Source organism: Dama dama, chromosome 6 (genome assembly GCF_033118175.1).
Source record: "Dama dama isolate Ldn47 chromosome 6, ASM3311817v1, whole genome shotgun sequence".
In the NCBI taxonomy this organism is placed as follows: domain Eukaryota; kingdom Metazoa; phylum Chordata; class Mammalia; order Artiodactyla; family Cervidae; genus Dama; species Dama dama.
The window spans coordinates 30,177,296-30,249,384 of NC_083686.1; the positions used below are offsets into that span (position 1 = coordinate 30,177,296).

Below are 72,089 nucleotides of genomic sequence, written 5' to 3' on the forward strand. Positions count from 1 at the left end.
CAGAAAACAGGGTCATACTCAGGGTAATACTTATGAAAATAATAATAACACCCAGCCATTATTGCATTCTTAAAATATGCTAAAGAATTTGCCAATTATTTTCTAAATATATACTTTCATTAAATCTTTTTTACAATTTTACAAGGGGATTGGAAAGCAGCCATGGAGAGGATTGGCATCTGGTTGGATGTAATGGACAGGAAAAGAGGGAAGTGTAAAGTGTTATAATGATTATGAACTTTGGTGATGTGGAATATGGTGGGACTACTGATAAAAAGAGAGGATGCAAGAAGAGGAACATGAAGGAAGATGATTTCATTTTGAGTATGTTGTGTGTACTCTTGACCCTATAGTATGTCCCCTGTTTGGCTTCTTTAAAGCACTTAGAATAATTTGTGACGATTAAGCAAAAATTAAATGTTCATTTTATTCTAGTGGTTCAGAGACCAAGATTTAATCAGATACGAGAATGCAAGCTCATAACTCTCAGCAGACTCATCTAGTAGCCACTTTGCTTGGCATGAGGGAAAGCTTTTCTAAGCAAGTTTCTGGAGATTGTGTTGCTGCAGCTACTTCAATTAGCCTGGTGAGACATTACTTTGAAAAGCAAATCAGACTACAATTACAGTGTGTGGGACAGACGGGGTGTGGAGGAGTTAAATGATTGACAATTAACTGTGAGAAGCTTGCTGACACAAAGTCTGATTTGAACAGTGATTAAACAAATATGTCTACAGTTATTACAGTACATGGATTTTCCCCTCATTGTAACCCCACAACTATATTCCTTGGAGTGGAGGAGGATAAGGAAAGCAATCATACATCAGCTGATCAAGCATACACAGTGCCCACAGGATGTACAAAACAGTCTTTCAGGGCAGAGACAAGTCCTTCAACCCAGACAACTCCACACGTACCAAGGGTTCCGTTATCCTCACTAGTTATTTACAGACAACAGACCCTTCATCTCTCATGGAAGTAACAGCTTATACTTCTATATTATTTTATATTTTGTAGGAAAAAAAAAACAAGCCTTCTCTTGGGACTTAAATCTTTTCCATGGCCTCTAGATTCCTTTAATCTAGGGCCCTACTCTTTCTTGTACCAGATTTCAGAAGCCAGTTCATTCTCCACTGGATGCAGTTCATTGAGGGGGGGATCTCGTCTGATGGGTGGAGCATCTACCAGCAAGTTCATATCTTTGACACTGCCAAGATGCACCACCTCTTAACTGGTCTTACATTTGGTATTATCCCAAGAAAATCTCTCCTCCTTTCCTATACTTACTTTTTCTTCTCTACCAAATGCTTCTCCTACGCTCTTACCCCTGGTAGCCATGTCGCTATAATGGGGAGGGATGAAAGAAAACATAACAAATCATCTCACTGACACTCATTTTCAGGTAGGGAGAAGGAAGAAAAGAATCTCCCCATGATTTGTTGTTGTTCAGTTACTCAGTTGTGTCTGACTCTACAACCCTGTGGCCTGCAGCACGCCAGGCTTCCCTGTCCTTCTCTATCTCCCAAAGTTTGCTCAAACTCATGTCCAGTGAATTGGCGATGCCATCCAACCATCTCATCCTCTGTCACCACCCCCCCCTCTTCTCCTCCTCCTTTCAATCTTTCCCAGCATCAGTGTTTTTTCCAGTGAGTCGGCTCTTCACATCAGGTGGCCAAAATACTGGCACTTCAGCATTAGTCCTTCCAATGAATATTCAGGATTGATTTCCTTTAGGATTGATCGATTTGATCTCCTTGCTGTCCAAGGATTCTCAAGAGTCTTCTCTAGTACCACAGTTTGAAATCATCAGTTTTTTGGCACTCAGCCTTCTTTATGGTCCAACTCTCACATCCATACATGACTACTGGAAAAAACCATAGCTTTGACCATACGGACCTTTGTTGGCAAAGTGATGTCTCTGCTTTTTAATATGCTGTCTAGGTTTGTTGTAGCTTTTCTTACAAGGAGCAAGCATCTGTTAATTTCATGGCTGCAGTCACTGTCCTCAGTGATTTTGGAGCCCAATAAAATAAAGTCTGTCACTGTTTCCATTTTTTCCCCATCTATTTGCCATGAAGTTGCAGCCTCACTTTTCATACAGACAGATCAATAGAGATCATTAAAGATTTATTACCATACAAAATCCCGTTCAAATATTAGGGAATTGGTTGTATAATTATGATTAATTGATAAAATGGAAGACAATTTAGAGACTGAAATTGTTTTAGTGAAATTACAGCAGAAAATACTTATGGTGTATATAATAGTTAAATGGAAAAATATGTTACATAACAGTATATACTACTGCAGAATAAACTGAACTTTGTCAAAAAATACATAAAATATTCACAGAAAAAATTGACTGGAAAGTATTTATCAAAGTGTTAATGTTGTAAAATATGAATGATGGAGTTTGTGTGACTAATTTTCTTTCTTATAAATTTTCTTATAATTACAAAAAATTAAACATTTTTAAAATTTGCTTCTACTTTAAAAAACAGAGTCATGATAATCAGCTGGTGACTGGCTGACAAACTCCACCAGCTCCAAAAAATAGTGGGTATTTTTTTGTAGACATGGTATGATAATGTGCTTTGCTTTTTATTTTTAAAAAAATAATCCTGCTGTGTGGCTTGCAGAATTTTAGTTCCCCAACCAGGGATTAAATTATACATTGCTTTGAAAAAACTAAGACTATAATAAAAGCAAAGCTTGAAAACTTTGACAGGGAACAGGAAACTAAATAATATGATGTAGCAGATTTCAAAAACAGCCAAATAAAAAAAAAAAAATAAAAAAAAAAATAAAAAACAGCCAAATAGAAATCCTGGAACTGACAATGTAAGTAAACAAAATTAAGAGAACCAATGGATCAGTATAGCAGCAGGTTAGATACAGCTGGAGAAAGAACTCATGAGCTCATAGGTCCAAAGTTTAGAATGTAAGGTGACTGTAAACATCCTTAGCAATGTGTATTGGCATCCAGGGAGTTGCATTCAAAACACTGAAGATGCAATTTGCAACATAAGTATGTCCACAAGCCAGTGGAATCTACGTGGGTGGTAGTAGGAGGGCAATGTGTTTATTTGCACAAAAGTGATCATATATGTGCTATTTGCCTTCTAGGACTTCTAGTCTATGACTTCTCAAATTGTTCTATTTTCAGTTACATAGGGACACTGAAATAAAGTGGTAGGATCTTTGGATTCTAAAAATATTTAGTAGATTCTATAAGGGATATAAGTATACTACTTGTTGAGATGTTCTTATGTGTAATGTCTTCTTGCAGTTTAAAGGTAAAGGAAGTTTAAATCAAATTAGTTGTTCTTTTAAATTTTACTCTAAAGTGAAAAACTGTTGCAATTATTTGTTCTATGTGTTGATCTAAAATCTATCGTAACCTATTTCATGTTGGGTATATAGTTACCGTTTTAGTTTCACAAATGTAAAGTTTTAATTATATTAATAACTAAAAATTCAATTTGTTTTTGCTTAGTCTCCTTGAGTTTCCTGAATGTGGCTTCTTACCTCTTAGATCAGATGTCTTCTGGTCTGGTCTGCCAATATTTTACTAGGAGGATAGGCCTGCATTAAAAAAATAATTTTATTTTTTCAATTAGTTCATTTTTTGGCTGTGCTTGGTCTTTGCTGCGAGGACTCTTCTCTCTAGTCGTAGGGAGTGGGGGTTGCTCTGGAGTTCTGTGCATGCTTCTCCAGGCCGCGGCTTCTCCTGTGGAGCGCAGGCTCCAGGGCATGCGTTCTTCAGTAATTGCAGCTCCAGGGCTCTAGAGCACTGGCTCAAAAGTTGTGACACAAAAGCTTAGTTGTTTTGCAGCATGCATTTTTATGGCCCTTTTAGTATGACATTTTTCCCGTCCGCAGAGGTTTTCCTACCCCAGGAATACTTAGCCAGTGGAAGGATTTATAGAATTTGGTTTCCTTCGTTCCGAGTCACTCCCGTGGTATTAATAAGGCATCAGTCCCTTATATATTTACTCACTCTCTGATTTTTCTTAAATATTGTCCTTAGTCACCCTTCTTCCTGACTACTCAAGTTATTACTTGGATTTATAGATGGCCATCACATTTGAGACTTAATCTGTTTTTAGAACTACCTTCTCCCACCAAAGGGGCAGTTGCTGCCTGTTCCTTGGCTCTGCTGCTGCTGCTAAGTCACTTCAGTCGTGTCCGACTCCGTGTGAACCCATAGACGGCAGCCCACCAGGCACCCCTGTCCCTGGGATTCTCCAGGCAAGAACACTGGAGTGGGTTTCCTTGGCTCTAGCTGGTTCATTACACTTGTAGTTTTTCTTTCTCAGAGCCACTAGGGGGCGATATTTTCTATCTCAGTCATTTCCAGCAAACTACCAATTTGCAAATAGTGTGGGCTACTATTTTAAAATACCAGCCAGTAATTTTGGGGATATATTTAAAAATTAATAGAGTTAAAATATCAGTTTTAGGTTTACAGAAAAATTGAGCGTAAAAGTACAGAAAGTTCCCTTTTATTCCCTTTTCTCTCCCCCATAGTTAATTTTATTGTTAACAGCTTGCATTAGTGTGGTTAATTTGTTACAATTGATGATCCAATAATGATACATTTTTATTAACTAAATCGCGTACTTACATTAGGGTTTACCCTTTATGTTGTATCGGTCTTGACAAATGATGATGTGTACCCACCCTCAGTTTCATACACAGTAGTTGCATTGCCCTAAAAACCTCCCGCGCTTCACCTGTTCCTCCCTCCTCCCCAAAATGCGGCAGTCACTGGTCCTGTTATTGTCGCTACAGTTTTGCCTTTTCAGAAATGTCGTCCATCTTGAATCGTACACTGCATATCCTCTGCAGATTTGCTTCTTTTGCTTAGCAGTTTGCATTTAAGACTACTTCCTGACTTTCTGTGACTTGATAGCAGAATCTTAATTATTTTATTGTATGTTGTACCACAGTTTGGTTATCCATTCATGTATTGAAGAACATCTTGTTTGCTTCCAAGTTTGGTAATTACGAGTAAAGCTGCTGTAGACATTTGTATGCAGATTCTTATGTGATTGTTAAGTTTTCAACTCATTTGGGTAAATATTAAGGAGCGCAACTGCCAGATCACATGGCTAAAGTATTTTAAGTTTTGTAAGAAACTGCCAAACTGTCTTCCAAAGTGGCTATGCCATTTTGCATGCACACCGAGGAAACCAGATCTGAAAGAGACACATGTACCCCAATGTTCATCGCAGCACTGTTTATAATAGCCAGGACATGGAAGCAACCTAGATGCCCATCAGCAGATGAATGGATAAGGAAGCTGTGGTACATATACACCACGGAATATTACTCAGCCGTTAAAAAGAATTCATTTGAACCAGTCCTAATGAGATGGATGAAACTGGAGCCCATTATACAGAGTGAAGTAAGCCAGAAAGATAAAGACCAATACAGTATACTAATGCATATATATGGAATTTAAAAAGATGGTAACGATAACCCTATATGCAAAACAGAAAAAGAGACACAAATGTACAGAACAGACTTTAGACTCTGTGGGAGAAGGCGAGGGTGGGATGTTCTGAAAGAATAGCATTGAAACAAGTATACTATCAAGAGTGAAACAGATCACCAGCCCAGGTTGGATGCATGAGACAAGTGCTCAGGGCTGGTGCACTGGGAAGACCCAGAGGGATGGGATGGAGAGGGAGGTGGGACGGGGGATCGGGATGGGGAACACATGTAAATCCATGGCTGATTCATGTCAGTGTATGGCAAAAACCACTACAATATTGTAAAGTAATTAGCCTCCAACTAATAAAAATAAATGGAAAAAAAAAAAAAAAACACCAAAAGACAAAGTGGCTATGCCATTTTGCACTTCTACCAGCAATGGATGAGAATTCCTGTTGCTCTACATTCTTAGCAGCAATTACTCTTACCAATGTGCAGGTTTTAACCTTTCTAATATGTGTTCAACATTTCATTGTTTCTGAGTTTGCAATTTCATGCTGGCATATGAGGATGAGTATTTTTGCCCATATTCCAAATAATTGCCATCTTTATGCTTTTTTTGGGGGGGGGATGTGAGTTTAGATCTTTTGACTTATCAAAAAAAATGGGTTATTTTGTTATTGTTGAATTTTATGAATTCTTTGTACACTTTGGAGACCAGTCCTTTGTCAGACATACGTTTTGCTGAGATTTTCTCCCCGTTTCTGTCTTGTCATTTTACTCTCTTAACACTAGCTTTGATAGAGCAGAAAAATTTAACTTTAATGAAAGTCTATCTTACTGCTTTTTCTTTCAAGGAGAGTACTTTTGATATCATATTTAGTCATCACCAAATCTAAAGTCATGTACATGTATTCTTTTTGTATATTCTAGGAATCTTTACTTTTGCATTTTACATTTAGGCCTATGAGCCATTTTGATTTAACTTTTGTGAAAGGTGTAAAGTCAGTGTCTAGCTTCTTTTCTCTCTCTTCATATGACCATGATTATATATTATCATTTTGTGATCTAGTCTTTTCTCTAACACGTTTGATTAAATTTGATTTTTATTTTTGGTAATTTAGAAAAGTTTCTTTTAACTTTATAACTTGTAATGCAAACCCATGTTCCAATCTTATCTCCACCAAATGGTAACTCCTAGGTGACACTGGAAATGTTACTTATACCAAGTTTTAGATTCTCTGTTGTTCAATAGGGGTGTTACTTTTAACTCTGTGCTTCTTCTTCCATTATATTTAGACCTGCACTGTTCAATATGGTATCCACTAGCCAAATGTGGTTTTTAAGCACTTGAAAAGTGACTAGTTAAAATTGAGATGCAAATGGAAATACATACCTAATTCCAAACATTTAGCAACCAAAAAAAAAGAGCAAGATACATCATTAATTTTTTGATTGTATATATATCAGGCTATAATATATACGTATTGGGTTAAATAAAATATATTATTAAAATTAACTTCACCTTCTTCTTTTAATCTTTTTCATGCGACTACCAGAAAATTTTAAATTGCATATTTGATTCATGTTGTGTTTCTGCTGGAGACACTTCTCTCTGGATTCTGGTATCCATTTACCTTACCATGAGTAAATTAGAGTTCAATTTTCCAGAAATATTTTGCACTCCTTACATAGAATGCTCAGTATCTAATGTTTCCCTTTGCTATGTACTCCAAGCAGAATTTGTCACCTAGAACAAAAGAGGTGATATTATGAACTTTTTGTCTTCTAGTAAGGACATAAATAGGATTATTGCAAAAAAGAATACACAATATAGGGGAAGAAAGGGCAAACACAACTGAGGAAAGTAGTGAGGCAAAGACAGATTAATTATAAAGCTAATAACGTTCAAGTTTAAGCTACAGTGCCTTTCACTTACAGGCTCCTTTCAGGGCCCTAAGAGGATGCTAGCAGTGTGTTCACGGGGTCTTATGTTTGTAGCTCTTGCAAATGTAACATATTTAAGCCATAACCAGTGAAGACATCTGTTTCTCTCAACATTGACTTTTCTTTCACCATACATATGTTGTGTCAGTGGCGTTGGGATAATCACAGGCATTTTTGAGATCTGCTTCAGAAAGGTTTAATTGTGGAGACACTGAATTTGGATTCAGTAGGGCATATGTATGTAGCTTGTGAATAAGTTGCTCTGGTTGTTTCATCTGAGAAATGTCTTCGGGAATACTCCTACCCACTGCTGTCTCAATGTACCAAGTGTAGGGACACCAAAGTGAAAGGTGAAAGTTGGCATTGCCATATGAACTTGTCTTGTGGTGCTTGGCAGCAGAAGTCGGAGTGATGAAAGAGGAAAAAGATCTGTGATGTTTGAAGCCAGAAGCTAGTCTGTGTAAAATTCTACCAACCAGATAGTAAAATCAGAAGCAGAGGTTTCAGTTTTCACCAATGCCTCCTTTAAAAAGGGAAGCTCTTTTCTGCTAGGAATATGTTTGATATTACAGCACATAAAATTATACATGTACTGTAGCTTTTTTTCTTTTTTGGTGGGAATTGAACAAAATTGATTTTTTTTTTTATCAGAGTTATTGTTTTTGTAGGGCACAAACTAGGTAAAATAAGCAATGAGAATGTCTGTGTGTAAAGTAATCCACACATGGCACCATTTTCAATACATAACCAGGGAGAGGATTAAAAATATGAATGCAACATCATCCAAAGTTATTCTCAAAATTTGATGAGGATTCTTGGGACTTCCTGAGATTGTTCTGACCAGGTCAGTGAGGTAAAATTATTTTTATAATAATATAAAGACTTTAGTTTCTTTTTTCATTCTCATCCTGTGAAGAGTATATAGTAGAATTTTCCGGCAGCTACATATATGATATGGTGACAGATGAAGATTGAATGCAGAAGCAGATAAGAGAATCCTAATATCTCTTATTAAGTCAGACATGAAAGAGAGTTCAAAGATAAAACCATTCTTCTCAGAGGGTGTGGAGAAAAGGGAACCCTCTTACAGTGTTGGTGGGAATGCAAACTAGTACAGTCACTATGGAGAACAGTGTGGAGATTCCTTAAAAAACTTGAAATAGAACTGCCATATGACCCAGCAATCCCACTCCTGGGCATACACACCAAGGAAACCAGATCTGAAAGAGACATGTGTACCTCAATGTTCATCACGGCACTGTTTATAATAGCCAGGACATGGAAGCAACCTAGATACCCATAGGCGGATGAATGGATAAGAAAGCTGTGGTACATATACACAATGAAATATTACTCAGCCATTAAAAAGAATACATTTGAATCAGTTTTAATGAGGTGGATGAAACTGGAGCCTATTATACAGAGTGAAATAAGTCAGAAAGAATAACACCAATATAGTATATTAACACATATATATGGAATTTAGAAAGATGGTAACGATAACCCTATATGCGAGACAGCAAAAGAGACAAATGTATAGAACAGTCTTTTGGACTCTGTGGGAGAAGGCGAGGGTGGATGGTCTGAGAGAATAGCATTGAAACATGTATGTTATCATATGTGAAACAGATTACCAGTCCAGGTTCAATGCATGAGACAGGGGGCTCAGGGCTGGTGCACTGGGATGACCCAGAGGGATGGGATGGGGAGGGAGGTGGGAGGGGGCTTCAGGATGGGGAACACATGTACACCCATGGCTGATGTATGGCAAAACCACTACAATATTGTAAAGTAATTAGCCTCCAATTAATATAAATAAAGAAAAAAAAGCAGATAAAAGAATCCTAATATCTCTTATTAAGTCAGACATGAAAGAGAGTTCAAAGATAAAACCATTCTTCTCACTAAATGTTGTTAATTAAATTGAGTATTCTCATCAAATTAAAAAGTTATTTTTAATTTAAAAAGGATGTTATTTGTATTAACATGTAATTTACATGTTAATGATATTTTAAAATGAATTAATAACTAAGTTTTAATTTCTACCATCAAAAACATTTTCATGATCAAAGTCATGTTCCAATAGGTCCTTATTTAATTTTATTGAAAGCTAAGAACAGGAAACTACCTGAATCGTAAAAGTCCACTGTCACTCTCAGCACCAGCTCCAGTATTTGAAATTCTTTGTTTTGTGTCTTGTAGGTTTTCTATAACAGAGCAATTTTCCACAGTGAGATCAGTGATAGATGAGACGTGGGTTTTTTCTTCAATGTGGGAAAAGAGTGACAATGAAAGGAGAGGAAGAAAAGAACATGTTCTCAGGCAGATCTGTTTTAGTCAAGTTCACATGTGGGAGGCCAAAGTGGAAGCTGAATCCTTAAGTCCATCTGTTTACCTATAGCCTTGGGAAGTTTTCAGGTTTCCCCAGGAGTAGCATGCCCAGAAGGACATCTGATCTTGATGGTTTAGCTGGCAATCATATACCTACACTAATAATTAAAGTACAGTGAGGAAGAATAGGGAGAAGATGTGGGGCTGAAAGGACAGGTAATTCTAATTGGTTTGAAGCATACTGAACGTAAACAAAATTAATTTCTACAGTAGTTTGGGATTCACAGAGCACTTGTATGTACTTTAATCATCATATTAACATATTTTAAACATAGGAAAAGTGAGACTCAGAGAGAATTTTTTTTTGACAGAGAATTACCTAGGAAATCTTTGATACACACTTTTAATTAGTAGCACATGACACTAATGATAAAATATTCACTTTTGGAAAGTTGAACCCTAGTTTACTTTCATTTGGCTATGAAAACCATAACAATTCCTAATGGAAATCTGCAAATCTGAAGTGCTAATAAATCTTTAGCCACTAGTAAAATTTTAACCACCTGGAAAACATAACATGGAATATATTTTGTGGTTGTATATTTAGGTTTTTTCCATACTGATGGGGCTGACTCAAATATAAGGAAAAATTTTGTTGAACATATTCATATCATTCTTATGTGGGCGCTCTACTGTGGTTGATATTAATCATTCCCACTCTATCCCACTCTGAATGAACTGCAGTAATCTGGGTTATAAATTTAAACCTGATTAAATATTACCTTTTAGGTGTGTGGAGCAAAAGTTTAAAGAGTGGGTACTTTAAAGCTTTTTATTTTATTAATTAAAAAATTGAGGTATAGTCAATTTACAATGTTGTATTAGTTTCATGTGTACAACAAAGTGATTCAGCTATTTATATATATCGATCTATTTTTATCTATAGATGCATACATTCTTTTTTAGGTTCTTTTCCATTATAAGTTATTACAAGCTTCTGAGCGCAGTTCCTTGTGCTATACAGTAGGTCTTTGTTGTTTATCTATTTATGTATAGTAGTGTGTATATGTTAATCCAAAACTCCTAATTTATTCCCCCTCCATTATCCCCTTCAGTAACCATAAATTTGTTTTTTATGTGAGTCTATTTCTGTCTAGTAAATAAGTTCATTTGTATCTTTAAAAAAAATTTAATTTATTTTTTAATTGAAGGGTAATTGCTTTATGGAATTTTGTTGTTTTCTGTCAAACATCTGTATCATTTTTAAGAAAGATTCCACATGTAAGGGATATCATATATTTGCCTTTCTGTCTGACTTCACTTAATATGATAATTTCTAGGTCTGTCCATGTTGTTGCAAATGGCATTATTTCATTCTTTTTATGGCTGAGTAGTATTCTATTGTTTATATATACCACATCTCCTTTATCTGTTTATGGACACTTGAATTGCTTCCATGTCTTGGCTCTTGTAAATAGTGCTGCAGTGAATATTGGGTACATGCATCTTTTAGGATTATGGTCTTCTCCAGGTATATGCCCAGGAATAGGATTGCCAGATGATATGGTAGTCCTAGTTTTAGTTTTTTAAGCAACCTCCATACTGTTCTCCTTAGTGGCTGTACCAATTTACATTCCCACCAACAATGTAGGAGGGTTCCCTTTTCTCCACATCCTTTCCAGCACTTTATTATTTGTAGACTTTTTGATGATGGCAGTTCTGACTGGTGTGAGGTGATATCTTATTGTAATTTTGATTTTCATTTCTCTAATGATTAGCAATGTTGAGAATGTTTTCATGTGCTTTTTGACCATCTGTATGTCTTTGGAGAAATGTCTCCTTAGATATTCTACCAGTTTTTTGAATAGGTAGCTTGTTTTTTTGATACTGAGCTGTATGAGCTGTTTGTGTATTTTGGAGATTAATCCCTTTTGGTTGCTTTGTTTGCAAATATTTTCTCTCTTTTTGTGCAATGTCTTTTCATTTTTTTAATGGGTTCTTTTGCTTTGTAAAACTTTTAATTTAATTAGGTTCCATTTATTTATTTTTGTTTTTATTTTCATTACTCTAGGAGGTGGATAAAAAAAGATATGCTGCAATTTATGTAAAAGAGTGTTCTGCCTATGTTTTCCTCTAAAAGTTTTATAGTATCTGGTTTTATACTTAGGTCTTTAATTCATTTTGAGTTTATATTTGTATTATGGTGTTAGAGAATGTTCTAATTTCATTCTTCTACATGTAGCTATCCAGTTTTTCCAGTACCACTTGTTGAAGAGATGTTTCTTCATTGTGTATTCCTGCCTCCTTTGTTGTAGATTAATTGGCCATAAGTGTATGGGTTTATTTCTGGCCTTTCTATCCATTCTATTGATCTATGTATCTGTTTTTGTGCCAGTGTTATACTGTTTTTATTACTGTAGCTTTGTAGTATCATCTGAAGTCAGGAAGCATGATTCCTCCAGCTCTTTAGCAGATATATCAGTGTCATTCCTCGATATCAGACACAACAAATTAAACATTAAATGCCATAATCACTAGCTCTGTATTATAAGCAACCTGAGGACAGACAATATGACTTAACAATTCTTGGCTTCCACTGCATATTTTAGATGCACATGTAATTTGCTTTGCTTTGCAATTAATTTGCTTATTGAAAATTAAGTTTGTGGCTCTTATGGGAGAGAGTGGGTCATAAGGTGGTTTTGAGAAGATTAGAACTTGTCCTTACATGGCTTGGTGTCCACTCCCGTGACTGCCGCCTTTCCTTCTTCCAAAGGCAGTCTAGACCAAGAATATCATCTAAGTGTCCTGAGGTAATGCAGTTTCTGAAATGGTCTGACTTTCTTTCACTTCCACAAAGAGGAAAAAGAGTCAGTTTAAAAGTACATTTTTAATATGCATATCTTCTGGGTCCAAGGTGGCATAATATTATATTTGAAAGACAAATTTATGCATTTCATTAGTAGTTTTTTCAGAAGTCAGTATTCTCCAGGAAGTATATATTTTCTGAAATTTCAAGAAAAATTTTTATATAAGCTAAGAATTAATTTCTTCTGGTACTGTCCAGTATGTCTTAATCTATTCAATAATATGATCAATGAAGAAGAGTCTCATGTGTCACCACTTTTGAGGTGGTTCAGTTGAAAAAAATTGAGACAGCTTACTGAATTCCTGTAAGAAATAAAAAAAAAAACCTCTTTTTAAATGTAGGTAAAAGCATGTTACACTTAAATATTTTTACTTGAGATGAAAATTTCTTGGGGTGAGAGTATCAGTAACAAATCATTCTTTTGTCTCTTTGGATGTTTGGAACATTTGGGTCTGGACATCCTCACAGATTAAATGATTATCTGTTTGTTAGTGCTAGGAGAGCTTATTTTTTACAACATTTCTTAAGTTTCATCTGAGGGGAATGGCACGTGAGTTGATTTACCATGCTAAATCTAGTCTATTACTAAGAGCAGCTTGCCACCTTATGTTAGGAAGGTGCTGAGTCTCATCCATGATGAGTGAGTGGGAAAAAGTATCTTGATTGATTAACTGTGTCCTGTATGTGTTTGGGTGGGCGGGGGGGGGGGGGGGCGGTGTACGGGGGATGGGAAAGGGAGCGCACCATTTGGTTTCAAATATTTTCAGCCCTGACCCAACATGGAAAGTGTGTTATGCCAGCACCTAAATGTTTTCTTTTTGGGTAGATTCAGTAGGAAGCCCAAGAATAACGGAGTGGGTAGTCTATCCCTTCCCCAGTGTATCTTCCGACCTAGGAATTGAACCAGTGTCTCCTGCATTGCAATTGGATTCTTTATCAACTGAGCTATCAGGGAAGCCCAAATAGGGATAGTAATCCTGGAAAAATACTCCCTTATTGGTGAAATCAAATGTGAGTGAGTAAAGGGGCTCCCTGATGTTATTAGGATCTGTATTTGTCAAGGCACGACAAAGAACCCTTCTCTTTCACTCCACAGATGACTGTCATGGCCCTGGGGGGTCTTCCTGGCTGGGAGAACCTACCTTTGGGTGATGCCGTGGGGGTTTCCTCTGTGGTTTGCCTGCCCCTCTGGATGCCAGCAGGTGTGGTCACTGCAAAGTCATCGTCTGTGCCACTGGGGGTTGAGAAGGGCTCCTCTGGGGTTCCCTGGGTGGCAGGATTTGCTCCTGCTTGTCCTGCAGGAAGGATTCCATTCTGGGCATCTGGATTAGTCTGACTGGTGGGCAGGATGGCTCCAGCGAACAAGGGATGGAAGATAAGGCCTGTTAGGATTTGAGAGGTCCCTTGCTGGAATGAGAGAAGGAAATAGAAAACAAAGTCAAAAGAACACATTTTAAGGCTGGTCAACTAGCCTTTTCTTCTTTGAGAGCAGCAAGTTTGAGTAGGATTCGCAGATGAAGAGGGTAGAGTCAGCAAAAACAGTGACGATTGGGCATTCCTTAGAGGAAATGGCCCCCTAGCCTGAGCCAAGCCTGATGCTGGTTTCATTACTCGGGATCCTTGCTATGCTCTCTTTTTCTCAGAAAGGGAACGCAAGAATCAAGTCAGTCACAGGAAAAGGAGCGATGCATCATTTGTTCATATCAGTTGTATCTGGAAGTAAAACTAAGACAGAAACTCCATACAATTGCAGCAGGCTTTATTTCTGTTATTGACCTAAACCACAGTCTCTTTTTTGCCCAGACTTTAAAAGAAGTAATTTAAGAGATTAAAAATTAATGGAAAAATGAAGTCAAGTAGATTAATCCATTCTTATCAGATGATTTTTATGCTTTCTTTTGATATATTTTTTTCAAGGGCATTGGAATATTCAGTCAAGAACATTTCTTTTGGCAATTCAGTCACTGGTGTATTCTTTGAGGTTACTCAATGGGTCTCCTTTCTATTGGACTGTCAGTGATTTGCACACTATTACTGTGCCAGCAAAGGTCCATCTGGTCAAGGCTATGGTTTTTCCAGTGGTCATGTATGGATGTGAGAGTTGGACTGTGAAGAAAGCTGAGCGCCGGAAAATTGATGCTTTTGAACTGTGGTGTTGGAGAAGACTCTTGAGAGTCCCTTGGACTGCAAGGAGATCCAACCAGTCCATCCTAAAGGAGATCAGTCCTGGGTGTTCATTGGAAGGACTGATGCTGAAGCTGAAACTCCAATACTTTGGCCACCTCATGCGAAGAGTTGACTCATTGGAAAAGACCCTGATGCTGGGAGGGATTGGGGGCAGGAGGAGAAGGGGACGACAGAGGATGAGATGGCTGGATGGCATCACCAACTTGATGGGCATAGGTTTGAGTAAACTCCGGGAGTTTGTGATGGACTGGGAGGCCTGGCGTGCTGCGATTCGTGGGGTCGCAAAGAGTCAGACACGACTGAGCAACTGAACTGACTGACTGACTGACTGAATGTTGTTGGTACTTAGATTTGTTGTTTTTCCCCTGGGAAAAAATTACCATGAAAAGTTCTTCCTAAGACGAAATACCTGGAAATGAGCTGGTTTTGGAGAGAGTTCAGGCAGAAACCAGTTCTCTTGGACCTCCCAGTTCTGATAGCATTTTCATACAATAAAAAGGGTTGAGAACTTATAGTTAAGATACAGGTCTGTTTCTTTGAGCATGGTTCTCAATTGTTAGTATACATAAATACCACCTGGAAGGCAGAAATACTCATTTTTAACCAACACTCCAAATTGTCGTGGTTTGAGGTCCAAGACTGATGTTTGGAAAACACTGTCTTAGATTTATGAGGTACTGAAACCAGAATTAGGCTTATGCTGGATAAGAGACAGGAGTAGAGTACAGAAGTTTTCAAACTGGGGGTTGTGACATCCATGCATTTGAAATAAAGAAGATGGTACATCATTAAAAAATAAGGCAAAAATAATAGACTATAAATTACCAGTGCACTCTCTATAATAAGGGTAAGTATTGTTTCATAAAATGTGTATATTTTAGCAACATGAAAAATATAACTGTTACTGTGCATTTCACTAAAAAAACTTGAAAACCACTGGTATAGTGGATAGGAAAATGGTTTTTAATCTAGATCTACAGTTTTATTGACTTTGGCACCTATGTTGCTTAAGTTTTTCTAGCCTCTGTGTCTTTTTCTGTTAAATTGTGTTAAAAATCTCTAATTTGTAATCTGGTGAGTATTAAAGTCAATATATGTAAAAAGAAAAATCCACCGAGGTGCTTGTTTTATAGGATCAGGTCCATAACTGGTAGAAATGGGTGTTCATATATCATTGTTGGCAAAACAGCCCCATTATTTGATTTTATTTATGAACAATTAAGCAAATCTCTACCTTCCTTATAATATAAAAATTTAAAAACTATCTTCCCAGATATTTCCTCAACTCTTTATTTAGTGTCAAGTTTAGATACCATTAATTCAAATTATTTTTCTCTGAAAATGACTCTGGAGAAATGCGTAGAAGTGCCTAGGCATGGTACAATGAGTTTTTGGGTTCAGCCCTTTAGTTATTCATATGTATAGAGCAGATTTCATTTATCATCATAAGATGCTAGAATAAAAATATATTTTTCTATAAGCATTAAACGTTTAAGTAAAAAAAGAATCTTTCCTGAGATAAAGATCAATATGTATGTGATTATAAATCTACATGTAGTTCAATAACTTAAAACACTAGATTTTAATCAACTTTAAATAAAATTTAAAAATATGCATTGACTTTCTGGATAGACCTGAATCTGACATCAATATATGGAAAGCAAAAGCTAAGTCAAATTAATGGAGAAGTAGCTGGAGAAGGATGATGGAATCCCTAGCTGGAGAAAAGATAACCTAATGAGAAGACCTATAAAAGTGTTCAGTGTGTGATAGCATGTATCAGGTTTAGGGGCTGAGGTCAAAAGAGACAATATGAGGATAGAAAACAGCATTATGGTAGCAGTGAAAAGAACTTGAAATACTAGGAATTATTATTTTTTTTTTGTTTACCAATTCCTCTGAGCTTAGGATAGTACCCTAAAAGGAAAAGAATAACACATATTATTAGATTTTAATATATTTGGGGCAATATATATATATCATAATTGAAAAGCTTAAAATGGTTTTAAAGAGATACATGTTTTTTAATTTTCAGCAATAATTTAAACTGCCTTTGAGAGTTTTATTACAAAGCTCAAGTCAGGACATGGTATTGGACTGCTAACATTTTTTATCTGAGTAATGGGAGGTTTTATGCATTTCAAAAATTACCTATTTTCTATTATTAGGTAATATATACACATTAGAGGAAACTTGAAAAATACAGACAGCCATAAAGAAAAAAAATATAATCCCATCATGCAGAGTTGATGTATTTTCTTTCAGATGTTTTACAAACATTTGTTTTTTATATACTAGCAGTCACATCATTTACACAATTTGTGTCTTACCTTTTCTTTTAATAGTACACAACAATTCTTTAACCATATTGCCAACAAATTTTAATAAATATACTTTTGAATGGTCACAAGTATTTTCTTTTATGCTGTACAGTTTACATAATAATTTTCCTTCTGTTTAAATTTAAGTTGCACCTAATATACTTCTCTGGAAGCTTCCTAAATGTACAATGGTAAAAAGTCTGCCTGCCAAAGCAGGAGACCCAAGAGATGTGGAGTTTTTCCCTGGGTCAGGGAGGTCACCTGGAGTAAGTAAATGGCAACCCACTCCAGTATTCTTGCCTGGAAAATTCCATGGATAGAGGAGCCTGGCAGGCTACAATCCATGGGGTTGAGAAGAGTTGGAAATGACTGAGTGATGGAGCGCACATACAGTATTCTTCTTTACTGTAAAAATATTTTGATGAATTTATTTGTAAAGAAGCCTGCGCTGTATTTCAGATTATTTCCTTGGAATGTGTTCCCAGATGTGGAATTACGAGTTAGTGTGAATTTTATATATATATATTTTTTCATTTATTTCTCCTTTTAGAAGTAAAAACTCAAGAGGGAGGGGATGTATGTAAACTTAGAGCTGATTCACGCTGTCACACAGCATAAACCAACATAGTGTGTAAAGCAATTATCCTCCAGTTAAAAAAAGGAAGAAGTAAAACCTGCCATCTGACACTCATACTTGATCTTGGCTCTTGGTAATTGTATCAGTGAGCTCAAGAATTACTCTTCACAAAGGAAAAATAGAGAGGAAAGTTTATCATTTTTAGGGAAAAGTCATATAGTTAATAAATAAATTTGAGATTAAAAAATCCCCCACACCATCAATTTCTAGATCAGTTAATTAATTAATTTTTTTTGCTTGACAGTGTGGTTTAAAGGATTGACTGCTTCATTTGTGACATTTACTGTGTGATATAACTGAACAACTAAGTAAGTGTCGCCAGTTACTCGCCGTCAAATTGGAAATAAAAACACTGACTATAGAAGATTATTTTGAAACTTAGATGAGATAGTACATAGTAAATAAAAAGTACTTGGGACAGTGCCTAGCACATAATAAATGCTCAGTAAATGTTCTTGTTATTATCCTATTTGTAGTGGCCATACAGTGCAAAGTAAATAGGAAGCTTGGCAACTATCTGGTGAACTGATACAGAATTAAATATTTCACACTAAGATGATCTAAAATAAAATCATATTATAAAATAATCTTACCTGGGCTCCAAAGTGTGCTACAATAACTGGTAACATCTGAAAAAAGAGTGAAAAATTTAGTAAAAATATACTAAAAGGTAAATTCTGGCAAATGATGTAAATATTGAGACTTTCAAAATAAGTACACAATGTTTATTAAATAGATATTCCATTTAATGTATCATCTAAAATCATAGATATAGACTCACAAGATGGATGGCAATTGGAACTGATTCAGTTTGTGAAAAGAAGATTAGGCCCAGAGAGATTTAGAATCCCGCTTAAGGAAGCACATTTATAAGGCAGAAGTTAGTAAATTGGATGAAAATAATTTTGTTCTCAAGGTTTCTGCAAACTTAAAATTATTCCAAGTAATCATGATGATAAAATGCATGTTTCTTTTACATGGCATCTCAGAAGATACATGAAAACATGTAGTGGATATTTTAAAATAATCAAGATTTCTTGAAGCATATACATTTAGTCTCACAATGGAGGCACAAGTAGGAAATTATGGATGATATTGTTTAACATCCCTGGTCCTAACAGAGTTCTTCGAGCTAAATGAGGGACACTCTACTGGTCACTGATGACTATGTGAATGGAATGAATTTATAGTTGGAAAGATCTGGGTGAGGTGTTGGCATGCTCTAGCACTCTAAGAACTAACTTTAGGGTTTGTTAGAAAGAATTAGGGTTTTAAAGTTTATTTTTATTTCTATAGAAATCCAGTGTCATAAAAGTTATCAAAATGGGACTTTTAATACAACCCAACCTAAAAGAGTTGAAAGTCTTATAAATAGACCTTTATTATTTCTCAAGAAGTTTGTGCAGTAATACCCATAATGCTCAAAGATAAAAAGTACACACATTTAGGAAAAAGCCTTACTCTCAGTCAGACCCTTGGCTACTGACCATAAGCAAATAGTCTTCAGGGTGGCAATGAAAAAATGGATCAAAGGAAAGGGACAAAGGATTTGGGAGAAAACAAAATGGAAAGTTCTTCTTTAAAGGCAAATTAGAAGGAACAAAAGGATACAAAGAGGAAACCACAGATGTCTTAAGTAAAAACAATAATGAAAGATAATTAACTAATGTAATACCAATATAACAGTATGGAGAGAAGTTGTTAGTTTTTCATAGAGAATTTGTTTGAAATAATAGCTAAATGTATTGAATGATTACCACCTGATAGGTACTGTTCTAAGTGCTTTATGTAGATTTACTCAATCCTTCTAACAGCTCTAGTGGTAAGGTTCTAATTAATTCCTATTTTAAATGATGAAGAAAGTGAGTCACAGAGGGTTAAGTAACCTAGCCACATAGGTAGTAAGTGGAGAGCCAGGATTCAGCCAGAAGTTGTGTGGTTCTCGAGTTCTTTCTTAGCCACACTGGGCTTGCTTCGCCAGTGAGAGCTGTGGACATGTGCCCAGGTTTCTGGCGGGGGATGTGAGGTACTCTGCCTAGGGAGAGACAGGTCAGAGCCCCTGCGCCTGCACAGGAGAAGGCACGTATGATGAGGAGGTGGTATAGCCTAGAGACATTGAAGAAGCCCCACAGAGAATGAGGATTGATTTATATTATTGGATGATGGGGCCGTGCATCTCAAACATCTCTGCTGAATCTTTAATACCATCTACAGTGCCCACTACTGCCTTGGACTCCAGTGAATATACTCTTTGGGGAATATGAAGATGTACTAAGTCTGACTTTGAGGTTGGAACAGGGCAGCTATTGAAACTGAAACTGGGGGCAGTTGGCAGGTGGACTATACCAAGGTCACGCAGTAAACAACTCTCTCTAGTCTTTTTCAGAGGATCACTCTTATTATTAAGATATAAATAACAGAAAACACTTTGAGCGAAGGCTCTAATATATCTGTAAGAAATAAGTACTTACTGATCTATGAATATATACATTAGTATTAAAAAAGAAATGTAAAAGTTAGTTACATTATAGAATTTTACAAATATGAGTCAATGAAGCCGTATAGTCTTTTGTGTTGTTGTCTTGGACAAAAGAAAGTACAGGAAAAAGTATTGGTTGAATATGATGTAGAATTTAAATTGAGAAGCTTAAAATAATTTTCTCAATCAAACTCAGCTTTGATTATAATTACTAATTATGCAAGCTTGCTACTATAAGTTGGGTGTCTATAGTGGTAGGAAGATGGGCTATAGTCATGCTTCATTTTTTGGGAATGTGTATTAAAAGTCTTACATTTTTTAATGTCTTTGGACTCACAAAGACATTTTTTCCTGATCTTAAGGAAAGAATCACTAATATGGTCAAAGACTTAGTTAAAGGATGTTCACTGTGGTATTATTTATGGAAGTAAAAATTTTGGAAAAAACACAAACTTTTGCAATATGGTGGAATACTAAGCAATCATTGAAAACAATATTATGCTATTTACTATATTATAAGTGAATATTCAAAATATAGGAAAGTCTTTTCAAAATGTATTATGTGAAAAAGTTAGATTATAAAACATTAGATATAGTAAGAACATATTTTCTTTAAAAACAATACTTATATGCATAGAAAAAAGGCTGAAAGGTCATGCTCTAGAATGCTGACAGTGTTTAATTATGACTGGTAGGCTTATGAGTGAATTTTAGTTTTTCCTTTTGCTTATCTTTTTTCTAAATTCTCTATAATTAACATATAGCATGTATGTAATAATCAAGAAAGCTTCTACAAAAACTCAGACCATTATGTGGGAATGATAGGGACTGAGGTTATGTGTTAGGGAGAATAAGTAAACGATAAACAATTAGTCATAAAGGATCACTGTATTTTTCTCCAGAGTCATTAAACTATTTAGAGAAGTCCCAAGAAGACAAGTTTGGGCTTTGCAGTTAAAATGCAAGCATTTCTAAAAGAGGTGGTGTCCTAAGTATGTCATTTATATCTTTGTGTGAGAAGGTTTTGGGGGATTTTTCCTAAAAGCAAATAATTATGGGAGGAGAAAAGGAACTAGAGGATTCTCGGGAACTTGAAAGGAGGCATGGAAAAAGGGCACATAAAGGAGATTAGATTTGCTGGAAATAAGCTTTGTCCATCCCTTATCTTTTCTTTGGAATGATTCTGGTCACTCAGAAAGTCTTTCATAGAAACAGAGCAAGCTGGAGAAGAATCCTGACGCCTCTCAATTCCCAGCTTTATTCTTTACTTCTGAATCTCCCCTAGCTCTTCACGTTTCCTGTTACCTGTTACAAGTGTACTCTTGAGAGGCGATGGGGCAGCATGCTCAGTTTTCTGGGTGTGTTCTCATGGAGTTTCAGCAAGAACCAAATTGCCAAAGACGGTTATAAGTTTAATAGGAAACAGCAAATAGGAAATCCCTCTGCAAAGTGTCTGGGTAAAACTTTCAAGAACCTTGAAAATATTCTTTCCTCCCCTTTAGGCTTTCACCTGAGGGAAAACGCCAGCGTTAAACTGAGTGGGGCTTTGAACTTACTTGTGGTTGCAGCCGCTGCTCTACGTTCAGTCCCCCCAGGGCCAGTGGGAGGGTCGGTGTACCAGATGCCACCCCTGCAGCAGGATTTAGCTGTAGGGCAATGAGGAAGATTGTGTTGTTTCAGTTTGAACATCCAGGATAAGAAACTGTCTTTACTAGATGTAAAAGGGAGGATTTGCTTTGCAAATCTATAGTAGTGGACATTGCATTTGGAATTAGGAACAGAAATGAAGTCCAGAGACCTGTGTAGTCTGCTAGTACAGCCATGAAGTCCAGGACTAACTTATCTCACACTCAGTTTTCCTTTGGCATTTAACCCATTCTCCTGAAGATTACTTAGATGATTTCACACTTGCCTTCCCCTTTTGGCTATGGCATAAATGGTTCTAGGAATTTTCCTGATAGCTTTCTTATGAAGAAAATGAGTTCCTTCATTGGTATCCCCGTAAAAATTGTGAGGGTCCAACGTAGATTGAACATGATCTAGTACTACATTTAAATCTGACCACTGGAGAAAAAACCCACTTTAAGCAGGGAAGAAATTTATTAATTATTTTACCCCCCAGATTGATGCTGAAGCTGAAACTCCAATACTTTGGCCACCTCATGTGAAGAGTTGAGTCATTGGAAAAAATCCTGATGCTGGGAGGGATTGGGGGCAGGAGGAGAAGGGGATGACAGAGGATGAGATGGCTGGATGGCATCACCGACTTGATGGGCATACCCGGGAATTGGTGATGGACAGGGAGGCCTGGCATGCTGCGATTCATGGGGTCGCAAAGAGTCGGACACGACTGAGCGACTGAACTGAACTTATCCCTCAGATAGATTAAACTATACAGAAATCCTATGAGAAGAATGTAGATTTTCCTGTCCCTTCTCATTTGCTCTTGTTGTTGGGGTGATAATAGCAGTCACAGTGTTTGGATGTCATATAGGCTGTGAGGAAGATGTGAAAAAGTGAAAGTGTCAGTTGCTCAGTTGTGTCCAACTCCTTGTGATCCCATGAACTGTGGCCTGCCAGGCTCCTCTGTCCATGGGATTCTCCAGGCAAGAATACTGCAGTGGGTAGCCATTCCCTTCTCCAGGGGATCTTCCTCAGGAATCAAACCTAGGTCTCCTGCATTGCACACAGATTCTGTCTGAGTCACCAGGAAAGCCTCGTGAGGAAGATATGCTGGAGGAATGAGAAGGGGAGCTCAGAGAGGAGGTGAGACCTAAAGAAGTAAAGACTTGAGAATTAGATTAATTCCTTTAGAGATAATCTTAAAGATAAGACAGTTTTTAATCTTGCATTGAATAGTATTCAGCTCTCTGTGACTTTTCTCTGTCACCTCTCTTTCCGTTTATCTACACTGAAATGTGTGTATGTGTACATCTGTGGATACCCACCCCATATATATGCTAAACATGAAGTATTATTTTTATTTAACAATGGACGTTAAAATGATATGATATAAAAGGTACTTACCAGTTGCAAGTCTGACCCCAGTGTGAGCATATGTGTCAAAGGAATTAGACTTAAAGAAGAGAAGATCTGCAGGGCATTGAAATTAATATGTGAGACAAAAAGACAATGCCATCAGTGGTTTATATCCTCAAGTAACATATACTTCTATCACAGGTGGATTTACCATGAGGCTAAACTTCAGGGCCTCTCACTAGCATTGCCCCTTCCAAGGCCCTTGGAGGTACCTAAGCAATGTGTCAAGTTTAACGTATTTATCAGCTTAAAAGTATGTAATTTACTCATTTCTTATCTCACTGTGAATTCTTCACTTTAGTAACTAATTTTGCATATCTAATTTTGTATTCTTTTTTAAGGAAAGTCCTCTAAGCTTCAAGTTCCTTAAGGCAGAAGGTTGACTAGTGACTTGAGTATTGTGTAATGTCCATAGACCAAAATGAAAACTTTATTCTGGTGTTACGGTACCATTTTCACAAAGTCTAGATGTAGGGAAGGAGAGGTCTTTTTGAATAGAGGGAGGATGGGAAGAAGAGGGAGGGGAGCTAGGAGACATTTCAGTTTTCAAAAGTATTTAAATATGCTTCAATGATAGAGTTTACAGTAACACATCAGTTCATCAACAATAAAAGTTAAAACCACTAGGAGATTTGCAACTATTTTTATGGATTACCTCTTAATCCCTGTAGGTTCTGGCAAGTACCATATTTGTTTAAGTCACAGTTCTTCAAAGGCATAGATGACCAAGCTTTTTCAATAGGTGTAGCTATTGCCTCTCAGAGTTGACTAGATTTGGTTGCTGAACCAAATTATTACTCAGACAAAAGGAATAAGAATGAATATGTGATGAAATAATAAGAATGAAATAAGAAATATGAATGAAAAAAAAGTATGTTTCTTGTTTTTATTTCCCCCCAAATAAGGCTTTTCTCTCTCTTGCTCAGTCATGAAACTTTGGGTGAATCTTGATTTTAAATACACCAGCCTTAGCATGTTTGCTTTGCTGGTCTCCAGACGTTCAGCACTGTAGGACTCTTACCTGACTTGGCTGCGGTTGGTTTAGCGGTGTTTCCTGATCTGGAACAAGCTTGGTAGGAGGAAGCACCAGAGCGGGGTTGAGCTGCATCTGTGATAACAAATATTTGAAGAAGCAGCATCTACCATTTTTCATGTGTGTTCACAAGTCTTTTTGAGTTGGCCTTGAGTCTGAACTTAAAGAAAGCTAGCAGGATACCAAGTGAAGAGGCCTCATATACACACACTGGACCTGTCATGACCAGCTCTCCCTCCCCGACATTGACTGGGAACAAGACAAAGAATTATTAAACTATTTGGTAGGATGAAGTTATCCAGTAGGGAGGATTCCTCCAGCTCAGGCTTGAGACACCAGACCTCAGAGTAAAGAAACTTACGTCAGGTGGTCTGTAAAAACTGAAAGAAGACTAAGGTTTAGAAAGAGAATGAACAAGGAGACCTTAAAAATTCTCTTCTGGATGACCTGCTTTAAGACAGAAACAGTATAACTTCCAGCTTTACCCATTCCTGACTGAAAGTCATGCCAAGGTTGAATCTTAAAGGAAAACTAAATTTAAACCTCTTATAGAATATTTCACCCCTACCTAGGGGTAGGAGCAAGGAAAAAATTTTTTTAATGAATATTGTAGAGGTATAATTTCAAACTTAAAAATGGTTTGAGGTCTTGTATCCATTTATTTCCAGGAGGTAATAAGTTGACCCAAAATGCAAAAATGTCTGCCTTTATCCCCTGTGTGTTTTGGAGCAGTTTTAACTCCCTGGAACATTTTGTGCGTGACAGGAGATGCAGCTGTAGAAAGGGAAAGTGCCAGAACAGGAAGGGTGCTGTGGGGATGGACAGAGGGTGAGTGAGGCACGTGGTTTTCTGATGGTAGTCATTTCTTTTCCTCCTCTGGGACATAAAAGATACAGTCCACACCTCAGCTCTGTACACATTTGCTTTTTCCTAATGCTTGAAGATAAGTTGCCATGATTTCTACTGCCTTGTCATGAAGCTGTCAGCCTTGAGCCTGACAAGTTACTCTTGTAATAGAAATTCAGTCCCCTGCTTGGTCAGAGTATTTTCTTAGTGTATTAAGAATAACTGTATTTTAGGGGTAAAAGATTTTGTGAGTCCAGATGACTTAGTTGTATTATTCTAGTTTATTGATGAAACTAAGAAGCTCTGTGAGCTGCCCACGGTGATTTTATGAGTTGTAGAGCCTGTACTAGGAATTCCTGCAAGGACTTTTAGTCCTTGAAGAAATGAGTCCTTCTATTTGCTTCTGTTAGCCTTCCATCTGCATGCAGGTGGAATGCAGGCTGACTCTGGCTGGCCTCTGCTCCTGGCTGTGCTCCAAGGATAGTGTCCTGTGGCTCCCCCCAGCCCTGCGCTGATGCTTGGGTCACTTGGATATATCCTGGAGCTGACAACGCCTCTTGACTTCACTTTGGTCTTTTCCCTCAGTCATAAGAGAGGAGATTGGCACTATCTGCCCTTAGGGGTCCCTTTAAGCCTTTAGATTATGTAAGTACAAATTCTGCAAAGGTTTTTTCATCTCCTATAATTCATTGTCAGCATGGTAGTCAGAGGGATCCTTTGAAAACTGCAGTCTGGTCTGTTCATGTCTTTGTTCAACCCCTGCCTTAGCCTCTGTTGGCACTTAGAGTAAAAGTCAGGGATACTACAATAGCCCAAAAGGCCCTCAAACCCTGGGCCCCCAGCACCTCTCTGAACTCCCACTCTACCTCATTCCCTCTCATTCACTCCATTACTGCTATTTAGGCTCCTTGCCGTCTCTGGGATACCCGAGGCCCATTCTTAGCTCAGAACCTCACCACTACCTGTTCCCTCTGCCTGGAACGCTCTTTCCCCAGACATTGGCTCACTCCCTCACCTTCTATTTGAGGCTTACCCTGACCACTCTCCCAAACATCCAGGTGTCCCAGTTCCAAAGTACCCCCATATCCCCAAACTTTTGACCGACTGAATTGTTTCAGTAGATCAAAAGGCTAGGCTACATTAAGTGTTCACATTTGCAAATCTATTCATTTCATATACCTTTATGATAATTCAACAAATTCATTTACAAGTAATTAAAAAAAAACCTTGCCCATATGTCCCGAGTTTTTATTTGATAAATCCTAATGATAGCTAATAGACATTTTAATGTTACTTCTCACACTTCCTCCACCACTGATTCTTGCTGCTCTCCTAGTCTGCATGAACCTGTACACTACTCCTGGGTCCACCTTGAATGATAGCTATGCTTCAAGAAAGTTTTGAGTTTTCACAAACTACATGGTAATTTAAATTCACAAGAGATACCCAACTTAGAACAACCTTTTGGCAAATTTATTCAGTGAAGTGCAAAAACCCACATTAAAAAAATTAACTTCCTAATTTACCTTGTTTAAAGATTAAATTTTTGGAGGAGATTTCTTTAAAGAATGGCACATGTGTGTTTGGAATGAAATAAGAAGGAGGTTGGTTTTTCATGTTTGTTCCATCCCCTCCACCAAGATCACCCTGTTCATCTCCTTCACAGAGCTAATCATGGTTACAATTTATAATTTATCATTAAAAATAGTCTTCATAAACAACATGAAGGATTATGTCTTTTTTTTCTCTCTCACCATCTTATCTTCAACAACTAGCAAATTGTTTGGTATATAGAGAGTTTTCAATAAATATTTTGTTGATTGCATGGATGAGTAAGCGAGTGTTAAGTGAGCTTGAAGCCTAGTTGAGAATGTTATTTTTGTTCTGCTAATTCATAATAAGTATCTTTAATTTTTTTTCTCATTGTCCACACTGAAGCATCTCAAACAAAGGGAAATTTATTTAGAGATCCAAACCACTCATATTATGTCTATAAAATATTGGAGGATAGCTGGAGTACACGTTTGAATACTAGGTTGTTTTTTTTTAAACCTGTTATATGTGAACTTATTTTGTGATGTAATGTTCTAAGTGTAAAATATTATCTGCTTTCTAATATCCTCTTGTTATTGTGCAATTTGGTAGACTTTTTAGAGTTTTTATAATTTAGATATTTTGTGTTTCCAATTAGAAAATTCAGGAAATGTAGTTTACATCTTTAATCATGAGAAAATAATTAGTTGGCAAGAAAATATTAACTTCGTTTTGGAAGTAAAATGATTATCCACATTGAGCAGACATAATCCACGGCATCCCTTTTTCTCTTAATTTCTGCCCTATTGCTCTGTCAAAAATAATCAAAATTCTACCATGATAAAGTGGATACAAAAAAAAAGTGGATACAATGTAAGTACATTGGAATATACACTAATACTTCATTAGCTTATCATCTTTCAGCTTGGAAAATAAAAACAGGAAACTAAGGGAATGGGTCACAAACAGAGAAGTTTTGGCAGAGAGGGAGAGAGAGGTCTTCCGTTAGAGTTGCAGTTAAGGCTGGGTGGTACATAAAATAAACATGTTGTACTTACCGGTAATGACAGAGTTGATCCTAGAAGACAAAACAGTAGAATCGCAGCCTTCATGTTCAAATTGCTACCTGAAACAACAAAACAATGTTATTCTTTCACTCTATTTTTTTTTTTTTTTCTTTTTTGAGACAAACTGGTATGTGAAAAAAATGAGTGGTCTGTTTGAAACGTGGTCAGTTCTGTTACCTTTCTCTTCACTAGGCAAAATGTACAGGTGAGGTGATTTCTCTAGTGTGTATGCTGAAAATTTTTACCCTTAGGTGAGCTATGAGTGTGTAGGAGGAATTTAAATTTGACTCCAGGAGGCTGGCGACTGAGGGGCCAATCAGAACTTAGCTGTCTGTGAAGTCATTTATTTGGTTTCTTTCATTTCCCAACACTTCATTAGGTGCATTATTAGCTGCAGACATCATATTACCCAATGTCTACCATTTGAATAGTGGGTATTTCAGGAAGACATACGTTGTATAATTAAAAGTGCAGACAATAAAAAATTACAATCTTTCTTCACCTCCATCTCCTTCCCAAATGACTTCCCAGAGTACCTGTTTTATCATGTGTACATGGGCACATAAATCAAACATCAAAATATAGCTGCCTATGTTAAAAAATGAGAACTATTATGTATATTTCTCTGCAATTTACTTTGTTTTACTTTATAAATAATCAGCAACCTATTTGTCAGTAGGTATAGATTTATTTCATTTATTTAACGGCTGCATTATATTCCATTTCCTTTCGGTGGACAGTTAATCCATTTTCATTTTAGTTTGTAATTATAAAAGTGGCACAGTGAACATCCTTATAAATTTTTTTCACACAAGTGGGAGTATTTTTTGTAAGTATTTTTCTTAGAAATACTGAACTAAAGGATATGTATGTTTAAAATTTCAAAAATGGGGGAAATGGCCAGATTGCCTCCAGAAGCGTTGAGTGGTATACTTTATTTTAAATGGGGAAAAGGCTACAGTAATCTAAGCAAAATACAGATGTTCATTGAGGTTTCTTTCACAAAAAGAACAATGAAGTGCTCACCCTAAGCTTTCAGGGCCATGGGCTTTACTGGGGGTTTCCTTTAGCCTTATGTATAAGAAGGGAGGCATGCAAATTCTGAGTCCAAATCAAAGGTAAATCAGTGCCATGCTAGGATTTCACATGGAAGGCCATCTTAGAGTTGGCTAGTTTTAGGGTATAGAATGGGCTTCCCAGGTGGCACTAGTGGTTAATGGTAAAGCACATTGGTAAAGTGCTTGCCAATGCAGGAGACATAAGAGATGTGGGTTTGATCCCTGGGTTGGGAGGATCCCCTGGAGGAGGGTATGGCGACCCACTCCAATATTCTTGCCTGCAGAATCCCATGGACAGAGGAGCCTGGCAGGCCTCAGTCCATCGGGTCGCAGAGTTGGACATGACTGAAGCGACTTAGCACACATGCTCACAGACTATAGAATGTCTGAGACAATGAGTTGTTCCCCCAAGCTTTTCTGTAACTATTCATTACACAGTTAACTTTCATTACTGTCAGGTAAGAATAGGGGACACAAGAATAGGGGACACACAAAGGTATACCCTTGGTAAGTGTAATAATGTATGTGTGTGTGCTCACTTGTGTCTGAGACTCTTTGTGACCCCATGGACTGCAGCCCACCAGGTTTCTCTGTCCATGGAATTTTTCCAGCAAGAATACTGGAATGGGTTGTCATTTCTTACTCCAAGGGATCTTCCCAACCCAGGGATCGAACTTGCATTTCTTGGGTCTCCGGGCTTTGGCAGGTAGACTCTTTACCACTGCGCCACCTGAGAAGCAGTAAGTGTAATCCTAGGAGTATTCACAGGTATAGAAGGAAGCTTGGTTAATTTTGTTGGGGGCAGGAGGGCAGAGAGGGCTTATTAGAGGTGGTGACCTCTGAGCTGGTTTTGAAGAATAAAAAGAATTCATTCATTATGAACGCAAGGAGAGCATCCAGGCAGAACAAGTTTTTATAGATGGAGGAGAGATGTTATTGCTCCTTATCAAGGGAACAAAATGAGGTGAGGGGAGCAGTGAAAGACAGAGTTGGCGAGATACCTAATTTTAATCACCTGTAGTATTTTTGCTTGTCTGTTTCTCTTTTTTTTTTTTCAATTATTTTTATTAGTTGGAGGCTAATTACTTCACAACATTGCAGTGGGTTTTGTCATACATTGACATGAATCAGCCATGGAGTTACATGTATTCCCCATCCCGATCCCCCCTCCCACCTCCCTCTCCACCCGATTCCTCTGGGTCTTCCCAGTGCACCAGGCCCGAGCACTTGTCTCATGTATCCCACCTGGGCTGGTGATCTGTTTCACTATAGATAATATACATGCTGTTCTCTCAAAACATCCCACCCTCGCCTTCTCCCACAGAGTTCAAAAGTCTGTTCTGTACATCTGTGTCTCTTTTTCTGTTTTGCATATAGGGTTATCATTACCATCTTTCTAAATTCTATATATATGTGTTAGTATGCTGTAATGTTCTTTATCTTTCTGGCTTACTTCACTCTGTATAATGGGCTCCAGTTTCATCCATCTCATTAGAACTGATTCAAATGAATTCTTTTTAATGGCTGAGTAATATTCCATGGTGTATATGTACCACAGCTTCCTTATCCATTCGTCTGCTGATGGGCATCTAGGTTGCTTCCATGTCCTGGCTATTATAAACAGTGCTGCAATGAACATTGGGGTGCACATGTCTCTTTCAGCTCTGGTTTCCTCAGTGTGTATGCCCAGGAGTTGTATTGCTGGGTTATATGGCAGTTCTATTTCCAGTTTTTTAAGAAATCTCCACACTCTTTTCCATAGCGGCTGTACTAGTTTGCATTCCCACCAACAGTGTAAGAGGGTTCCCTTTTCTCCACACCCTCTCCAACATTTATTGCTTGTAGACTTTTGGATAGCAGCCATCCTGACTGGCATGTAATGGTACCTCATTGTGGTTCTGATTTGCATTTCTCTGATAATGAGTGATGTTGAGCATCTTTTCATGTGTTTGTTAGCCATCTGTATGTCTTCTTTGGAGAAATGTCTGTTTAGTTCTTTGGCCCGTTTTTTGATTGGGTCATTTATTTTTCTGGAATTGAGCTGCAGGAGTTCCTTGTATATTTTTGAGATTAATCCTTTGTCTGTTGCTTCATTTGCTGTTATTTTCTCCCAATCTGAGGGCTGTATTTTCACCTTGCTTATAGTTTCCTTCATTGTGCAAAAGCTTTTAAGTTTCATTAGGTCCCATTTGCTTATTTTTGCTTTTATTTCCAATATTCTTGGAGGTGGGTCATAGAGGATCCTGCTGTGATTCATGTCGGAGAGTGTTTTGCCTATGTTCTCCTCTAGGAGTTTTATAGTTTCTGGTCTTACATTTAGATCTTTAATCCATTTTGAGTTTATTTTTGTGTATGGTGTTAGAAAGTGTTCTAGTTTCATTCTTTTACAAGTGGTTGACCAGTTTTCCCAGCACCACTTGTTGAAGAGGTTGTCTTTTTTCCATTATATATCCTTGCCTCCTTTGTCAAAGATAAGGTGTCCATAGGTGTGTGGATTTATCTCTGGGCTTTCTATTTTGTTCCATTGATCTATATTTCTGTCTTTGTGCCAGTACCATACTGTCTTGATGACTGTGGCTTTGTAGTAGAGTCTGAAGTCAGGCAGGTTGATTCCTCCAGTTCCATTCTTCTTTCTCAAGATTACTTTGGCTATTCGAGGTTTTTTGTATTTCCATACAAATTGTGAAATTATTTGTTCTAGTTCTGTGAAAAATTGTCTGTTTCTCTTAATATTACTTCTTTTGGCTCTCCATCGACACTATCTCCTTCATCTCAATCAGACAGAGCGCCTTCATTATTTCCTGATTGTATGTTTCTCTTGAACTAGATGGAAAGTTCCTGAGCCTTGTCTTATGATTCTTCAGTGTCTTCTATGTTAATGTCTTTGCAGAGCGCTGCATGGGTCACTGCATGTTGATGGATAAATTGCAGAGTCACATACTGTAGGGCGCTGGAGTGATGGAGTTCAGAGAAGAGATGGGGCTTCAAGTGGATTTGAAGGATAGATATGATTGATGGGACAGTGAAGAGCATGGTAAATGGGGTGATATTAAGACGGTCAATGACCCATAAGGGCTGAAGGATGTACAAGGGAAGCAACTGTATGTTCTCACAGGCTTTCATAGACACATTCATTCATTCTTTTATTCTGTCTATTTGTTCTTCCAACCCATCAACTAGCATATATTCACTCTATGTTCTGCTCAAATTGTTTCAGTTTCTGGGAATAAAACAGTGGCAAAAATCCCTGCCCTTAAGGAGCTTACCTTTTTTGAGGGGACACTGAATATTTGATCCTCGCTGAGTGGGAGGGGGGCTGTGACACTGGGGAGCCCACTCTTTCCTGAGCATTATTTTCAGTGAATGTGTAGGGGGAGGGGCTTCCTTACTTTTTTTTTTTTTTTATTCTTTTTGGAAGAAGTAGAGTTGAATTTTATGCCACTGTTGTTCCTGGGTTTAGGTGAAGAGACTTGGGTTCTGCTGCCAGCCTAGAGTTTGGTGCCAGCGGTTAGCTGATTCAGTTGAATCACTGTGTGACTGTCTGGACATCAGGTGATTCAGGGAACTGACAGCACATCAGATGCCTGATGCAGACATGTCTCCAACCCCAAGCTATCATGGGACATGCCCTAGCTTGGAAACTGAGCAGTCCATAGCTTTTGGTCAAAATAAACATGGGAAATAAAGAAAGTGCAGTACTTTCTTAGACAAGGAATTTTAACTTTGAAAGCTGATAACTTGCAATAATATAATTATGGAGGTGGGAGTCAAGAAATGTGTAATATAAAAGAGGAAAATTACTAAATCTTTCGAAAACAGAGACATCAGCAAAAACAGAGAGGTAAACTGAGCAGCCCATAGGTTTTGGCCAAAATAAACGTGGGAAATAAAGAAAGCAAAGTACTTTCTTAGACAAGGAATTTTAACTTTGAAAGGTGATAACTTGCAATAATATAATTATGGAGGTGGGAGTCAGAAATAGGTACTATAAAAGGGGAAAATTCCTAAATCTTTTGAAAACTGAGAGACATCAGCAAAAACAGAGAGGTAATTTATTTTTCTTAAGTGACTTGGGCTGTCAGGTTTCATTACAGTATTTTGTGAACTACAGGCAACACCTAGCCCTGTAGGTCTAGACATTTCTTGGTATTTCTTATTGGCTTTAGTTTAAGTTTCTCTGATTTATGGACACCTTCTCCTCAGGAAAGATGCACATGTGCCCATGCACACAATGTGTATCCACCGACTTCAGGGGTGTCGTGGATCTCCTGAGAGCCCCACTGTGCACAATCCCGCTTTTGTCCACTCAGTCGCTCAGTTGTGTCTGACTCTCTGTGACCCCGTGGACTGTAGCCCACCCAGCTCCCTTCTGTCCATGGGATTTCCTAGGTAAGAATACCAGAGTGGGTTGCCATTTACTTCTCCAGGGGATCTTCCCAATCTAGGAATCAAACCTATATCTCCTGTATTGGCAGGGTGGTGGGTTTCTTCACCACTGAGCCACCGGGGAAGCATCTACTCTATTGTGGTAGAATTTCGATTATTTTTGGCAGAGCAACAGGGCGGAAACTAAGAGAAAAAGAGATGCCTTAGATTATGTCTGTTCAAAGTGGATAATTCATTTACTTCCAAAAAGAAGTTAAGATTTTCTTGCCAACTTTATCACCTGTGACCAATGGCCAAACCACTCTGCCAAGAATTCTGGACATATTTTCCCAATACCCAATCTGAAAAAGCTTTATGAGATTAGTAATAAGCCTATATAGTTTTTTTCCTATCTAATATAATTTTTTGTGTTTAGTCACTCACTCATGGATTGCAGCCCACCAGGCTCCTCTGCCCATGTAATTTTCCAAGCAAGAATACTGGAATGGGTTGCCTTTTCTTACTCCAGGGAATCTTGCCAACCCAGGAATCAAACTCACTTCTCTTGCATCTCCTGCAATGGCAGGCGTATTCTTTACCACTAGTGCTACTGGGGAAGTAGAATTTTAGATACACTTAATTCACTGGCTGTCCTTTTGGCATTCATTCATCAAAGCACTCCATAGAAAAATGGCTCTACAGAAGGTTTTTGAACATATATCCTAATTTCCTGTGGGTAGTACAGGTTTGTGTTTGAAGGTGAGAGCTTGAAAATGAAAATGTTAGATCTGGATGTGGGTTTTGATAGAGGAGCAGGTGAGGAGATATTTCATTTTGATGAGATTGAGTTTGTCCAGGTCTTTTGTTGATTTGTGGACTTGGATAAAATTTGGTGTGGTCAGCTTTGTTTTTTTTTTTTTTTTGTCAGTTTTGAGGTGGCTTTCAGCAAGGTTAAGGTTTTAAAGTGTTTCATGAATATCAGATTTTAGAGAACACTTTGATAGATCAGAGTTTGATTGACTATAGAGCTTTATATGAATTTTTGGAGAGCAAGTGCCTGATTGAATAGTTGATTTAGGAAGTGCTTTGGTCAGGACAATTCTTTGCCTAACAAACCACTCTTAGATGACTGTATGGTAAGACAACACCTAATTAGACAGCCATTTTGGGATGCATTTTAGATGGGTTGGTTCTTTGCTTATTAGCTATTCTTGAATAGTGTTTTTTTGTACATACAGGTCTTAGCTGATCACTGTTTTCCAATCAGTTGTGGAAAGGGAAATGCTTTTTTGATGTTTTCATAGTTTTTGGAGAGTTTGTTTAGAGGCAGCTGTTTTGGACGAGTATTAACTTGTTTTGGGTGAGTCTGTTTGAGGTAGCTCCTTGCTGAACAGCTTCTTTGGACAAAAGAATTCTCTGCAGATCAGCCTGTCTTGGGTGAATTTGTGTAGAACCAGGTCCTGGCTAAACAGCTGCCTTTTGATGAGCTTTGGATGAGGAAGCTCTTTTCTGATAAGTTGATTTCATATAAACTTGAATAAACATTTGTTTGGGGATGAGTTTGTGAATGATAAACTTTGTTGATTAGCTGGTCTCCAGTGAATTTGTTTAGAGCGAAGTCTTGGCTGACCAGTTATTTCTGGATGAGTTTCAGTCAGTTCAGTTCAGTCGCTCAGTAGTGTCCGACTCTTTGTGACCCCATGAACCGCAGCATGGCAGGCCTTCCTGTCTATCACCAGCTCCCAGAGTCTACCCAAACCCATGTCTATCGAGTCAGTGAGGCCATCCAACCATCTCATCCTCTGTCATCCCCTTCTCCTCCTGCCCTCAGTCTTTCCCAGCATCAGGGTCTTTTCAAATGAGTCAGCTCTTCTCAACTATTTTTTTTTTTTAAAAACTCATCAGCTGGTTTTAGATCAGAGTTTTATTGAGATGAAGCTGGCCTGAAAGCAGGTGAATCAGACTGTGCTCTTTTCTTGGTTCTACTTTTCCTTTGCTAACTATTACAAGATTGATCAGTTCAGTTCAGTCACTCACTCATGTCTGACTCTTTGCGACCCCATGAACTACAGCACCCCAGGCCTCCCTGTCCATCACCAACTCCGGGAGTTTACCCAAACTCATGTCCATGGAGTTGGTGATGCCATCCAACCATCTCGTCCTCTGTCGTCCCCTTCTCCTCCTGCCCTCAATCTTTCTCAGCATCAGGGCCTTTTCAAATGAGTCAGCTCTTCGCATCAGAAAGGTAAACAAGAAAACTATCACTGTATCTCAGAAGAGAAATAAGTGAGTAAATCGGTGATAGCGTCTTTATTTGACACTCATTTTATTGGGAGTTTTAATATAACTTTTATTTGGCTATATAGTTAAGCTGTACAATTATCTCGATTGTAGACCCCAGGCTAAATACTCCAGACAACCTCCTGATCATATTTTAAAATCACCAGATGTCAAGGATATCCGTAAGTGTCTATTGTTGGACAATTGTCATCAATTAGTCTAGGTAACTTATGTTAACTCTTAGGAGAAGCTGTTGATGTGGCGTGGGGAGGAATTTCTTGTCTTGGGGCTTACTTTAGTGGCTAGTTTCACATTCTATCCTCTTCCCCTTACCCTAAACCTAACTGAGTTCTGGTCTTGTAACTAATTATCCAAACACATAGCTGTTGGATATTTACTATTTTTCATACAGTGGTGATGAGCTGGAAGGTTGCCAATTTGTTATCTCTGATGTAAAATGAGGATAGACAAGACCAAATATACAGTCATGCCCAAGGCCAACATCTTGAAGTCTGGATGGAGATGGAGAAGTCTGGACAAGAGGTTGCAAAGGAGCAGCACTGCAGGAGTAAAACTTGGAGGGGACAGTTTTAGATGGGGCAACGTAAGAGAATTTTTGAAGAATGACAAAGTGATCAAAGTGTGGGGAGTTGATAAGAGATCAAGTGTAATAGCTACTGAAATAAGTCCATTTAAATTAGCAACAAGTAAATCATTGGTGAGGGCTTCTTTGGTGGCTCAGTGGTAAAGAATCCACCTGCCAATGCAGGAGATGTGGGTTCAGTCCCTGGGTGGGGAAGATCCCCAAGAGGAGGCAATGGCAACCCACTCCAGTAGTCTTGCCTGGGAAATCCCAAGGACAGAGGAGCCTGGTGGGCCACAGTCCAGGGGTTCACAAAGAGTCAGACACGACTACTGAGCGACTGAACAACAGTCGCAAAGTCACTGGTGAACTGAGGGATGGGAATCCTGGGATGAAAGCTGGATCAGAGGACATCGAGAGGTGAGTGAGAGGTAAGGACATGAACACAGGATAATAAGATATCTGTACATAACTCTGCCTTTTGAAGACTTTAGCTGTGACTTCGTGAAGAAATAAAGGAATAAAGGCACTGGGAAGGCAGGGTGTTTTGTATCTAGAGCACAAATAGAGGGTTTGATCTTTGGCTGGGCCACTGTAACAGGAGTAAAGACAAATAGGATGGAAGCAATTACAGGCAGATTTGTGGATGTGGTGGCAATACATTGAAGGAATTGTTAAATATTAGGTAAGTTCATTTACTAAGAGAGAAGGGAAAGAGACTGAGATTTTAGGCTGAAAAATATATAACAGAATGCTTTTAAAACTGAACTGGACCCTGTGGAGTTTTCCCAGGGTCAGAAGCCTTTCTGCATCCCCCATTTCTTGTTTATAGAAAAAGGCTTTAATCTCCTAGACCTTCCCTGAGTTCCAAAGAGCAGATTCAAAGTTACTACCTGGGAAAGTGAGAGAATGCAGAAACAAGGGAAAAGCAAGCCCAACATAATCTCTTCCATGACTGTTAGCTTAAACCAATGCCTTGATTTATGACCCAACACTGTTGAGATAATGTCCTGTGGCTTCAACCAGCTGGCCCCAAACCGACTGAAAATTGATGACACAGGGAGGGCCAATTAAGAACTGAAACTCCCGAACCATCACCAAGGCTCTAAGTAAATTATAAAATGCCACAACCATTGCCTTTTTCTCTCTCCTGGAAAGAAGTTCAGGGATCACAAGACCATGATTTAATAGTTTGCTTTACAGAAACACATAGTTCGGTCACAATCACCACAGTGACACATGAAGCAAAAAAAGCAGTTCCAGGAAGTCTGCATCTGTATCTTATCAGGAAACTAAAATCATATAGAATCCTCCCCACCCCCCTTTATTTTTTTTGCCTTTATAAACCTTGCAACCTGGCCAGGAAACGGTGCTTTTGAGACAGTCGACATCTCCTGTCTTCTGGGTTGGTGCCTCCTTGACTACTAAACCTTTCTTTGCTCCAGACTTTGATGTTTTTGCTTGTTTGGACTCACAGTCCATCCAGCACATGGACTTGGGTTTGACAACACTTTGCAGTGTGAGCGAGCATGCTGATTAGAGAATGGTGGCCGGGGGCAAGCGTTTTTAGTAATTCCAGTTGTTCTGCTGTGAGATCATTTCCAATAATCCTCAATGACTTGGTTAAGTGGTGTGGGTTCAGATAGCTGTGTTTTCAGTGAAAAGTCTTTAATATTATGGACACTTAGCCATGGTGCTGAGGATAGTCAAAACTTCAGGGCAAGGATGGATCCTCACTTTGGATTATCCCTCTTCAAATCTCTTCCTCCTCCCTACTCTTTCCAGCCGTTTACTTCTTCTTCTTTAACTGAAACAACATGGAGAAAATAAAAGCCATTATAGGGAAACTCTCTTATCTTCTCAACCTACCCATATCTGGGCTTATCTTTCTTACTACAGTGGAAGAAGTATCCTTACTCCTACTGATGGACAACTCCTCTGCTCAGATGGCAAAGAATCCACCTGCAATGCAGGAGACCTGGGTTTGATCCCTGGGTCAGGAGGAACCCCTGGAGAAGGAAATGGAAACCCACTCCAGTATTCTTGCCTGGAGAATCCTATGGACAGAGGAGCCTGACGAGCTACAGTCCATTGGGTTGCAAAGAGTCAGACGACTGAGCGACTAACACTTTCACTTACTTTCTACTTTTGTTCTTGATCCCATTCTTTTCTACTTTCTTAAGAACTTCACCTTTTCAGTTCCCTTCCCATGTCATTTTCCTTGGATCATTTCTATCAGCAATCTCCACATTAAGAAATACAAAACCAAACTCTGTCGGCTCTACAGTTCCATCCAGCAGCTGCCTTATTTTTGACTCCAATTCCTAAAATAGGAATTGTTTGCATTTTCTCTCTCTGTTTTTTCACCTCCCTCATTTCACAGCAGCTTCCATTCCCATGACTCCATTAAAAACGCTCTGGTGGCTCAGTTTTAAAGAATCCACTTGCCAATCCAAGAGACTTGAGTTCGATCCCTGGATCAGGAAGATCCCCTGGAGGAGGAAATGGCAACTCATTTCAGTATTCTTGTCTGGGAAATCCCATGGAAAGAGGGCTACAGTCCTTGGGGTTGCAAAAGAGTCAGATATGACTTAGCAACTGAACAACAATGATCTCCAAGATGCCAGAGCTAAGGGATACTATTGGTTTCCATTCTGTTTAGCCTTTTGGTGGAATTTGTACCATAAACCACTGCCTCTTTCTTGAAATACTTTTCTTTCCTGTCCTAGCTTCCATGATACCACACTCCTGGTTTTCTGTTACCTCTCTGATTGTTCCTTCTAGTTTTCTGAACTGTCTTTAGAAAAGTGAGAGTGCCTCAGGTGTAAACCTGAGCTTTCTTCCCTTGCCTTCTCGTTCATTCACTTCCCTTCCCTTTTCATCTCCTTTCCCACATATCTCCCTATACGATCTCATTCGATTCCATGTCTTTAAGTAAAATTTCAAATGCTTATAACTCTCATATTTATACTTTTGTCCAGAGTTTTCCTATAAAGTTCAACCTCTATATCTATTAAACTACTTGGAGTCTCCATCTAAATAATAGTCATCTTGAACACAGTTTACTTCAAACTGAATACTTGATTAAACTCCTCTCAATCTCATTTTTCCTCAAGTCTTCACTACCTTGGTAATTGACACCATTGCTCTCCCAGTTATACAGATCAAACATTGAGACTTTATACTTTATGTAACCCTCTTTGGTTCACACTGTCTGTACTTACTAAAATATATCTCAAACTTCTCTTTCTCCAATTCTGTCCCCCCCCCCCCCCCCCCAATTTTGTGGGTCTTGTAGCCTTGGTACCATTGACATTATGGACGAGATGTTTCTTATTTTCAGTGACACAATCTTCTGTATTGTAGCATGTCTAGCAGCATCCTTGGTCTCTGCCCACTAGATGTCAGTATTGTCTCTCCAGTTTTGAAAAAAAAAAAAAAAAAAAAGTCTCCAGATGTTGCTACCTGTCTCCTGATGGATGTAATTTTGTACCCAGTGAAGAACCACTGACCTAGTCTAAGACAGGATGATCTCTAGCATGAATTGCTGCTGCTGCTAAGTCACATCAGTCGTGTCCGACTCTGTGCGACCCCATAGACGATAGCTCAACAGGCTCGTCTGTCCCTGGGATTCTCCAGGCAAGAATACTGGAGTGGGTTGCCATTTCCTTCTCCAATGCATGAAAGTGAAAGGTGAAAGTGAAGTTGCTCAGTCATGTCCGACTCTTAGCGACCCCATGGACTGTAGCCTACCAGGCTCCTCGGCCCATGGGACTCTCCAGGCAAGAGTCCTGGAGTGGGTTGCCATTGCCTTCTCCAATGAATTGCTGCAGTAACCTCCAAACTAATCTCTTGCCTCTTACCCTCTGCTTCCTGGTCCTGGGTACCATGACATGGATGGCTGTGATGGCTTTTTCATTAATCCCCTGCTTCCGTGCTAATTCTCCTTCAGCTCATTTTCCAGATCATTTTCTATGTTATTGAGATAATGTCCTGCTCTATTTAGCATCCTTAATGGCTTTTCACTGAATCTTGAGTAAAATACAAACTTATTACCATGGTCTACAAAATCTGTTTTAAAACTTGTTACATTTTAAATTTGAAAGAACCTTAAAATAATTTGGTTTCTGCTCACCTCATCTGATACCAGTTCCTGCACTGTATTCCTGCACCTTAGATTCCTTCCCATTCTCCTCAAAAGTGTCAGAGGCTTTGTTTTTGCTTTTCCATCCATCTGAAATCCTTGGTCCCTAGATATTTGCCTCAGTGGTTTTTTTCCCACCTTTAAGACTTGACTTAAATGTTTTATTTTCAGAGAGAACTTTTCTGGAATACTCTAGTGCCAAGGAAGTGCTTTCCATCGCTTTTCATCACATCACACTGCATGCTTTCTTCACAGTTCTAACTGCCACTTCCAGCGACGTTGTTTATGTATTATTTACTTGCACGTTGTGTGTCCTCCTGTGTAGAATGTGAATTTCATGGAAGGGAGGACATTGTCTTTTTTATAGAGATCTTGCAGCCGGGTACATAATAAACACTTGATAAATATTTATTAAACAAACGAATGATGCAATTTGTAATAGTAGAAAGAACAATGGCATGTTAAAATAAGACATGTTTGCATCTGAATACTATCTTTGTTTCTTGAGGTAGGATTGTATTGCTATAAACTTCCCTCTTAGAACTGCTTTTGCTGCATCCCATAGGTTTTGCGTTGTCGTGTTTTCATTTTCATTTGTTTCTAGAAACTTTTTGATTTCCTTTTTGATTTCTTCAGTAACCTGTTGGTTACTTAGAAACCTATTGTTTAATCTCCATGTGTTTGTGTTTCTTACGGTTTTTTTTTTTTTTTCTTGTAATTGATATCTAGTCTCATAGTGTTGTGTTCGGAGAAGATGCTTGATACAATTTTCAATTTTATTAAATTTACTGAGGTTTGATTTGTGACCCAAGATGTGGTCTATCCTGGAGACTGTTCCATGTGCACTTGAGAAGAAGGTGTATTCTTCTGCATCTGGATGGAATGTCCTGAAGATATCAATGAGATCCATCTCATCTAAGACGTGTTTCATTCAAGACGTGTTTCCTTATTAACTTTTTGTTTTGATGATCTGTCCATTGGTGTGAGGGGGTTGTTAAAGTCTCCTACTATTATTGTGTTACTGTTAGTTTCTCCTTTTATGTCTGTTAGTGTTTGTCTTATGTATCGAGGTGCTCCTATGTTGGGTGCACAGATATTTACAATTGTTATGTCTTCCTCTTGGATTGATCCCTTGATCATTATGTAGTAGCCTTCCTTATCTCTTGTAATCTTCTTTATTTTAAGGTCTGTTTTGTCTGATATGAGGATTGCTACTCCAGATTTCTTTTGCTTCCCATTTGCATGGAATATATTTTTCCATCATCTCACTTTCATGTATATGCATCTTAATAGGTCTGAAGTGGGTTTCTTGTAGACAGCATATATATGGGTCTTCTTTTTGTATCCATTCAGCCAGTCTGTGTCTTTTGGTTGAAGCATTTAATCCATTTACATTTTAGAGTAATTGGAGGCTTTACAAATAGCTGTGAAAAGAAGAGAAACGAAAGGCAAAGGAGAAAAGGAAGGTATTCCCATTTGAATGCAGAGTTCCAAAGACTAGCAAGGAGAGATAAGAAAGCCTTCCTCAGTGATCATTGCACAAAATAGAGGAAAACAATAGAATGGGAAAGACTAGAAATCTCTTCAAGAAAATTAGAGATACCAAGGGAACATTTCATGCAAAGATGGGCACAGTAAAAAATAGAAATGGTATGGACCTAATAGAAGCAGAAGGTATTAAGAAGAGGTGGCAAGAATATACTGAAGAACTATATAAAACAGATCTTCATGACCCAGATAACAACAATGGTGTGATCACTCACCTAGAGCCAGACATCCTGGAATGCCAAGTCAAGTGCGCCTTAAGAAGCATCTCACGAATAAAGCTAGTGGAAATGATAGAATTCCAGTTGAGCTACTTCAAATCCTAAAAGATGATACTGTGAAAGTGCTGCACTCAATATGCCAGCACATTTGGAAAACTCAGCAGTGGCCACAGGACTGGAAAAGGTCAGTTTTCATTCCAATCCCAAAGAAAGGCAATGCCAAAGAATGCTCAAACTCCTGCACAATTGCACTCAATTCTCACACTAGCAAAGTAATGCTCAAAATTCTCCGAGCTAGGCTTCAACAGCACATGAACCGTGAACTTCCAGATATTCAAGCTGGATTTAGAAAAGGCAGAGGACCCAGAGATCAAATTGCCAACATCTGTTGGATCATTGAAAAAGCAAGAGAATTCCAGAAGAACATCTACTTCTGCTTTATTGACTATGCCAAAGCCTTGGACTGTGTGGATCCCAAAAAACTGTGGAAAATTCTGAAAGAGATGGGAATACCAAACCACCTGACCTGCCTCTTGAGAAATCTGTATGCACGTCAGGAAGCAATAGTTGGAACTGGAAATGAACAACAGACTGTTTCCAAATAGGAAAAGGAGTACATTAAGGCTGTATATCGTCACCCTGCTTATTTAACTTATATGCAGAGAACATCATGAGAACCGCTGGGCTGGAGGAAGCACAGGCTGGAATCAGGATTGCCGGGAGAAATATCAATAACCTCAGATATGCAGATGATGCCACCATTCTGGCAGGAAGTGAAGAAGAACTAAAGAGCCTCTTGATGAAAGTGAAAGAGGAGAGTGAAAAAGTTGGCTTAAAGCTCAACATTCAGAAAACTAAGACCATGGCATCTGGTCCCATCACTTCATGGTAAATAGATGGGGAAACAATGGAAACAGTGACAGGCTTTATTTTTCTGAGCTCCAAAATCACTGCAGATGGTGACTGCAGCCATGAAACTAAAAGACACTTGCTCCTTGGAAGAAAAGTTATGACCAATCTAGACAGCATATTAAGAAGCAGAGACATTAGTTTGCCAGCAAAGGTCCATCTACTTAAAGCTATGGTTTTTCCAATGGTCATGTATGGGTGTGAGAGTTGGACTATAAAGAAAGCTGAGCACCAAAGAATTCATGCTTTTGAACTGTGGTGTTGGAGAAGACTCTTGAGAGTCCCTTGGCCTGCAAGGAGATCCAACCAATCCATCCTAAAGGAAATCAGTCCTGGGTGTTGATTGGAAGGACTGATGTTGAAGCTGAAACTCCAACACTTTGGCCACCTCATGTGAAGTACTGAGTCATTTGAAGAGACCCTGATGCTGGGAAAGATTGAAGATGGGAGGAGAAGGGAACAACAGAGGATAAAATGGTTGATGGCATCACTGACTCAATGGACATGAGTTTGAGTAGGCTCTGGGAGTTGGTGATGGACAGGGAAGCCTGGCCTGCTGCAGTCCATGGGGTTGCAAAGAGTTGGCCATGACTCAGCTACTGAACTGAACGGATGTTCCTATTGCCATTTTCTTAATTGTTTGGGATTGAGTTTGTAGATCTTTTTCCTTCTCTTGTATTTCTTGACTATATAAATCCCTTTAACATTTGTAAATCTGGTTTGGTGATACTGAATTCTCTTAACTTTTGCTTGTCTGAAAAACTTTATTTCTCCATCAATTTTGAATGAGATCCTTGCCTGGTACAGTAATCTTGGTTGTAGATTTTTCCCTTTCAGTACTTTAAATATACCATGCTATTCCCTTCTGACCTGCAGTTTCTGCTGAAAAATCAGCTGTTAAACGTATGGGATTTCCCTTGTATGTTACTTGTTGCTTTTCCCTTGCTGCTTTTAATATCCTTTCTTTGTGTTTAGTCTTTGTTAGTTTGATTAGTAACTAACTAATTGATTGATTGTCTGGCATGTTTCTCCTTGGGTTTATCCTGTATGGGACTCTTTGTGCCTCTTGAACTTGATTGATTATTTCCTTTTCCATACTGGGAAAATTTTCAAATATGATCATCTTCAAAAATTTTCTCATTTCCTTTCTTTCTCTCTTCTTCTTCTGGGACCCCTATAATTTAAATTGGTGCATTTGATATTGCCTCAGAGGTCTCTGAGACTATCCTCAGTTCTTTTCATTCTTTTTACCTTATTGTGCTCTTCAGAAGTTATTTCCACCATTCTTTTTTTTTTTTTTTTAAAGGTAATTCAGTTTTAATTTATTTTCCTCATTTGTTCTTCATGATCCAGATATTTTAAAATGTAATGAAAATTAACTTTCCATATGTCAGGGACTGGCACTAAAAGAATTTTTGGACTGCAAATGAGTTATACAAATGAAAATATCAAATGGAGATCCAGTTATCAAAATGAAAGCACTCAACATATTAAAAGTTCACAATTATTTGTTTAGAGTACATAAAAAAGTCAGCTTGCTAACCAACTGTTGAGATTTTAAAGAACTATTGCAGAGGTTTGAAGAAAATAGATTTGTTAGTTAACGTATAAAGATTAAAGAGCTTGAAACAAGTATTAAAAAGAAACTTGTGCCTTTATTAGAATGGTGTTAGGCTTTAAATATAGTGTGTGTGTACGCCAAGTCTCACAGGCTACTTTTTGTATTTATCCTTTACTTGGTCACTTTTTTTTTTACCCTCAAATACTAGTTTTTCTTTGATTTTTTTTCCTCAAAGTATAAAAAGTATGAAATATAAACAAGCTCTTGCATTGCATGCACTTCAAAGTGTACAATTCAAGCATTATAGAGCTATCTACATACTGATGAATCCCATCAAATCTTGGATAATTCAATAATATACAAAATACCAATGCACAGGAAGAACTAAAACCCACTTCTTTTTGATACACGTAAGATTCAAATGTTCAATCTAAAGAAAAACACTTAAATCATTTTGACTCTTCTCCACATTCGCATGTTGATATACTTATTAAAATATTTGTGTATAATTAATGTTTGGTCTTCTTATTTCAAGGTTTAAAACCAGCCATCCAGACAAAACAGGTAATCAGAAAGACTATTTCTTCTCCACCTCCCTAACCCCAATAACCATGAAGCCAATTTTACGACAGGACTCCAAACACTGGATTGTGACGACAAATGCTAGGTCCAGTTTCTTCATAATCCTTTTTGCTGTGGCATACTTGGTAGAACTCAGGTGTGGAAGCCAGCATAGATCCTCCAAACCAAACTGCATATCGTTGCATGTGGTGTGTAATGACTTGTACATCAATAGGTTTTGGCTTCAATCTACCTCCACTCAATTCCTCACTTAATTTCAGTCTGGCATCTACAGTTCTTTTCAAATCTCTTTGCGAGCGACGTCCAAAGTCCCTGAACATGGCTGAACCTCCAGAGAGGACAATATTCTTGTAGAGAGGACATCTGACATCAATAGGACAATTCTGAATTACTTCATCTACAACTTCTGAGATAGGCTGGGTAAAGTCTGGGTTAGCAAACTCTGGATGAAAAAAAATTTCAGGTCCCAAGAATCTCTCATATCCAACATCAATGGAGAACTCTTTCTTTGAGATAGCATTGATTCCAGTATACTGTTTAATCCACTTCGATCCATCTGTATCACACTTGTTAAATTCTTTTACTAGGTCTGGGCAGACATAACTATAGCACTCCTTCACTGCCTTAGCAGTTTGCGAGGATTGTTCTGGAGGAATTCCTACTTCTCGGTCTCTCAACAGTTGCTGAATAAAATATGTTACATCTCGTCCTGCGATTGGAATGTGCTTAATGCAGCTGCCAATCACATACCCTTCAGCCACAGGGATGACATGAGTGGCACCGTCTCCACTGTCTATTACTGTACCGGTCAACGTCCGTTCTGCTACTCGTCTGGAGGTCCAAGATGCAGCTAAGGCGAGAACGGCCTGTACAGCGATGTACAAGCCAGGAACATTGAAGGACTCAAACATTATTTCAGCAGTATATTCCCTGTTTCCTGGAGTATTCAGTGGAGGTTCAGTCAAAAGAAAATAATGATCTTCAGGTTTTGCCCTTAAATATTTAAAGATCACTTGCTCCATAAACCTTTCCATCAAGTCCCAATCTTCAAGTATACCATGGCGGATTGGCCACTCTGTTGCATATGTAGGTTTTCCTATTGCTCCATCACCAGTGAAGAAGTCTAGGTCATCAACACCTTTTCCATCACCCTCCTTTGAGCTTGATCGCCCACTTTTGCTGACTCCTTAAGAGCAATACAGGAAGGGATGATAAACTGTGGTTCCGTATTTCCAGCATACCCTAGTTTTGTGTACCCCGTGCCACAGTCCACCACACAGGCCGGCAGCCGTGCCTGCATCTTCCTCCTCGCCAGCTGCTGCTGCCGCCGTCTGCTCCACGCCGGTTGGGGCCAGGGATGGGCGGCGGCGGGAGGTAGAAGCTATCCGACCGTCCATGGGCGGGCCACCCTCTACGTCTGGAGGGGGAGCCGGGAAGCCGAAGCAGTAGCGAGAGAGCAGCCGGCTCCGTCAGCGGCTACTACTTCCGCAACCCGGGCAGGCAGGCAGTCCCCGCCCTGCCCCGCCCGATTTCCACCATTCTATCTTCCATCTCAGTGATTTGGTCTTCTGCTTCAGATATTCTGCTATTGATTCCTTCCAGAATATTTTTAATTTCAGTAATCATGTTGTTTGGCTCTGTGTGTTTATTCTTTAATTCTTCTAGGTCTTTGTTGATTGATTCTTGCACTTTCTCCATTTTGTTTTCAAGGTTTTTGATCATCTTTACTATCATTATTCTGAATTTTTTCCCCCAGGTAGTGTGCCTATTTCCTCTTCATTTATTTGGACTTCTGTGTTTCTAATTTGTTCCTTCATTTGTGTTGTATTTATCTGCCTTTTCATTCTTACTTTTCTTTTTAACTTATTGTGTTTGAAGTCTCCTTTTCTCAGGCTTCAAGGTTGAATTATTTCTTCCTTTTGGTTTCTGCCCTCCTGAGGTTGGTGCAGTGGTTTCTGCAAGCTTTGTATAGGGTGAGATTTGTGCTGAGTTTTTGTTTGTTTGTTTTTCCTCTGATCAGCAAGGCTTTTGGAAGACAGTGTTCTGCAATCTACTGGTTTCACTTTAGAGAAGAGAACCCTGCTTCTAAGGTAGTTGATCTTCAGAAACCAAGTCTGGATAATGTGTCTTTGTTGAAACCTCTTGCTGACGATTTCCACACTTTTAAAAAGCATATCCACATTCTTATATTCTTTGTATATGCTGCTGAGTATAAGTAATATAGTTAACAAATTAAAGACTGAGATTAAATTACATCCTTCATTCAGTTCAGTTCTTTCAGTTCAGTTGCTCAGTCGTGTCTGACTCTTTGCGACCCCATGAACAGCTGCTCACCAGGCCTCCCTGTCCATCACCAACTCCCGGAGTCCACCCAAACCCATGTCCATTGAGTCGGTGATGCCATCAAACCATCTCATCCTCTGTTGTCCCCTTCTCCTCCTGCTCTCAGTCTTTCCCAGCATCAGGGTCTTTTCAAATGAGTCAGCTGTTTGCATCAAGTGGCCAAAGTATTGGAGTTTTAGCTTCAGCATCAGTCCTTCCAGTGAACACCCAGGACTGATCTCCTTCAGGATGGACTGGTTGGATCTCCTTGCAGTCCAAGGGACTCTCAAGAGTCTTCTCCAACACCACAGTTCAAAAGCATCAATTCTTCTGCACTCAGCTTTCTTTATAGTCCAACTCTCACATCCATACATGACTAACATCCTGCATTACAGCTACTTAAAACATGATGCAGTGTGCCGTTTACTGTCACTTTTTAAGTTCCAGATTTTTAGACTGTACCTTTTAAAGAGACCTAGTCATCCCCTACAGAAACAGGTGAACAAAGTCAGTGAGCAAACAAGCAAGCAAACCCAACACCGACACCAGCGCCTGCACTTGAGGAAAGCTGCCACCAGAGGGCGCAGCTGTTAAGGCCCGGCTGTGAGATTTATGTGATCAGTTTTCCTAAAGACGCGAACACCTACCTGTTCCCTTCCTGTCAATACTCAGAATTAAAATTCTTTTAAAAAAGTGAAAGGACAACATACTTATAAATAGAAAGGATGCTGAAGAGCAATAGCTTTTAAAGGTATACTTTGGTCAATTTTAAACCAATATCTGTAATATTTCTGACTCCAAATTAAAATTTCTAGAATCCCTTGATTAGAAATTCACTTTATTATTTTAAACGCATTATTCTACTATTTTAAGTCCCAGTAGTGGTCAACCACAGCCCTAAAAGCCTAAACTAGACAACTTACTTAAAAATTATGAGAATAGGTTATTCAGGTGGCTCCGACTATGAAGAATCTGCCTGCAATGCAGGAGACCTGGGTTTGATCCTGGGTCAGGAAGATCCCCTGGAGAATGAATGGCAACCCACTCCAGTATTCTTGCCTGGGGAATTCCATGGACGGAGAAGCCTGATGGGCTACTGTCCATGGGGTTGCAAAGAGTTGGAAAGGACTGAGCAACTAACACTTACTCAGTCATATTTTAGGATTCTTGGTTTTAGAGATTTTCAGCTATTGATCACTCTTTGCTTTGAAAGCTTGAAAGTCTCATATTTCTTATGAATCACATTTTAGAAATTTTAAGCTCATAACTCTTTTACATGTATTTATACCATCTGGAGCCTCATAACTGGAGCAAAATGTGCAGAAGATTGTATATTGGTGAGTGAGAATCATATCAACCTCTGGAAGCTTAATCCTATCTCTCTAGATCTGGATTTATGTCAGTATTCAGAATATTAAACTCATCCTCCATGTAGCCAGCATAGATAACTGTTGGGGTCCATCTTACCCAGACCAAGTACAGACCATCATACTCTGCATTATACAGTACTCAATATAACTGCTAAAACATGATACGTAGACCCCCAGTAATAAGGAAACTTCTCATCCATCCATTCATCATCCTCCTCAGATCTCCACAATCTGGTCCAGGTATATTTGTCAAGTTTCTTGCTCTTGAACCAAAACAAGGATTAATCTCCAGATGTATCTAGAAGTTGTAGACAAAAAGTCCATTGAAGAAGTGAGGAGCTTACCCAACAAAAGAGTGGAATGGTAAAAATGGTAATATTTATAACTATTTCCTGTTTTAATCATCATCATTATCATCATCATTTTCCTTATTACCATCCAATATACATACTGACAATTCATAGCATGTAGAAACTTGCTTCATGCACAGGATAGACAAAAATATAAGAGAACCTAGAGCTTCTAGGATTGTGGTTCAAGGATGTGTGTGTGTGTTTCTGTGTGTGTGTGTGTGTGTGTGTGTGTGTGTGTGTGCACACACTAAATTGCTTCATTCGTGTCTGACTCTTTGCAACCCTGTTGGCTGTAGCCCACTAGGCTCCTTTGTTGGTGGGATTCTCCAGACAAGAATACTGGAGTGCATTACTATGCCCTCCTCCAGGGGATCTCTCCAACCCAGAGATTGAACCTACATCTCTTAGGTCTCTGCATTGGCAGGTGGGTTCTTTACCACTACCTGCATGTGAGAAGCCCCCATTCAAGGATAGAAGCATTCATTTTATCCCCCTTTCCCACCATAAAAATTCCAGATCAGAGAAATTAAGTAATTTGTCCAGAGCAATTAAACAACTGGTGGCAATTTCAACCTATAGGATCAAAAAGACCTTAGTTTTCTGTTACATATTTCAAAGTGATTTGAAATATGTTGGGCTGGTTAAAATGTAAAGACAAGTACTAGAAAGAAGTAACCATCAAAAGTACAAGCAACTTATTTTAAGTGTGGTTTGTTTAAACAGTCACTTAATGATAGTCATGATCTACTCAAAGCTGTTTAAAGTTCTGTTAGAGAGTCTATTATTTTGTGAAATCCTATCATGTTGGTCCCCAGGGTTTACCTGGACTGTTAGTGGGGAGAAGTACACAGCTGAGGCCAGGGTCCACCATACATGTTCATTAAATGGATTTCATTTCTAACACACTTCCTCCACCCAGTTAAAGCACTGAGGACTGTCATCAAGACAGTATGGTACTGGCACAAAGACAGAAATATAGATCAATGGAACAGAATAGAAAGCCCAGAGATAAATCCACGAACCTATGGACACCTTATCTTTGACAAAGGAGGCAAGGATATACAATGGAAAAAAGACAACCTCTTTAACAAGTGGTGCTGGGAAAACTGGTCAACCACTTGTAAAAGAATGAAACTAGAACACTTTCTAACACCATACACAAAAATAAACTCAAAATGGATTAAAGATCTAAATGTAAGACCAGAAACTATAAAACTCCTAGAGGAGAACATAGGCAAAACACTCTCCGACATAAATCAAAGCAAGATCCTCTATGACCCACCTCCCAGAATATTGGAAATAAAAGCAAAACTAAACAAATGGGACCTAATGAAACTTAAAAGCTTTTGCACTACAAAGGAAACTATAAGTAAGGTGAAAAGACAGGCCTCAGATTGGGAGAAAATAACAGCAAATGAAGCAACAGACAAAGGATTAATCTCAAAAATATACAAGCAACTCCTGCAGCTCAATTCCAGAAAAATAAATGACCCAATCAAAAAATGGGCCAAAGAACTAAACAGACACTTCTCCAAAGAAGACATACAGATGGCTAACAAACACATGAAAAGATGCTCAACATCACTCATTATTAGAGAAATGCAAATCAAAACCACAATGAGGTACCATTACACGCCAGACAGGATGGCTGCTATCCAAAAGTCTACAAGCAATAAATGCTGGAGAGGGTGTGGAGAAAAGGGAACCCTCTTACACTGTTGGTGGGAATGCAAACTAGTACAGCCGCTATGGAAAACAGTGTGGAGATTTCTTAAAAAACTGGAAATAGAACTGCCATATGACCCAGCAATCCCACTTCTGGGCATACACACTGAGGAAACCAGATCTGAAAGAGACACGTGCACCCCAATGTTCATTGCAGCACTGTTTATAATAGCCAGGACATGGAAGCAACCTAGATGCCCATCAGCAGATGAATGGATAAGGAAGCTGTGGTACATATACACCATGGAATATTACTCAGCCATTAAAAAGAATTCATTTGAACCAGTCCTAATGAGATGGATGAAGCTGGAGCCCATTATACAGAGTGAAGTAAGCCAGAAAGATAAAGAACATTACAGCATACTGACACATGTATATGGAATTTAGAAAGGTGATAACGATAACCCTATATGCAGAACAGAAAAAGAGACACAGAAATACAGAACAGACTTTTGAACTTTGTGGGAGAATGTGAGGGTGGGATATTTCAAAAGAACAGCATGTATACTATCTATGGTGAAACAGATCACCAGCCCAGGAGGGATGCACGAGACAAGTGCTCCGGCCTGGTGCACTGGGAAGACCCAGAGGAATCGGGTGGAGAGGGAGGTGGGAGGGGGGATCGGGATTGGGAATACATGTAAATCCATGGCTGATTCATATCAATGTATGACAAAACCCACTGGAAAAAAATAATAATAATAATAAAAAAAAAATTAAAAAAAAAAATAAAATAAAAAAAAAAAAAAAAAAAAAAAAGCACTGAGGACTGAAGGAAAGCTTCCTCACTAGAAACAGGAGTTTTTAAATTTAACAATTCCTTTAAAAATTTTTGAACTTTTCTACTTAAAGACATATTTTAAATAGTTTAATTAAGAAGTTTAAGAAGTTGTGCTGGCAATCTCTACACAAGTAAGATTTATGGTGACTAATCTGGTAGGATGGCACAGTAATCTGGTGTCCCCTTAGTCTATCTTGGGCTTCCCTGGTGGCTTAGATGGTAAAGTGTCAGACTACTATGTGGGAGACCCAGGTTTGATCCCTGGGTTGGGAAGATCCCCTGGCAAAGGAAATGGCACCCCGCTCCAGTACTCTTGCCTGTAAAATCCCATGGATGGAGGAACCTGGTAGGCTATAGTCCATGGGGTCGCAAGAGTTGGACACTTCACTCACTAGTGTATCTTAACTATATGATAGAGAAAAGCTTCCAAACTGTAATGGAAATTGAAAGCTAAAAAGATATATATAGATACTGGTTTCCATGATGTGTAAAGCAAGACCAATCCTTATCTTCAATAAAGCAGGGCTAGTGTAGTGACTAAACAATGCTAGCATTTTTAGTTAGTGAGATTGTTAGTAAAAGGTTAGACAAGCACCCCATACTTTATAGTAAATGGCTCATTTATGATTTTCAATCTTTTCAGTCTGTTAACCTTTCAACTGACACAAGGCTGCTTTAGTGTCAGGAAGGAGAGAGAAGTTTTATTTGCCCATGGCAGATTTCTTTGGGATAAAGTGGTGAAGGTCAAAGACAAAGCGTTCTTCATTTAAACCTTTAAGCACATCATTTCCTTCTTGCTTTTATAACAGTGTCTTAATTGTAAAGTGGATTTGAATATCACATAGGCTATTAGATTCAACAACAAATCTGGGTCATCTTAAATATGTATATTAATGTTCTTTTACCCTGCAATGCTGTGATGCTATGAAATCCATTGATCTAAGGTCACTTAGGAAGTTCATTAACATGAGGTTTTGGGCTTTTTGGCTTACTTATTTCTGGTGGGCCTGTTACTTTGGAACTGGATCCAAACCGGAGAGGGTCCCAGGTATCTGGGCTGAGGATATAACTGTGGAGAGGATAGAGCGGCTGGAGAAGGAGAGTTTGGGCTTTTGGCAGGGAAATGTAGTATTTGTGGAAATAATCAAAGAGGGTGGTGACTCTGAGAGTAGGGGAATAAGGAGTCACTGTGCACATCATTTTTTTCTAATTGGTGCCCAGGGCATCCTATTTCAGTGTTTTCTCGTGACAGGAAGGGATGGTAGGATTAGGTATTATTTGCTTGATAGCTGATGTTTCGTTGCAAAATTTAAACCTTAAAAGTATTTTTTTTTTTTTTTTGAAATGAGCCCACAGAGCTCATTTTGCTAATTTACCTGCCAGTGTATCAAGTCATCCACCGACCCTTCCATCCATCCACAGAAATTTGTTGAAATTCTGATCTGATTCAGGCTCTTCGTATGGTCACTGTGGGTATTTCTAGAGAGCAAAACAATCGTGTTTCCTGTCCTCTTGGCAATCATAGACAGGTGGAGGAGACAGACATGAAATAAAGATAACAAGAAAATTTAAAACTACTATATTTGTATTCTATTAAGAAAGTTTGTAATAATGACAAGTACTGGTGGAGAAATAACAAGTACTATGAGATAGTATTTGAAAAAAGAAATAATTTCTTTTTTGCTCTGTAAATAATGTTCAAGAAATTAATTTATCCTCATGGTTTGGTGAACTTTACACATATCAAATTGTCATTTTCATTTCTAAAATCTTAACTCTTTTCCCAGCTTCAGCTCTCCAACTTCCTGTGAACATTTTCTTTCGGATATACCATCAGTACTAAAACCATTTTTATAAACTTTTCCATGTGTAAGCACTTGTATCAGTCAGGGAACTACCATGTATATGGTTAACTCAAAGTTGTAGGTTTCTTTTTTCCCTCCTCTCCATCCTTAATTTTGACTTCAGATTTGCTTATTTCCTCTGATATTTCTCATGTTCTCAACTTTGTTTTGTGCTTTGATTCTTCTTCTGAATTTTGCTTCACTTTTGATCTTGTTTGGTTAATATTTTAATCTCTTTGCATCCTAAGTATAGAATGTACTCAGGAGGCAGAATTATTAATCCCAAGCTCTATTTTCTTCACCTCATTTTCTTTTAAATATCTATTTAATTTTTAATTGATATCCATGGGACAGCAACATTTGTGAAACTGTTGCCTTCAGGGAAATTAAGCAATAACCCTGGTGCAACCACTAGATTTGAGTTATAGACACACTAGAATAACCTGATAGATTTTAATTTTCAGGTCTTTTATGCTAGCTTTTTCATCAAACTCTGGTTATAATGAATATGTGCCCAGAATTTTATTAATTGAAAAAGAAGAGCATATGCAGTCACATTGAAGTTCATCGTATGTTGGTGGAAAGATGGGGTTTTTATTAAAAAATGTGTATACATAAAAGAAGGAGTTCAGAGTATATGAAAATATATAGTAATATTAATGGGTCATGGGATATAAGTTTTGTAAAAAGAGGAAGAAGGGAAGGGAGGGCAAGAGGGAGGTGGTGGAGGTGAATTAATTAGAGGCCAGATATAGCCAAGAACTGGAGTTGGAAGAACTAGAGCTAGAAAGCTGGAAGATGGTAGTTAACAGAATAGAAAGCTTAAACTTGGAAATTTGACAGAGGCCCGGTAGTTGGTTACTAGGGCCTTACCATGGGAAAGAGTGGAGATCAGGTGTGGAGGAAAAGATCATTGGGCATCAAGTGAAAGAAATGAGAGGCCAGAGTCTTGCATGAATCTCCTATGTGATTGTTGGAGTCACAATAATAATAATAAGCAAGTGATGATGGGGAAAATGTCAGTGAGCAAGGAAATGAAGTCTTCAGTGACTGGAAAAGTGACTGGGAGAAAGGTTCAGTTCAGTTCAGTTGCTCGGTTGTGTCCGACTCTTTGCGACCCTATGAACCACCCCAGGTATCCTTGTCCATCACCAGCTCCTGGAGTTTGCCCAAACTCATGTCCATTGAGTCAGTGATGCCATCCAACCATCTCATCCTCTGTTGTCCCCCTCTCCTCCCGCCTTCAATCTTTCCCAACATCAGAGTCTTTTCAAATGAGTCAGCTCTTTGCATCAGGTGGCCAAAATACTGGAGTTTCAGCTTTAACATCAGTCCTTCTAATGAACCTCCAGGACCGATTTCCCTTAGGATGGACTGGTTGGATCTCCCTGCAGTCCAATGGACTCTCAAGAGTCTTCTCCAACACCACAGTTCAAAAGCATCAATTCTTCTGCACTCAGCCCTCTTTATAGTCCAACTCTCACATCCATACATGACCATTGGAAAAACCATAGCCTTGACTAGATGGCCTTTATTGACAAAGTAATGTCTCTGCTTTTTAATATGCTATCTAGGTTGGTCATAACTTTCCTTCTAAGGAGTAAGCGTTTTTCAATTTCATGGCTGCAATCACCACCTGCAGTGATTTTGGAGCCCCCCCAAATAAAGTCTGTCACTGTTTCCACTGTTTCCCCATCTATTTGCCATGAAGTGATGGGACCAGATGCCATGGATAGGTCTAGGGAAGCCCAAAACAACAACAACGTGTTCCACTGTAGAGATACTGCCCATCAAGTACTAAGCTGATGTGAAACAAAGAAAAATCAGAGAGCTTTCTAATTCGTGGGTAGGCAGACAGTAAGGAGTCACCCTAGATGATTTTCTGACAACAATCATTCATTTAGTAGGTACTGTGTGTCCGGTACATCATTTCTTTTAAACTTCTTAACTGTTTTATAAGATGAAGTGATTACCATTTTAATAAGGAACCTGAAGGCTGGAGAGGCTGCTCAAGGTTATTTTGCCAATATATGGCAGTAATGACTCAGTCCCAATCTAACTTCCATGCTTTCTTCACCATGTTTCCTCTTATTCTTTTCTACCAGAGAAAATTTAATTACAATTGTCAATGAAATTCCTGAAAAATCCACTCATTTCTTCCTCCTTCCCAATCTCAACACTGAGCTTTGGGCCTCAGGGAAGACTCTAGAGGTGCTTGCATTTATCTAAATTATCTGTTTCTCTCATATAACACTTCCCTGGTGGCTCAGATGGTAGAGTCTCCTTGCAGTTCAGGAGACCCAGGTTTGAACCCTGGGTTGGGAAGATCCCCTGGAGAAGGAAATGGCAACCCACTCCAGTGTTCTTGCCTGGAAAATCCCATGAATGGAGGAGCCTGGTAGTTTATAGTGCGTGGGATCGCAAAGAGTCGGACACGACTAAGCGACTTCACGTCACTTCTAATTTAACACTAGAGTCTTTCAGAGATGGAAAAAGTGGGTGATGGTTTAGAATGGATAATTAGAGAGTCCTCTTCCAATGAAATCATAAAATACTTCATAATCTCACTTGCCTCTTCTTTGGTATCTTTTTAAATGCTATGGGAATTATTTTAGAGAGAAAAGGTATAATTGTGGGGTGAAAAAGAGCAATATAGTTCAGAAAATTGTGGTAGTAGATGGTGGTAGAGGCAGGTTGCAGAGCAGTGTAGGTGAGTTCTGTAGTTTCAGGATTAATGGTATAAAATTGTTCATCATAGTAACAGGGAGATTCTGTAGTGTCAAATGTGTGCTCAGCATCAGGGTGAGTGCTACTGTAGGGAAGTTTTGTTGTTTCAGACCCTGACTTGGTGGTCATCCTGAGTGCTATGATCCCTTTTATATCAGTTGCAGATGAGGTGTTGGTGGAAGTAGTGGCATTTTGCACAGGAATGGCAGAAGATGTGGTGAAGAGAGTTGTAGCTTGAAAGTAACAGTTGTATTGGAACTCTGGTAGTTTCGTATAGAGTGACAATCTCTTATATAAAAGGAGCCATTTGGATGGTGACAGTGAGAGTGCACAACTCAGATGGGATTCAGACACGGTGGAAACTTATCCTGGGACTTAAACCCATAGGCTGGGACTCAATCCCACTGTCTTTTAATTGAAATCACACACCTGGTCTCAGGACTTAATTAAGCTCAGGTTCTTTATGTCTCATCTTCACAGAAAGAATTCAGTGAGAGACAGAGTGACAGGTAAGTAGTAGATTTATTTAGAGAGATACACATTCCGTAGACAGAATGTGATCCACCTCAACAGGTGAGAACAGCCCAGAAATATGGGGTGGTTAGATTTTATAGGTTGGGTAATTTCATAGGCTAATGAGTAGGAGGATTATTCCAACTGTTTTAGAGAAGTTGTGAAGCTAGGAATTGGGCCATTGCCCACTTACTGCCCTTTTATGGTTGGCCTTAGAACTGTCATGGCACTTGTGGGTGAGTTATTTAACATGCTAATGTATTACAGTAAGTGTATAATGAGATACAAGGTCTACTGGAAGTTGAATCTCTACCATCTTGGGCCTAATCAGTACTAACAGTCTTTGTTGTATCCTCAACAACTATGTCATTCCTTTGAAGGCTGTGCCCTGCCCCCCTCCCTCCTGTTTCGTTAGGTGTGGTCATAGTGAAGGAAGTTGAAATCTGAGTAGTTGGAGCGTTAGGCATGGTTTCAGAAGTTGGTGGAATGTTGACTGTAATTTGGATTTTAGAGCTAGAAACTATAATATCAGAAGGAGTTGTACTTTTGCAGGTGTTATCATATATTTTGTTTGTGGTTGTAGCTGAGGTGGTGTTGGAGCTGAAAGCTGAGCAGTAGTGGTAGCAAATGGCAGGAAATGTTGCTGTGTTTAAAGACATTGCTGGGTGCGTGTACTTGAGGTTGAGTGTTAGGAGTGAAGGGAGAGAGTATAGATTGCCTGGAGAAAGAGGTGTATGAAAATGGTGATGGTGTGTGCCAGGTTTGTTCTGAATATGTGGCTTAATATAAGACAATTTCTTCAGGTACTTAATTAGTGTATTTGATATCTTTTGACCAAGTAGATGTGGGTGTCAACTTTGATTATATAACTGTGGATGTCCTTCTTAACTAGATGTTTGTAGACATTTTCTTGGATCCAGGAGGTGTATATATATTTTTTCATCAGTTCAGTTCAGTCACTCAGTTGTGTCCGACTCTTTATGAGCCCATGGACTGCAGCATGCCAGGTTTCCCTGTCCATCACCAACCATTTTTTTTGTCAGGTGTCTGTAAACTAATTTTGGTGTGGCCTGGTTTATTTTGCACAAATGCTTTTGGATTAGGCTTCATTTTTCTAGCTCTTATTTTAACAAATTCACTTAGATATGGCTTGTTTAGGCTAGTTTTTTTTTTTTTTTTTTTAGAGTTTTTGAGATTATATTTGCAGCTATAACCGCCCATCAATCCAATATTAAAATAAACTGAACATGAAAGCAACCTTTTGAATTTCTCTGTGGTATAGTATTAAATCAATATTCTAAAAAAGTTATAAAATACAATTAATTTCATTCCTCTCACTAAAATAAACCTTTTTTAGCATTGTTCTTTTATCTTTAAAGTAAAGAATTGGAGTATATCTGCTTTTCATGGCTGTGTCAGTTTCTGATTCACCCAAAGTGAATCAGCCATCCATATACATATATGCCCTCCTTTTTGGATTTCCTTCCCATTTAGGTCACCACTTCGCTGGTGGCACAGAGGGTAAAGAGTCTGCCAGCAAAGCAGGAGACCTGGGTTTGATCCCCAGGTTGAGAAGATCCTCTGGAGAAGGAGATGGCAACCCACTCCAGTCCTCTTGCCTGGAAAATTCCATGGATGGAGGAGCCTGTTAGGTTATCCAGTCATGGGGTCGCAAAGAGTTGCACATGATTGAGCAACTTCGTTAGGTCACCATAGAGCACTGAATAGAGTTTCCTGTGCTATACAGTCGGTTTCCTGGAGTTATCTATTTTATACTTAGCAGGGTAAATATGTCGATCTAAATCTCCCAATTCATTCTCCTTTCCTTTCCCCCTTGATGTCTGTATGTTTGTTCTCTACATCTGTGTCTTTATTTCTGCTTTGCAAATAAAATCATCTGTACCATTTTTCTAGATTTCACAAATATGTGTTAATATATATTTGTTTTCCTCTCTCTGTCTTACTTCACTCTGTATGACAGTCTCTATGTCCATCCATGTCTCTGCAAGTGACACAACTTTATTCCTTTTTATAGCTGAGTAGTAGTCCATTGCATGTAAGTACCACATCTTTATCTATTCCTCTGTTGATGGACATCTAGGTTGCTTCTATGTCTTGTTTATTGCAAATGGTGCTGCAATGAACATTGGGGTACATGTATATTTTTGAATTATGGTTTTCTCTTGATATATGCCCAGGAGTGGAATTGCTGGGTCATATCATAGTTCTATTTTAAGTTTTTTAAGGAACCTCCGTACCGTTCTCCATAGTGGCTGTTTCAGTTTATGTTTCCACCAAAAGTGTAAGAGGTTCCCTTTTTTCTTTACCCTCTCCAGTGTTTATTCTTTGTAGATTTTTTGATGATGGCTATTCTGATTGGTGTTAAGTGGTACCTCATTTTTAAAAATTAATTAATTTATTCTAATTGGAGGCTAATTACTTTACAATATTGTGGTGGTTTTTGCCATACGTTCACATGAATCAGCCATAGGTGTACATGTGTCCCCCATTCTGAACCCCACTCCTACCTCCCACCCCATCCCATCCCTGAGGGTCATCCCAATGCACCAACCCTGAGCACCCTGTCTCATGCATCGAAACTGGACTGGTGATCTGTTTCACATATGGTAATATACATGTTTCAAAACTATTCTCTCAAATCATGCCACCCTCGCCTTCTCCCACAGAGTCCAAAAGTCTGTTTCTTTACATCTGTGTCTCTTTTGCTGTCTCACATATAGGGTCATCATTGCCATCTTTCTAAATTCCATATATATGTGTTAATATACTGTATTGGTGTTTTTCCTTCTGACTTATTTCACTCTGTATAATAGGCTCCAGTTTCATCCACCTCATTAGAACTGATTCAAGTACATTCTTTTTAATAGCTGAGTAATATTCCATTGTGAATATGTACCACAGCTTTCTTATCCATTTGTCTGCCGATGGACATCTAGGTTGCTTCTTTGTCCTAGTAAACAGTGCTGCAATGAACATTGGGGTACATGTGTCTTTTTCAATTTTGGTTTCCTCAGTGTGTATGCCCAGCAGTGGGATTAATGGGTCATATGGCAGTTCTATTTCCAGTTTTTTAAGGAATCTCCACACTGTTCTCTGTAGTGGTTGTACTACTTTGCATTCCCACAAACAGTATAAGAGGGTTCCCTTTTCTCTCCAGCCACTCCAGCATTTATTGTTTGTAGACTTGTTGATAGCAGCCATTCTGGTTGGCGTGAGATGGTACCTCATTGTGGTCTTGATTTGCATTTCTCTGATAATGAGTGATGTTGAGCATCATCTCATGCACTTGTTAGCCATCTGTATGTCTTCTTTGGAGAAATGTCTGTTTAGTTCTTTGGCCCATTTTTTGATTGGGTCCTTTATTTTTCTGGAATTGAGCTGTAGGAGCTGCTTGTATATTTTTGAGATAAAATCTTTGTCAGTTGCTTTGTTTGCTATTATTTTCTCCCATTCTGAAGGCTGTCTTTTCACCTTGCTTATAGTTTCCTTTGTTGTGCAAAAGCGTTTAACTTTAATTAGGTCCCATTTGTTTATTTTTGCTTTTATTTCCATTACTCTGGGAGGTGGGTCATAGAGGATCCTGCTGTGATTCATGTTGGAGAGTGTTTTGCCTATGTTTTCCTCTAGGAGTTTTATAGTTTCTGCTCTTACATTTAGATCTTTAATCCATTTTGAGTTTATTTTTGTGTATGGTGTTAGAAAGTGTTCTAGTTTCATTCATTTACAAGTGGTTGACCAGTTTTCCCAACATCACTTGCTAAAGAGATTGTCTTTTCTCCATTGTATATTCTTGCCTCCTTTGTCGAAGATAAGGTGTCCATAGGTGTGTGGATTTATCTCTGGGCTTTCTATTTTGTTCCATTGATCTATATTTCTGTCTTTGTGCCAGTACCAAACTGTCTTAATGTCTATAGCTTTGCAGTATAGTCTGAAGTTAGGCTGGTTGAGTCCTCCAGTTTCATTCTTCTTTCTCAGGATTGCTTTGGCTATTCGAGGTTTTTTTTGTATTTCCATTCAAATTGTGAAATTGTCTGTTCTAGTTCTCTGAAAAATACTGTTGGTAGCTTGACAGGGATTGCATTGAATCTTTAGATTGCTTCGGGTATTATAGTTATTTTCACTATATCAATTCTTCCAGTCCATGAACATGGTATATTTCTACATCTATTTGTGTCATCTTTGATTTCTTTCATCAGTGTTTTATGGTTTTCTATATATAGGTCTTTTGTTTCTTTAGGCAGATTTATTCCTAAGTATTTTATTCTTTTCATTGCAATTATGGATGGAATTGTTCTCAATTTCTCTTTCTGTTTTCTCATTGTTAGTGTATAGGAATGCAAGAGATTTCTGTGTGTTAATTTTATATCCTGCAACTTTACTATATTCATTGATTAGCTCTAGTAATTTTCTGATGGGGTCTTTAGGGTTTTCAATGTAGAGGATCATGTCATCTGCAAACAGTGAGAACTTTACTTCTTCTTTTCCAATCTGAATTCCTTTTATTTCTTTTTCTTCTCTGATTGCTGTGGCTAAAACTTCCAAAACTATGTTAATAGTAGTGGTGAGAGGGGGCACCCTTGTCTTATTCCTGACTTTAGGGGAAATGCTTTCAGTTTTTCACCATTGAGGATAATGTTTGCTGTGGTTTTATCATATATGGCTTTTTATTACATTGAGGTATGTTCCTTCTATTCCTGCTTTCTGGAGTGTTTTTTTTTTAATCATAAATGGATGTTGAATTTTGTCAAAGGCTTTCTCTGCATCTATTGAGATAATCATATGGTTTTTATCTTTCAGTTTGTTAATGTGGTGTATCACATTGATTGATTTGCCAATATTGAAGAATCCTTCCATCCCTGGGATAAAGCCCACTTGCTCATGATGTATGATCTTTTTAATATGTTGTTGGATTCTGTTTGTAGAATTTTGTTAGGGATTTTTGCATCTATGTTCATCAGTGATATTGGCCTATAGTTTTCTTTTTTTGTGGCATCTTTGGTTTTGGAATTAGGGTGATGTCCTCATAGAATGAGTTTGACAGTTTACCTTCCTCTGCAATTTTCTGGAAGAGTTTGAGTAGGATAGGTTTTAGCTCTTCTCTGAATTTTTGGTAGAATTCGCCTGTGAAACCCTATGGTCCTGGGCTTTTGTTTGTTGGAAGATTTTTGATTACAGTTTCAACTTCTGTGCTTGTGATGGGTCTGGTTTGTCTGTTTTATTTATCTTCTAAAAGAACTAGCTTTTAGTTTTGTTGATTTTTGCTATAGTTTCCTTTGTTTCTTTTTCATTTATTTTTGCCCTAATTTTTATGATTTCTTTCCTTCTACTAACTCTGGGGTACTTCATTTCTTCTTTTTCTAGTTGCTTTAGGTGTAGAGTTAGGTTATTTATTTGATTTTTCTCTTGTTTCTTGAGGTAAGCTTGTATTGCTATGAACCTTCCCCTTAGCACTGCTTTTACTGAATCTCATAGGTTTTGGGTTGTCATGTTTTCATTTTCATTCATTTCTATGCATATTTTGATTTCTTTTTCTGATTTCTTCTGTGATTTGTTGGTTATTCAGAAGTTTGTTGTTTAGCTTCCTTATGTTTGTATTTTTCCCCCCTGTAGTTGACATCTGATCTTACTGCACTGTGATCAGAAAAGATGCTTGAAATGATTTCAATTTTTTTGAATTTACCAAGGCTAGGTTTGTGGCCCAGGATGTGATCTATCCTGGAGAAGGTTCTGTGTACACTTGAGAAAAAGGTGAAATTCATTGTTTTGGGGCAAAATGTCCTATAGATATCAATTAGGTCTAACTGGTCCATTGCATCATTTAAAGTTTGTGTTTACTTACTAATTTTCTATTTAGTTGATCTATCCATAGGTGTGAGTGGGGTATTGAAGTCTCCCACTATTATTGTGTTACTGTTAATTTCCTCTTTCATACTTGTTAGCATTTGCTTTATATATTGTGGTGCTCCTAAGTTGGGTGCATATATGTTTGTAAATGTTATGGCTTCTTCTTTGATTGATCCTTTGATCATTGTGTAGTGTCCTTCTTTGTCTCTTTTCATGGCACTTATTTCAAAGTCTATTTATCTTATAAGAGTATAGCTACTCCTGCTTTCTTTTGGTCTCCACTTGCGTGAAGTATCTTTTTCCAGCCCTTCACTTTCAGTCTGTATGTGTCCTTTGTTTTGAGGTGGGTCTCTTGTAGACAGCATGTATAGGGGTCTTGTTTTTGTATCCATTCAGCCAGTCTTTGTCTTTTGATTGGGGCATTCAACCCATTTGTACTTCCCTGGTGGCTCAGACAGTAAAGTGTCTGCCTACAATGCGGGAGACCCGGGTTCAATCCCTGGGCTGGGAAGATCTCCTGGAGGAGGAAGTGGCAACCCACTCCAGTATTCTTCCCTGGAAAATCCCATGGACAGAGAAGCCTGATAGGCTACAGTCCATGGGATCGCAAAGAGTTGGACATGACTGAGCGAATTCACTTTCACTTTTTCAACCCATTTACATTTAAGGTAATTATTGATAAGTATGATCCTGTTGTCATTTACTTTGTTGTTTTGAGCTTGAGTTTATAAACCTTGTCTGTGTTTCCTGTCTAGAGAAGATCCTTTAGCATCTGTTGAAGAGCTGGTTTGGTGGTGCTGAATTCTCTCAGCTTTTGCTTGTCTGTAAGGCTTTTGATTTCTCCTTCATATTTGAATGAGATCCTTGCTGGGTATAGTAATCTGGGTTGTAGGTTTTTCTTTTTCATCACTTTAAGTATGTCCTGCCATTCCCTTCTGGCCTGAAGAGTTTATATTGAAAGATCAGTTGTTACCCTTATGGGAATCCCATTGTATGTTATTTGTTGCTTTTCCCTTGCTGCTTTTAATATTTTCTCTTTGTGTTTGATTTTCATTAATTTGATTAATATTGTCTTGGGGTGTTTTGCTATGGGTTTATCCTGTTTGGGACTCTCTGGGTTTCTTGGACTTGGGTTGCTATTTCCTTCCCCATTTTAGGGAAAATTTCAACTCTTATCTCCTCAAGTATTTTCTCATGACCTTTCTTTTTGTCTTCTTCTTCTGGGATGCCTGTGATTTGAATGTGGGGGCATTTAACATTGTCCAAGAGGTCTCTGAGGTTGTCCTCATTTCTTTTAATTCTTTTTCCCTCTCTGCTTCATTTATTTCTAGCATTCTATCTTCCACCTCCCTTATCCTATCTTTTGCCTCAGTTATTCATTCTACTGTTGGTTCCCTCCAGAGTGCTTTTGATCTCAGTTATTGCATTATTCATTATTGATTGACTCTTTATTTTAAAATTTCTTCTAGGTCCTTGTTAAACATTTCTTGCATCTTCTCAATCCTTGTCTCTAGTCTGTTTATCTGTCACTCCATTTTGTTTTCAAGATTTTGGATCATCTTTACTATCATTATTCTGAATTCTTTTTCAGGTAGACTCCCTACCTCCTCCTCTTTAGTTTGGTGGGCATTTATCATGTTCCTTTACCTGCTGAATATTTCTCTGCCTTTTCATTTTGTTTAGATTGCTGTGTTTGGGGTGGCCTTTCTGTATTCTCCAAGTTTGTGGTTCCTTTTTATTGTGGAGCCTGCTTTCTGTGGGTGGGGTTGGACTAGTGGCTTGTCAAGGTTTCCTAGTTAGGAAAGCTTGCATCGGTGTTCTGGTGGGTGGAGCTGGATCTCTTCTCTCTGGAGTACAATGAAGTGTCCAGTAGTGAGTTTTGAGCTGTCTATGCATTTGGTGTGACTTTGGGCAGCCTGTATTTTAATGCTCAGGGCTATATGTTCCTGTGTTGCTGGAGAATTAGCTTGGTATGTCTTGCTCTGGAACTTGTTGGCTCTTGGTAGATCTTGGTTTCAGTGTAGGTATGGAGGCTTTTGGATGAACTCGGAGTTTTCTGGTGTTCTCAAGTTTTGGATTTAAGCCTCCTGCCTCTGGCTTTCAGTCTTATTCTTATAGTAACCTCAAGACTTCTCCATCTATATAGCACAGATGATAAAAACATCTAGGTTAATGGTGAAAAGATTCTCCACAGTGAGGGACACCCAGAGAGGTTCACAGAGTTACATGGAGAAGAGAAGAGGGAAGTGGGAGATAAGGGGACCAGGAGGAGAAGAGGGGAGTCAAAAGGGGAGAGACCAATCTAGTCAGTAATCAGTTCCCTAAGTGTTCTCCATAGCCCAGAGCACCCAGAGAGATTCACAGAATTAACTAGAGAAGAGAAGGGGGAGGGAGGAGATAGAGATGACCAGGGGGAGAAAAGGGAGAGTTAAAAGGGGAGAAAGCAGTCAAGCCAGTAATCACACCCCTAAGTAAAAATGGGTACTGAAGATTAGATTCTTAAAAGTACAAAATTGATAACAAATACCAAAAAGCAAAGATTAAAAATCTAGAGATTAGACTCTCAAAAATACAATATTAAAAATACAAAACAAAATCCATCACAAAAGTTATAAAAAATATGAAATTTGCTTTAAAAATAGGGTCTTAAAAAATAAAAATAGGGTATTTCTTTTTTTTTGCAAGGTAATAGTAGGTTATAAAAATGAAAATTAAAGGTGTAATAAAGAACTTAAAAATAAAAAAAATTAAGAAATGATAATAGTGAAAATATATCTAGGATTTTCTCTGGAGCTACTGAGGGCAGTGTGGGGTCGGTTCGGTTTCAGATGGTTCCTTGTTCCAGTTTATACTTCTTCTCAAGGTCTGTTGGCCTTTCCCAATGCTTAGTCAGTGCTAACTACAGGGTTTTAATCTGTTGCACCTGTCACTTTCAGAGCCATTCCCTCTTGTTTGTTTATTTTGGCTTCCTCTGTTTGCAGCTCTCTTCAGTGTCTAATTTCTGCCCTGACACAAGGGGGCAAAGGTGGTCACTTATTTAGGCTCACTTGTTCAGTTGTGCTGTGGGGAGGGAGGAACCAAAGTGAAGTCACTCAGTCCTGTCCGACTTTTTGTGATCCCATGGACTGTAGCCTACCAGGCTCCTCTGTCCATGGAATTCTCCAGGCGAGAATACTGGAGTGGGTTGCCATTTCCTTCTCTAGGGGATCTTCCTGACTCAGGGATCGAACCCAGGTCTCCTGCATTGCAGGCAGATGCTTTACCGCCTGAGCCACCAGGGAAGCCCTGGAGGGAGGAACACCGCAAACAAATATCCCTGGTGTGTGTGGGGAGTGCTGGCAGTGTCTGGGCCACACTGGATTTGCCCCCGCTCACGGCACATGTGTTTTCCCGGTCTACACTGCTCAGGCTCCAGGGTGCTCTGCAGGGGAACTGTCCAAAGCAGGCCCTGGCTTTCGTGCACTTCCCAGGTCTAAGCTGCTCAGGTTCAGGTTCTCGGGTACTCCACAAAGGCACAGACTTGGTTGGGTGTTCATTTTGTGCCCTTCCCAGGTCCAAGCAGCTCAGGTGACCAGGTGCTTGGCAAGTGCACTGTCCCAGGTGGGCTGTGCATCTTAATCACCTCCCTGGTGCCAGCCATTTGGTTTCTGGGTGAGCTGCAAGAGCATCATCTCAGGTGTGCTGTTTGTCTCCTCTGGGGAGCTGATCTCTGGCTGTGACCCTCCTGGCATATGTCAACCATCCAGGATCCCAGCAAGGCTTGGTTAGCAACTGGGAGCCTGCTCACAGTTTGGTGGAGGATGCCATCTCTGGGGCCGAGATTGTCCCTTGCCCTCCAGCTCTGGCTGTCGCCCGCCTGCCTCTCTGCCTCTGGTGGTGGGGAGGGGCCAGTCCGCAGCTGGCTAGCTCTCCTTTGGTATTTGCTCAACCCTTTGTTCTGTGAGTGGGCCAGGCTGTGCCTTAGGTCATAACTTTTTGTTGGAAAGTACTCTCTATTTTTCTCTCTCCATCTGTCCCACAGTTTGGGTTGCTATCTCACATTAGCTCCCTCAGATTGTCCCCAGGGCATTTAGGCCTGGTCCTTATCCTAAGCACTGCCCCTTCCCCCCCCCCCCCCTCCACTTGCTGGTGGCGGATGTGAGTCTCTGGGATACTTCTCCACTGGGAGTTGCGGTTAGGCGTGTATTCTGTGGGTTTTTTTTTTTTTTCCCCTCCCGGTTATGTTGCCCTCTGAGATTCCAAAACTCCCCACAGACCCGCTGGTGAGAGGGTTTCCTGGTGTTTGGAAACTTCCCCTCCTTTATGACCCCCTCTCTGGGACGGGTCTCTGTCCCTAACTCTTCGTCTCTCTTTTTGTCTTTTATATTTCATCCTACCTCCTTTTGAAGAGAATGGAATGCCTTTCTGGGTGCCTGGTGACCTCTGCCAGCATTCAGAAGTTGTTTTCTGGCAGTTACTCGGCATTCAAATGACCTTTTGATAAATTTGTGGGAGAGAAAGTGGTTTCCCCATCCTATTCCTCCTCCATCTTTGATTAGTGTACCCTAGGTGGTACCTCACTGTATCAATAGTTTTGACCTATAGTTCCCTTTCATTATACTTCACTTCCTCTATCCCATTCCATTTCACCTAATCCTTTTAAGAAGTACTTTCAAAAATTGTGTGTGTGTGTATGGCTTAAAGCTCAACATTCAAAAAGCTAAGATCATGGCATCTGGTCCCATCACTTCATGGGAAATAGATGGGGAAACAGTGGAAACAGTGGCTGACTTTATTTTTTTGGGCTCCAAAATCACTGCAGATGGTGACTGCAGCCGTGAAATTAAAAGACACTTACTCCTTGAAAGGAAAGTTATGACCAACCCAGATATATAATATTTAAAAGCGGAGACATTACTTTGCCAAGAAAGGTCCATCTAGTCAAGGCTATGGTTTTTCCAGTGGTCATGTATGGATGTGAGTTGGATGGTGAAGAAAGCTGAGTGCCAAAGAACTGATGCTTTTGAACTGTGGTGTTGGAGAAGACTCTTGAGAGTCCCTTGGATTGCAAGAAGATCCAACCAGTCCATCCTAAAGGAGATCAGTCCTGGGTGTTCATTGGAAGGATTGATGTTGAAGCTGAAACTCCAACACTTTGGCCACCTCATGCGAAGAGTTGACTCATTGGAAAAGACCCTGATGCTGGGAGGGATTGGGGGCAGGAGGAGAAGGGGACGACAGAGGATGAGATGGCTGGATGGCATCACCGACTCGGTGGACATGGGTTTGGGTAGGCTCCAGGAGTTGGTGATGGACAGGGAGGCGTGGTGTGCTGCAATTCATGGAGTCGTAAAGAGTCAGACACGATTGAACGACTGAACTGACTGTATGTGTTTTACTGAAAGCAACCTTAAAGTTACCAATTTTGTCTGAGAATCAGGAAATTTGCTGAATGATACCCCCAAAAAATTGTTTTAACAAAATCACCAGATTTAATCATAGTATTAATAGATAGTAAAGGAATTTTCACCTGTGAATATTAGCCCTGTTCAGTTCTAATGGGGTTAGTGTAATTGGATCAGCAAAAGAGATAGGAGAGGATCTGTGGTCCTCTCTACTGTTGGTGATATTGTTAAGAGCATGGATATAGGTGAAATGGATTGTATGTTAGTATGGTGAGCTGGGTGTGGTGATTGTGGCCGGTGAGAGAGGATACAGTTTGTTTAAGGAGATGAGATACTATTGATAGCCACCTAAAGGTTGTCGTGTGGGAATGTTGCTCCAGTGTTGTCAGATCTTATCATGAAGCTAGAAATCATATTATTATGAATGAAATATTTATTATGAATGAAATATTCATTATGAATGAAATATAATGATGTTTATACTGTTTAAATGTTGACTACCAATTGAAAATCCAATTAAAAATACTGTGTAGGCTGAGGCACATGAAAAGATGATCAATATTGTTAATTATTAGAGAAATGACAATTAAACCTGCAATGAGGTATCATTTCACATCAGTCAGAATAGCCAGCATAAAAAAGTCCACAAATAGTAAATGCTAGAAAGGGTGTGAAGAAAAAGGAGCCCTCCTACACATTGGTGGGAAGGTGAATTGGTACAGACACAATGGAAAACAGTATGGTGGTCCTTTAAAAAACCAAAAATAGGGTTTTCATAAAAAATTATGTTTTGAAAAGATACATGCATTCCAATGTTCTTAGTGAAAGGCTGTTGCTGAACTACGAAAAGACACCGGGATTCTTGGCCTCTGGAGGAGAAGAATTTAATCTGGTGCCAGAGACGAGGCTTGATTGCTCAGAGCTTTTGTGCAATAGAGTTTTATTAAAGTATAAAAAGGATAGAGAAAGCTTCTGATATAGACATCACAAGGGGGCAGAAAGAGTACCCCCTTTCTAGTGTTAGCAATGGAGTTATATACTCTTCAATTAGTTATTACAATGAATCAAAAGAATATCTGGAGGTTATAAAGACCACACTAGACCTACTCCCATAATTTACATTTTAAGATAACAGGATTAGCCAGAAGGTTTTTTCCAGAGACTGTCCTCAAGCAGGAGACATTATTGTTATATAATCCTAAGGGATGTAGAGGGAAAAAAAGTTTTATTTGCAGATGAGGAGATTTCATGGATTTTCTCCTCTGAGTTATGGGAGGTATGGAGAATATAAAAATGCTTTAAAAATTCTTTTTTTTTTTTTTATCTGTGAAATTTTATTTTATTTTTTATTTTATTTTTTTAATTATTATTATTATTTTTATTAGTTGGAGGCTAATTACTTCACAACATTTCAGTGGGTTTTGTCATACATTGATATGAATCAGCCATAGATTTACACGTATTCCCCATCCTGATCCCCCCTCCCACCTCCCTCTCCACCCGATTCCTCTGGGTCTTCCCAGTGCACCAGGCCCGAGCACTTGTCTCGTGCATCCCACCTGGGCTGGTGATCTGTTTCACCATAGATAGTATACATGCTGTTCTTTTGAAATATCCCACCCTCACCTTCTCCCACAGAGTTCAAAAGTCTGTTCTGTATTTCTGTGTCTCTTTTTCTGTTTTGCAATTCTTAATTAGTAAGGGTCTTCTGGACTAAGAAAAAAATTTTTAAGAAAGACTAAACAAAATTTTTAAAAAGTTCTTATATTACCCTGGAAAGGGGGTAATGATTTTCTTCTATAAGTTCCTAGGAAAGACTGTGATTTAAGTGTATTATCTAAGAAATAAAAAATTTCTGACCACAAATTTACTATAATTCTTATTATATTTTTCAAAGAAATGATGCCAGTAACTATTTGTACAGTGGCTTTGTTACTTTCTTTTTTTAAAAAATAGTCCATTTCTCTATGTAATATTCCTGAACATTTTCTCATCGTCATTATTCAGAAGGCCCCGTGTCTTGAGTATTACACATAAAAATGTAAACTACATGTTATTCAATTAAATAATTTGAGCCTAGCCAATGTACCCATAAATGTGTCTAAGAGGGTGACCATCTGACCATTTTCAGGGCATAGCAGAAAAGGATGAAAACACTATCCTTGATTTTTGGGCTTTGGGTTCTGACTGCCAGCTTCTTGGTAAGTCCCATCAATTGAAATTCTTCATCCATTTTATTTTATTCAGACCATCTTTGCAAATCCACGGTGATAATTCTGAACCTTGTTTATGTTCTCTTAGTTTTCCAAATGCTAGAATTTTTGGTAGCACACAACAAAATTGAATTATATCCACACATTGGACCATTCACTTGTCACTCTTCAGTGTTGTTTGGGTAAAATTTCTATATACCTGACCACTCTCTTTCTATAAGAAGCGAGGATATTTTTGTTCAAGAAAAAAATGTCATCTCGCTTTGATGCCAGTTTGACACTATGCCGTGTCTCCTCTCTTACCAGAATCAAACTGCATCCAGTTCTATGTGATACTGTGTAACAAAAATGTCAGGTTGTTCATAGTTCTCTTGAATGTTTATATTATGCCAAAGTGTCACTAGCAGAGAACTGCTAACCTACAGTCTGAATCTTCTTTGAAATAAAATAATTTGGTTGGAGTTTTTATTTTCTTTGCCCCTCTTTGCTTAAGTATTTGATTCAATAATTTGAATATAAGCTTTTTCCCCCTGGTTTTCAAGTCTGAAAAGACCTCTCTGTAAAGATTCATGAACAATTTGTGTTGATTTGTATTGAATCTAGAAAAGGTTCCCACCGTTTGTGATACTGAATGGGTTAGTGACATCATGTCCTCTGCACCAGACATCGCGACATCTAGTCCCTGTGGTGGATGTGTTGTCATAAATTCATAAAGTTATCTTGTATCATTTGATTTTGGAAAGCTTTCTTTTTCTACCCAACAACCACCTGAGAAGTCAGCTTTCCATATCTGCAAGGGGCTAATGTTTTAGTGTTTTAGTTAAGCTGTCACTAGTATATTGCACTAACATATTAATAAATGTTATCCAGTTTCATAAAAAATAACATTTTTAGAGTTTAAGGAAGGAACTAAAACAAAATAATTGACCTCTTCATCTTGATGACATAAAAGGTCTCCAATCTTCTGTTGAGGCCAAGAGGATCAGGAAAAGTCCTAACTATTTTAAATAGAGAAATCTAGGCTTGTGAATTCTGTAAATTAACCAGCCAAAGCTCTCTTCTAGAACAAAGATGCCCTGTGTTTAAGAGAAACTGTTGAGAGTAGTATCAAAATTAAGCAGAAAGGAGACAAGCAGTGAATGTCCTGATGAAAAGAGGGGAGGAGAGCAAAGAAGGTAGAGTTCAAAAATTTTAAGGCCATAATTTGTTAACATTTCATGATAACAGTAGACAGGGAAATCCTAGAACCAATGGGAAATGAATAATTTTTTACATTCTTCTTTAGAGAACAAGAGAGTCTATCCTGCCCCAAAGTTAGTTATAAAAAACAATTATGGCCGAACCTACTCAAAATAATTTTAATAGAGAAAAAAAGAACAATGATCAGAATAATGATTCTATGGGTAAGGAAGCCATGTCAGAAATTCATGCCCAAAAAGAATACCCAAAATGGAATATTTGTTCCCATACATCAAAACAAATTTAAAATTTGGAGGAAAAAAGAAGCTATGAAAGAACTGCATTAGTCAATAGAAAACTCAGAAAAAATGATTGAACAGAAAAAAGAGCTCTTGGAATTCAGAAGAAAATTGGAAATTAAAGAAAAAGACCACATGTAATGAACACATGAGCAAAGAAATACACAAGAAAAGTAGATGTGAAAAGGAGGAAAATATGTTTCAATAAAAAAAAGTAATTTTTAAGGAGATGTTGAACTGAAAAGAAAAACAACCTAGAAGTTGAGAGTTATGATTTATTAGGTAAACTTACTGAAGATTATAGTACAAAAGACAGCCTCATCTTTGAGGAACAGTTCCAAAGAAGTAAGGGAGAAGCCAGGATATATAGGAGGTTTTGTTGAAAAAAAAATATGTAGTCAAACATCAAATGATCACTGTTAACCACAAAAAACAGACATCATGAGTTAATGATTTTAGTGCTTTTTCATGTATGAAAAGACGCAAAAGTCTAGGCTCATTGAAAGTATTCTTTTGAGATGCAGCTTTTGTTCCAAAC

The 72,089-nt window shown here is 38.6% G+C and overlaps 1 protein-coding gene and 2 pseudogenes across 1 annotated transcript; all 3 read right to left on the reverse strand.

The window, feature by feature from the left end:
- The window catches only part of LOC133058689 (large ribosomal subunit protein eL6-like), a 6,769-nt pseudogene extending 5,431 nt beyond the window's left edge, over window positions 1-1,338 (reverse strand).
- An 11,539-nt stretch (window positions 1,339-12,877) lies between these two features.
- Window positions 12,878-27,773, reverse strand: AMTN (amelotin). The gene is made up of 7 exons (XM_061145568.1): window positions 27,720-27,773; window positions 24,271-24,357; window positions 23,238-23,303; window positions 21,767-21,856; window positions 18,325-18,360; window positions 13,729-13,993; window positions 12,878-12,888 (listed from the first exon to the last, which is right to left on the reverse strand). The coding sequence occupies exons 1-7, from the start codon at window positions 27,771-27,773 to the stop codon at window positions 12,878-12,880; spliced, it is 609 nt and encodes a 202-aa protein (XP_061001551.1).
- A 17,160-nt stretch (window positions 27,774-44,933) lies between these two features.
- On the reverse strand, window positions 44,934-46,283 carry LOC133058525 (actin-related protein 3-like; annotated as a pseudogene).
- Between the last annotated feature and the right edge of the window lie 25,806 nt (window positions 46,284-72,089).

What these genes read in the sequence shown, in the direction of transcription:
- AMTN (XM_061145568.1), bottom strand. Translation starts at nt 27,773, where the DNA reads ATGAAGGCTGCGATTCTACTGTTTTGTCTTCTAGGATCAACTCTGTCA. An exon ending in AGCAGCGGCTGCAACCACAA is followed by an intron (nt 18,361 to 21,766) that starts GTAAGTTCAAAG and finishes CTCTTTTTTCAG; the next exon opens with ATGTTACCAGTTATTGTAGC. An exon ending in TAGCACACTTTGGAGCCCAG is followed by an intron (nt 13,994 to 18,324) that starts GTAAGATTATTT and finishes CTCTCATTCCAG; the next exon opens with CAAGGGACCTCTCAAATCCT.